This window comes from Oncorhynchus clarkii, chromosome 1 (genome assembly GCF_045791955.1).
Source record: "Oncorhynchus clarkii lewisi isolate Uvic-CL-2024 chromosome 1, UVic_Ocla_1.0, whole genome shotgun sequence".
NCBI classification, from domain to species: domain Eukaryota; kingdom Metazoa; phylum Chordata; class Actinopteri; order Salmoniformes; family Salmonidae; genus Oncorhynchus; species Oncorhynchus clarkii.
This window is the reverse complement of record NC_092147.1, coordinates 25,964,344-26,027,037: the sequence shown is the minus strand read 5'-3', so window position 1 is coordinate 26,027,037 and position 62,694 is coordinate 25,964,344. Positions and strand designations below refer to the sequence as shown.

Here is a 62,694-nt window from a genome sequence, read left to right as displayed (position 1 = left end):
CAAAAGGTATGTGGACACCCCTTCAAATTAGTGGATTTGGCTATTTCAGCCACACCCGTTGCTGACAGGTGTATAAAACCGAGCACACGGCCATGCAATCACCATAGACAAACATTGGCAGTAGAATGGCCTTTTTGAAGAGCTCAGTGACTTTCAACATGGCACCATCATAGGATGCCATCTTTCCAACAAGTCCATTCAACATTTTTGCCTTGCTAGAGCTGCCCCGATCAACTGTAATTGCGGTTATTGTGAAGTGGAAACTTCTAGGAGCAACAACGGCTCAGCCGAAGTGGTAGGCCAAACAAACTCACAGAACGGGACCACTGAGTGCTGATGTGCGTAGCATGTAAAAAATAGTCTGTCCTCGGTTGCAACACTCACTGCAGAGTTCCAAATGTCAGCACAAGAACTGTTCGTTGGCAGCTTCATGAACTGGGTTGCCATGGTCAAGCAGCCGCACACAAGCCTAAGATCACCATGCGCAATGCTAACAGTCGGCTGAAGTGGTGTCAAGTTCGCCATTGGACTCTGGAGCAGTGGAAACGCATTCTCTGGAGTGATGAATCACACTTCAACATCTGGCAGTCCGACAAACGAATCTGGGTTTGGCGGATGCCAGGAGAACGCTACCTGCCCCAATACAAGGTAAAAACGCTACCTGCCCCGAGCTGACAAGGTAAAAGTCTGTCATTCTGCCCCTGAACAAGGCAGTTAACCCTCTGGTCCTAGGCCGTCATTGTAAATAATGTGTTCTTAACGGACTTTCCCAGTTAAATAAAAAATAAAATGCATAGTGCCGACTGTAAAGTTTGGTGGATGAATAATGGTCTGGGGCTGTCTTTCGTGGTTCGGGCTAGGCCCCTTAGTTCCAGTGAAAGGAAATCTTAATGCTACAGCATACAATTACATTCTAGACGATCCCGTGCGTCCAACTTCCTGGCAACAGTTTGGGGGAGGCCATTTCCTGTTTCAGTATGACAATGGTTTGTCGAGCTCGGTGTGGATGACCTTGACTGGCCTGCACAGAGCCCTGACCTCAACCCCATCAAACACCTTTGGAGTGAATTAGAACGCCGACTGCGAGCGAGGCCTAATCGCCCATCATCAGTGCCCGACCTCACTAAATGTTCTTGTGGCTGAATGGAAGCAAGTCCCTGCAGCTATGTTCCAACATCTAGTGGAATTCCTTCCCAGAAGAATGTAGCAAAGGGGGGGGCCCAACTCCATATTAATGCCCATGATTTTGAAATGAGAAATTCGATGAGCAGGTGTCCACATACACTTCATGACCAGAAGTATCAGAATTTACTAGTGATTTAATTTACAGTGCCTTGAGGAAAAAGTATTCACACCCCTTTTGTGTTCCAGCCAGAATTTAAAATTGATGACATTTAGATGGTGTCACTGGCCTGCACACAATGTCAAAGTGGAATTGTTTTTAGAAATGTTTACAAATTAATAAAAAATGAAAAGCTGAAATGTCTTCAGATGATTTATCAATACACCCAATCACTACAAAGATACAGGCGTCCTTCCTAACTCAATTGCCGGGGAGGAAGGAATAGGCTCAGGGATTTCACCATGAGGCCAATGGTGACTTTAAAACAGTTACAGTTAGAGTTTAAAGGCTGTGATGGGAGAACTGAGGATGGATCAACATTGTAGTTACTCCACAATACTAACCAAAAAGATGGAAGCCTGTACAGCAAATCCAACATCAGACTACCACTCTTCATACAGTAATTTCAAGCATGGTGGTGGCTGCATCATGTTATGGGTATGCTTGTCATCAGCAAGGACTAGGTTCGTTTTTGGGGGGTATAAACAAAACAGAGTAGAGCTAAGCATAGGAAACATCCTAGAGGAAAACCTGGTTCAGTCTGCTTTCCAACAGACAAGTTCTCCTTTCAGCAGGACAAGAACTTAAAACACAAGGCCAAATATACACGAGTTTAACAAGATGACAGAATGTTCCTGAGTGGCCTCGTTACAGTGGACTTATAAACGGCTTGAAAAACTATGGCTGTCTAGCAATGATTGATAAACAACTTGAGAGCTTGAATAATAGTACAATATTTTAACAATCTAGGTGTGCAATGCTTAGACTTACCCAGAAAAACTCACAGCTGTGATCGCTGCCAAAGGTGATTCTAACATGTATTGACTCAGGGGTGTGAACACTTATGAAATACAGAAATCTAATTTACATTTAATAAAATTGGCTACAAATTCAAAAAATATTTTTCACTGTCAATATGGGGCATTGTGTGTAGATTGTTGAGATAACTTATTTTTATATCCATTTGAATTCAGGCTGTAACACAAATGTGGTATAAAATGGATGAGTGTGATTGTACAATAGCTAATATAGTGTATACTGTTAAGATGCAGTACTGTGTCATACCCTAAGACAAACTCACCTCATTTAGCCATTTTCCTGTCTCAGCCTCCAGTATCTATGCTGCAATAGTGTGTGTTGGGGGGCTAGGGTCAGTCTGTTATATTTGGTGTAATCCTGTCTTATCCGGTGTCCTGTGTGAATTTAAGTATACTTTAATTCTCGCTCCCTCTCCCGGAGGACCTGAGCCCTGGGACCATGCCTCAGGACTACCTGGCCTGATGACTCCTTGCTGTCCCCAATCCACCTGGTCACGCTTCTGCTCCAGTTTCAACTGTTGTCTGTGGCTATGGAACCCTGACCTGTTGACTGGACATGCTACCTTGTCCTGGACATGTTATTTTGCGACCCTCTCCCTCTACAGCAACTGCTGTCCCGAACTCTGAACGCTCGGCTATGAAAAGCCAACTGACATTTACTCTGGAGGTGCTTACCGGTTGCATTCTCTTTTACACCCTCTACAACCATTGTGATTATTTGACCCTGCTGGTCATCTATGAACATCTTGGCCATGTACTGTTATAATCTCAACCCTGGCCCAGCCAGAAGAGGACTGGCCACCCCTCAGACCCTGGTTCCTCTCCAGCCTTTCTAGGGAGTTTTTCCTAGCCATCGTGCTTCTACATCTGCATTGCTTGCCGTTTGGGGTTTTAGGCTTGGTTTCTGTACAGCATTTTGACATCGGCTGACGTAAAAAGGGCTTTAGAAATACATTTGATTGATTAATTATGCAACTGTTACACAACTAGATAATGACCTGAAACATGATTGGTCACTAACTGCAGAAAATAAGGAATTTCAATTAAAATACGTACTCTGTTGAATGTGGTTGAGAATCAGCAGAAAACTATGCAGCTGCCTCAGTAACAGCAGGGAGGGTGTGGATCATCATTCTGACCACCACCCACTTAGTTCTACGACGATGAGCCAAAACAAGCGCCACCACAGCCTGCCTGCTACCTCCAACATCTACATGCCTTCCACTAGGCCCAACAGGAGATACTACCAAAATATATGACTAGAAACAAAACTGCAGACAATAGTAGCCTACTGTTAATATTAACACAATTGTAAATTTCAGGGATTGGGGTGAAGGAAATTGTGATTAGTGCATCTGGAACAGGTTGTGTTTAAGCTGTGCTCAGATGTAGTAGTCAGCTAGCCCGAGGCTGATTCTACAGACAGATGTGCCATTTAAATCTGAGCAAGGATTAAATAATCCACCCTGAAAGTCTGCATAACAGACCAAACTTCCTCAGGGCAGGGAAAATAAGGCCTCATCTATGACCTCATCACAAGGAAACTACCCTGTGCTGTAAATCACCACGGGAACCACTACTCTGCACCTCACACTAGAATAGCAGATACCAGTTAGTGATCAAAATCCCATGACTGCTTTGCTCCACCACTTATGGACACATCTAATTGCAGATTTGATTGAATGAGGCCTGGGAAGGAAACAGGAGCACTTTCCCCTAAACAGTATGAGCAGTACACATGACTGAACATGGCTGTTACTTTAAGGGCCACTACTGGGGGAGATAATGCATGACGGAAGTGGCGTGAAGACAAAACAGCAGCAGGGTCAGAGAAAGAGTGGTCTGTGTTCCCCAGTGGAGTGTAGCTGGCTGGGTGCCAAAGTCCCCAGGGCGTCCTGGGGGCCTCTGGTAATTATGGTCCTACAGAGCTAACCCTTCATTCACTAGGCCAGAACACAGACGCCCCAGCCTCCACGGGGCTGGATAGGACTGGGAAACACATGCACACACACAATGTACCATAATCAACAATGCACCCCACAGCACACACACAAACCTTTGTGATCAGCAGTGCACTCATGCATGTCTATATGATTAAAGCCATCTGATGAGTATAAAGTGCTTAACTAGAATGATAATTCCGTGGTTTGAGTAAATCCCTGCCAATAAATAATGCTGTTATTTCCCTATAGCAAATCACAGGGATGGAGAAATTGCACAAGGTATGAAAAAGAGATTTATTTAATGACAAAATAAAACAAGACAATTAAGAGATGGGGCCCAGCAACAGTACTATGTATCCACAGAGATGTTTGGCATTGCTACGCCCACTCACAAACAGAATTTAGACAAAGACGGACAAACGACGAGCGAAAACTAACTTACAAAATAAAATACATTGAAGTTTTCGAAAGAACGACACAATTGATCTACAAACACTGAAAGCTTAGCCACAAGGGTACAGCCTTTTTCATTCATTAAAAGTCATTACAAAAATGATAACAATCTCCATTTAATAATAACGATATTATAACTGTAGAAACTGTCCTCATTCCTGGGGTGTATTCATTACATCTTGCAACGGAAAAACATTTACCGTTTAAGAACCAAACCGAACGAAACTGAGGGACCTACCTGAATTTGTCCAATAGAAACTCTTGTTTTAGTTGTAAAACGCTTTGCAACAGACAAAACGTTTTGCAACAGAATTGGAGTAACAAATACACCCCATGTCAGATATTCATTGGTTTAGGCTGAAACCGTTGGACTCCAGAGAGACCAAACTAGCTTTTCAGCCAATGTCCGTGCACACAGTACTAGGACCTTCTCATCCAAGGAGGGCAAAAAAGGACAACATAATTAAAAATCAAAAACATTAATAGTTCATTTCACTTCGACTCAACTGAAATGCAATATATAAAAAATAAAAACATTTGCCATTGTTTTTGATGCCCCACCCTCCCTCAAATTGAGTCCACCCACTCCGTCTCTCACTATCTGTAACACTTCTGCCAGCTTCACTCTGCAAAGATGGACCACAAAACTGAGCTCCCACCTGTTGAAGTGTTCACTCCATAGGTGTGCTCTGGGTTGAAGGGCATTGGTGGATTATCCTCAGAAAAACTTACCTTTAATTATTGAATGAATATTGTATTGAAGCCTAAAATGTAATCCCAGGGATAGAGTTCCATTGTTTGCATCAAGCTCTTACCAATCTGTGAAAGTTCTAAACCACAATTTACAATGGCAACAGGTTCCTTGGGACAACACTTACACCCTGCTGCTCTCCAAACCCAGGTTTCCTGTAGTGTGGAGTGTGTGTATGTGTGTCTGTATGCGTGTGTGTGTTAGTGGCTGTCCACCTGACAGTCCTCAGCACATGGATATGGTGACATTGATGCCCAGGTTCCCGTTCTCAGCGAACAGCTGCGCGATGGAGGTGTCAAACACCAGGCAGTCGCTGTTCATAATGGCCGTGGCAATGCCCTCGTGGATGGAACGGGGCGTGGCCTCCCAGGTGAGCCGTCGCCGGTGCCCGTTGAGCTCCAGGCGGTAGGCAAAGTTCTCTGCCTGCTTCCGCGTGCCGATTAGCTGCACAATGGCAAAGAACTGCTGGTGGCCATCGTATTTCTCCTGCTTCTCCAGGACCAGCATGAAGTGGAAACCAAAGCAGGACTGCATCATGACCCAGTCCACTGCTCCAGGCAGGTTAATGTCTGTAGCCAGGAACACGATGTCCTCGCCCTGCAGCGTGGTGATGGATTTGTGCTGGTGCATGAGGTGGGGCATTACCGCGTCCAACGAGCCCTGCCACTTACAGGAGGCCCCTGGGCAAGGGCAGGAGTACGGCCGGAACTCACACAGCTCCTCGTGCTCCGCCTTGTCTGTGTGGGGCAGCGTTACCTCGCAGCCCGACGACGCATACTTGCAGGGGAACAGCACAGAGTTGGCCACCTTCTCCATGGCCAGGTTCCGGATGGAGCCCAGCGGGCCCCGACAGGTGGGGCAGCAGGTGAGCTTGGGACGGCAGTTGCTGCAGACCAGGTGGCCGCTCTGGCACTGCAGGATGGGGGGCAGCACATAGTCGAAGCAGACAGGGCACTCAAACAGGCTGGCCAGGTCGCTGTTAGAGGCTGTAGTGCCGGACAGGGTGGGGATGCGCTGGGAGGGGGCGCACTTGGAGGTTCCTGTTGGCAGCGCTGTGGCGGTCTGGCGACTCATTTCTGTCGAGAAACACAGGGGTTAGAGAGACACACTGGGCGAATAACTGAACTAGACATTTGGTGAGAACACTAAAATAGGTGATAGTAGTGGGGGAATGTGAAGACAAATGTCAAGCCTCTCATGGAGACTGTTACCAGGTCACGTAGGCAATATGGTATAAAAACAGAGAAGGGCACATAAAGTACATAAGGCATATAGATCACGGACTATGATCAATGAATACCAGACTAACAAAGTCATGGAGATCGCTGTAACGGAGAGGCAGACGGAGACATGCTCTAGATTTCATCTTCTCCATGCCGAGACCCCTGCAATGTAAATTAACATAGAGCTAGGCCTCAGGGCCTCTAAGGAGATGTATTCACTGATAGTAATGTTCCTCTCCCAGCACAGCTGCAGTACAGTGGGCCTGGTTGGGGCCTCAGGGCAGGCAGCCCTCTACACTGATGAGTATCTCCCCTCCCTCTCTCTGGGGGTCAGCCTGGAGGCTCTGTGATACACCTATCTGTCCATTTGCTCTGATAAAGTCTGACCAGCGCAGGGCAAGCAGACAGCTTGGAGGAGCTATTATGGGTTTGGGAGAGCGACACAGATTTTAAAGGTAAAAAAATTAAGGTTCCAGGTGGCAAAGTGGACTGGGATGGCTGTGAGAGCAGAGCAGAGGGCTAGTTTGCTTCCTGTCAGCTGTTCCCATGGCAACAGGCTGTGGTTGAGGGCTTTGTGGATGGGACGGCCCACCGATGGGAACAGGAGGGAGGGATGGATTTTCCCTGGGCCGCCTGGCAGGAGCTGGGTGTGACCCACCCCTGGCCCTGCTGCTACTGCTGTTTCTTTATATAACCCAAAGCCGTAGCACATTGTACAGCTCAGAGACTGGGAGGCGGGCAGGAAGACAGCTATGATGGGGGCACTGTGGTCCAGCCAAAATGGAGGTAGTTCACTGAAACTGTAGGAAGCACAGAAAGGGAGAGTGGAGGAGAGGAAGAGAGGGGCAGACTGGGCAGCAGGGCTGTGCTTGTAGGTGTCATTGAGCCTGCCTGTAAACACATCTGCTCTGATAAAGCTCTAGCTATTTATAGGCCTCCTAGCGAGCAGCTCTGGACACACAAGCAACAACTGTGGACTAAATTAGCACAGAACAACAAGGCCAAGACTAGCAGACCTAAAAATAAATTTACAAAATAACGAGCTTGACGTATAGGAGCTAAGAACACATCTTGTTCAGATGGCAGAGTTGCACTTGGTGGCTATAGTCTGGTCCTTGCTATCTGGGATTGTTGTCACATCCCTGCCCCATTAAGTTGATCTTTAAAATGGTTACGGTAAGGGTTTGGGCAGGGCTCTACAGTTTCTCTCACCTATGTGCCTAAATATTTTTACTTAGGAGCACCAATGCACCCCAAAAAAAAGATAAATGATAATTGTTGCAATGATTACATCACTGTACCGCAGCCCCAGTGCCATGGAGAATACACTGAGCGCGGATTCAAGACCGTCATGCATGCACCATTACTACAAAGAAAACAGCTTGTTACATGAAATATTTTTCATTGTGCTCCTTGTAAAAAAAGAAAAGGTCAGCATAAAGCCCTGGGTTAGAGTTAGGGTTAATAAAGGGAATACTGGACACAGAGACATACAAAAGGCCTCATTGCCAAAATCCTGAAGTATCCCTTTAAGGCTAGGGACATCCCAAGGATCCCTGATAGCTCTAACCCTGGGCGGTTAGTGTCTGTATGAGGTACAATATATATGCTGGCGTGAGCGAGCCCCTTAGCAGGAAGTCTGCAGTGACAGCAACAGAGTGTTTGTGTTGCTTCTGCAGCCTGCATGTGGGCAGTGGTGTGCTCCAATGCAGCAGGGAGGGAGATGCAGACAGCTCTTTCGTTTTGTTTGTCAACTGGAGGCATTGGTACCAGCAACCTACTCTACACCCTCATCCCAGTCTGTATCCCCTCATCCCAGTCTGTATCCCTGCTGGATGCAGGCAGCCATGGGACTGGTGCAATAATGAGTATAATCAACACTGCTCTGAGAGTATGCTCATTGGTGTGCCTGCAGTCAGGATCATAGAAGGAACAGGCGACATGAGTGTTTCTCCTACTGAAGAGAAGAAGTTTATGATTTTGAACCAGGGTGTACAGGCCAGAGTGAGGGAGCAGGTGAGCGGAGGTTACTGTAGAGATCAAATCAAAGCAGTTTCATCATAAATAGTGGAAATTAACCTCCCAATAAACACCCAAAACAGCCAGGTCTTGTGCCATAACAGTGCTTGACTTGAGCAGGAGTTCACCTGAGCCGAATACCAGCACCTCAAAATATTCTACAAGCTCAAGCAGTAAAACCTTTGCGCAAAAGTATTGTGGAGCTCCTGTACCAAAATATAAAAACAGTACCAGAACGTATTTCAGTCCATGTCAAGTACTGCATCACAATCGTACAGTCAATAACACAATAGAAAAATCTATGTACAGTGTGTGCAAATGTAGAAAACTAGGGAGGTAAAGGCAATAAATAGGCCATAGAGGAAAAATTATTGCAATTTAGAATGGAGTGATAGATGTGCAGATGATGATGTGCAAGTAGAGAAACTGGGGTGCAAAAGAGCAAGAGGATAAATAACAATATGGGGATGAGATAGTTGGGTGTGCTATTTACAGATTTACTGTACCTGTACACAGCCATCGGTAAGCAGCTCTGACAGCTGATGCTTAAATTTAGAGGGGGAGATATGAGTCTCCAGCGATTTTTACAATTCATTCCAGTCAGTGGCAGCAGAGAACTGGAAGGAAAGGCTGACAAAGTAAGTGTTGGCTTTGGGGATGACCAGTGAAATATACCTGCTGGAGCGCGTGCTATGGGTGGGTGTTGCTATAGTGGCCAGTGAGCTGCGATAAGGCGGGGCTTTACCTAGCAAAGACTTAGATGACTTGGAGCCAGTGGGTTTGGCGACAAATATGTAGTGAGGGCCAGCCGACGAGAGCATACAGGTCGCAGTGGTGGGTAGTATACGGGGCTTTGTCTACAAAATGGATGGCACTGTGATAGACTGCATCCAATTGCTGAGTAGAGTGTTGGAGGCCATTTTGTAAAATGACATCGGCGAAGTCAAGGATCGGTATGATAGTCAGTTTTACAAGGGTATGTTTGGCAGCACGAGTGAAGGGGGCCTTGTTTTGCGAAATAGGAAGTTGATTCTAGATTTAATTTGGATGCTTAATTTGAGTCTGGAAGGATGCCCTGAGGGTGTCTCAGGGGGAGTGGGAATTGCAAATAACACATTTTCATTTCCCACCCCACACCTGTACAGGTTATCCACTTGTACATACAGTGAAACAGAACTATATATGCACCCCCTAATTATAATTTTCTTATGGTTAAGAGGGCAGAATTACTTTTACTGGAAAGAGGTGGTATGTAAACTCAGTGGAGTAGGCTACCTCAGGCTCTGGTAGGACTGGGTGAGCAGTTAGAACTGTATGTGTCAACTGTGGTCAGTATCCTAGGATGGGCTGACTTGTGGTGCGGTACCAGTGGAAACTCGAGGCCATGTCTTCACACTGGAACACAGGCAGTTGTACAGAATCACTTCAAGAGATCTAGTGCTTCCCCCTAGGATTTTTTTTTAAGCACCGTGGAGTGCAATGAGAGGCAGGTGGTTAGAGCGTTGGACTAGTTAACTGTAAGGTTGCAAGATTGAATCCCCGAGCTGACAAGGTAAAAATCTGTTGTTCTGCCCCTGAACAAGGCAGTTAACCCACCGTTCCTAGGCCGCCATTGAAAATAAGAATGTGTTCTTAACTGACTTGCCTGGTTAAATAAAGATTAAATAAAAGGTGTAAAAAAAAAGAAAAAGAAGATATCGGCCAAACCGATTTCCGATTGTTATGAAAACTTGAAATCGGCCACAATTAAATCGGCCATTATCGGCCACACGAGAAGGAGTAGCTCAAAATGTGCCTCCACGTGGAGAGGAGTTGATTACTAAACCAGCTCAAGGTGGTAGCTCACTGGGCCTTCATTAGATGACCTGTACATTGTGGACCCCAGGAAGAGTAGCTGCTGCTTCGCAACACCTAATGGGGATCCCAATAAAACACCTGTTTTACCAACCAAGTCACTTTCCCTGCGTTAACCCAAAAACACAGCTCTCTCATACAGATCTCATGCACACGGACACACACAAGAAAGAAAATGTTGCTTGCCTTCGTCCATAAGATTCCCAAATAAGGCTTTCTTCTTCTCTTGAAATGTGGGGACCTCTGAAAGGGGAGAGAGAAAATAGAGGTTAACTAGTGGAGTAAAAACAAGACAAGAAATAGAGTCAAACGGAGCTGAGGTCTCCATAGAAACACACCAATCAGCATCACTGAAGTCTCAGTTCTGTGAAGGCCCATAAGCCCACCTTCTGTTCTCTGCTGGGCAACCACTCAGGGCTGGTCATGGTCAACAGTTCTAGCTATAGTATACACTGAAGGTGGACATGTGTTGGGGACTGGGACCTGCTCAAACTTCAGCCAATACAAATGCAGTGTTAACCAGTGAGCTGTGGAAAGAAAACGTCATGGCTATGGCAGTTCTCTCTGAGACAAGTGCTAATACTGAGCTCTCTTGGCCCATCAAAGATTCTGCTGAAAAACCACAGCTTCCATCATGCAATGGGTTAACACTAATGCAAAGTATATTACATGAAGCATCGATTTCCCCCTTCAGTCTTTCCCTTAGAACTACCTTTAAATATTTAAGAATGTTCCATCGAAAATTCAGAGGCACTTACGTTTTTACACTGTCCACTAGCATTTAGGCCTGCTATCACATTACAACAACTTGGGCTAGACCTTGCTAAATATCCTCGCTACCTGACACGAACATAGAAATTACTTTACAAAATCAGTCAACTGATTGACAAGGATGCAAACTGGTAAATGCCCACTAAGTGACAAACCAAATGTGCATGGAAACACGTGAAAAACCAGTGTAAAGCGCAATTTAAAAAAATATTTTCTGGAGAACAAGTACACAATACACATTTGATTAAAATCGCAATACTCCTAATTTTCTAAACCACAATAACGAGAGAAAAGTGTCCTAGTAATGGGAGTTGGGTTCTTTGGTCTGGGTTGAAGGTTGATCATGAAATGTCTTACATAGCGCACTACGTAGATTATTTGCCAAATTCCACAAGTCCACAACCATGCTTAAACCACACAGGGCATAGTTGCCCTTTAAAATCAATTGCACACCAGCAAGATACCATTGTATTAAGATAAAGGTGTTTGTGGCGGTTCTTGTAACAGTGTTTAATGTGATTGGAGAGTTTGCAAATCAAATGCTCAACCGATTGATACAAATCATGATAAAGCTGACATGCTACTTTGCAGTAAACATTTAATTGGGAAAGCCTTTAGAAATGACTGTTTAGGCATGCTAACTGGCTACACAACAGATAGGCGGACAGAAATCAGGAGGTACTTCAGAAAGATTCAGGAATGAATCATGAATTGAGCAATGAGTGCAATAACTACTTTTCTAATAAGTTCAAGTTAAAGTTAAATGTGCTCAGTCCAGAGCCTCAGCCACTGATTGATATGAGACAACCTCCCCCCATTCACATGGATGCCGGAAAGCGACAAGTTCGCATCCCTGGATCGAGGTCCTGATTGTGGTCTTCTGTAGCTCAGTTGGCAGACTTGGTAGAGAATGGTGCTTGCAACGGCAGGACAGTAGGTTCGATTCCCATGTGTCAAATGTTTGCATGCATGACTGTAATCTGCTTTGGGTAAAAGAGTCTGTCAAATGGCATATATTATTATTGACCCAAATCTCTGCACCGAACTCATGTCAGATTTGTAGTTTTAACATCTGGCTACCCCGGTCTAACCCATTTGTTGAATCATGTTTTTGTGTAAAACCATGAATTCTCATCACTAGCCCGTTAAAATATGACTTATTGAAGATGACAGCCGGTAAGGAGCACCAGAAACTAGCAGATGCAGGCTAAACCCAAAACAAAACACTATCATGTGCATCAGCAGCCTCCTCCATGTAGGCAGGCATCTGGCTTTGAGTTAGTGTGGACTAGAAGAGTCGGGCGAGTCTCCTCCTGCCCTGCCTTCTTACTGTAAACTCCTGCTGCTGTTTACTACCAAACACACACTGTCTGCCTGTGCTCTGTGCCCTCCACACACACAACCACTTTAAAACAGTCCAATAAAGTGACGTAACAGCCAACGTCTGAACACAGAGGGAGACAGAATGAGAGAGTTGGCAACTATGAGTGTTGAAAAAACAAAACCATTTCTTCTCAACACAAACATGCCATTATTTGTTCTCCACTCATGTCGTCTCTCTCACGATCCTGCACACACACAATCAATTAGAATCTGCAGTACCTTGCAGAAAACAAAGCCAAATGTCGGGACAGAAGTGAACACCTGTAGGTATTTATGACGCCACAGTTGCACCCCAGGTATAGGAGGAGCATGGGAAAGGGCAAGCATTCCATTCCAACAGACATTTTTTCCCACTGAAAATTAGCAGTGGGGCATATATGAGCCACAGAGTGCAAATAGGACTTCTTACCTTTGGGGTTGTTGGCTGTTCTAGTGGCTATGCATGTGAAGAGCTTGAGCACCCCCTTCCATGAGTTCACAGGCTGCACATTAGCTCTGCCCGACATAGGGAGAGAGTGAGGGAACTCTTCATTGCGGTTTTTCCATAGAAACAAAACAGCCCATAACAGAGGGCCGCTCCTTTCCGGTCCCCCCCCCCACCTCCTTTGGGTCTCTGCCTAAACCCCCATATGAAAACACAGATGTACTACTTCTATCAGAGCCTGAGAGTCCATGGACAGACACCTTGGAGGGATGGAAGCCTCATACAGAGCCAGAGAGAGAACACACAGAAATACACTGATCCAGGCTCTTCTTTCACCACCACAGCAGAGAGAGCAGGAGGCTAGAATCCAAAAAAATCCTCTTTAAAGTGCAGCCCAGGAAAAGGCCAAGAAAGGGTGGAGGACCCGAGGGTGGGGGCGAACAGAGACCAAAAAACACGTTGCTGTAATTCAGGAATGTTACACAAGTATATCCAGCTCCCAGAGCCTAGCAGGCAGCTTGGGCAGCAGTCAGCTTTGGCAGCAGGCAGGCAGCCCAACCAGGGAGAGAGGGAAAGAAAGGGAGAACATTGAAGAGGAAGCTAAGGAAACACTGGCCGTCTTTTTCTCCTTCTGAAAGCTTAGTTGAGCCCTGGTGTAAGTACCCTCCCTGCATCCTCTGGTTGATCCAGATCCAGTCAAGAAGGCAGCTGCTCCAGGCAGAGAGAGGGAACTCCCAGGCAGGCAGCTGGGTGAAAGAGATCGACAGTCCTGGCTGAGCACCACAGAGCAGTCCCTCTAGAGGGATCTACACAGTCTATGCAACGGATCCGACAGAGGGTCGCTGCTGCTCCCTGTAGGCTAAGGAGACCAACAGACTGGAGAGAGTATGCTCACATTCTCCCTCACTGACTCTCCTGAGGTGTGGGGCCCCTTCTCCTGGGCTCAGCCCTTCTCAGATTACAGTCTGCCTGCTCTGGCAGCTCCACCTCCAGCATGGCTGACACCTTCCTTCCTGCCTCTCTGCTCCCTTCCTTCCTCTGACCATGTGGACTAGACAAAAGAGACTGGAGAGGGTAAGAGTCTGAAAACACAACTACTGTTAAATACACTCTGACCTCCGACCCCATAGCAGCTTCACAGTAGAGTGAACACCCCAAAACACAAAAAAGTCAGACTATACATGAAATGCAAATCACGTTCAGAGTGGATACCAAAAACACTCCATACATACCCTCTTAACAGACACTCCACCATAACTTACATTTCCACTACTTGTGTACTCTAAATGGTAACTGCTGTATCCAATCAAATCCAAAATAGACTTCCCATGAGGCATGGCCTATCTGTGAGAGCAAAGTGAAAGTAAATCATCAAATAAAATAAAAATAATAAGTCAGCACCATGGCCAAAGTTTTAGCAGCCCACAAAGTCCAGGTAAAAAACAAATATCTCTAGTCACTATTTGACAGGCTTATGGCTGTATTTGTTTATTATCAGGCCTTTTGTCTCTCAATTTTTCAGACCATCCAACTTATACCATGTCACAAAATATTTTTCTGCAACAGATATGATGGCATGACCTTACAGAATGCTAGAACAGCAACGATCTATTCTATACAGACCTCATTACCAACCTAACGATACTAATAAACTGACAATAGACTAGACAGAAGATCCATTCACTGCCCTTTCCTCTCCTCCCCGATTAACATTTGAAGGCTATTACACAGACAGAGGTATTCCAACTAAAAGCAGCTGGATATTCTTTGGCATCCTGCAACAGACTGGTGAACAAAAGGTTACTCAGGCAGGCACCAGACAGAGCATATAAACAGTAGCAGCAGCATGCAAAAGGGTAGCTCTTATGGTTGCTCTTAAGTATAATGTCTTAAAGCCACAGCTACAGTAATTTGGATATAGCCTACATCTTGATTTGGTAAGAACATGACTAAAAAACCTTTGTCAAGCGTATTGTTAGAGGAGGGCAGGGGGGAATGAATTCCCATGAATGACAAGTGTCAACATTTACATCAAATCTAGACAGACACCTGCAAAGGGACAGAATGCATAGAACTCAACCAGCAGGATGCAAAACAGGTTCCCCGGGGGAAATGTACCATCAGTCTACCACAATGAACACAACTCTGCAACAATAAATAAAGACAGACGTAACACTTTGGCTGATAAAGGAATAGGAGTAAAGTCTGATCAGAAGACAGAGGGGCCTACTTTCACTCTTAAATTAATCAATGGAAACACCTTCCATGAAGGATAAACAGTTGCAGTGACAACCCATTCCTCCACCTCATAAAACAAGCACATGCAATCATCCTACCTTCCCAAAGAAAGACCAACTCTCCTCAAAATGGAAATAAAACAAATTAAACGGGTATACTACAAAGCAGGATCAATGAGTTAGCCTGCTAACTTTGACAAACCAACCATAATGAAAGAAAATAAATGTTAGTTAAGTTAAACGTAGATGTATTTTTGGTTTTTGAGTCAATTGGATCATGCCCATTTCAAGAATACCTCAAATGCCGACCATATTATCTCCCAAAATAATTATCTTCGGTTATCTTTTTATGGCTGGGGGGGGGGGGGGGGCAGTATTGAGTAGCTTGGATGAATAAGTTGCCCAAAGTAAACGGCCTGCTCCTCAGACTCAGTTGCTAATATATGCATATTATTATTATTAGTATTAGATAGAAAATACTCTAAAGTTTCTAAAACTGTTTGAATGATGTCTGAGTATAACAGAACTCATATGGTAGGCAAAATCCTGAGGAGAAATCAAAACAGGAAGTGAGAAATCTGAGCTTTGTATGTATTCACCAGAGTCCCCAATGAAATACCCTTGAAATATTCCTGATGTTGCACTGCCTAGGGGTTCCACTAGATGTCAACCATCAATAGAAATTTAAATGAAACTTCTACGGTGTTGTGGGAGTGAATGAGAGCAGAATGTATCAGGTGTCTGGCAGTCAGCCATTTTCTGATCAGGTGCATTCCTCATGGTATTCACTTGCATTCCATTGCTCTTGAAGACACAAAGGAATACTCCGGTTGGAACTTTATTGAAGCTATACGTTAAAAACATCCTAATGATTGATTCTGTACTTAGTTTGAAATGTTTCTTCGACCTGTAATATAACTTTTTAAAGTTTTTGTCCGATATAATGCTGACCAGAATGAGCAATTGGATATGTATACCAAACACGCTAACAAAAGAAGGTATTTGGACATAAATAACATATCATTGAACAAAACAAACATTTATTGTGGACCTGGGATTCCTTTCTGATGTAGATCAAAGGTAATGGAATATTTATCATGTAATTTCTTGTTTATGTTGACGCCATCGTTGCGGCTATTGTGACTTTTACTTCTGAGCGCCGTCTCAGATTATTGCATGGGTTTCTTTTTCAGTAAAGTTTTTTTGAAATCTGACACAGCGGTTGCATTAAGGAGAGGTATATCTATAATTCCATGTGTATAACTTGTATTATCATGTACATTTATGATGAGTATTTCTGTTGAATGATGTGGCTATGCAAAATCACTGGATGTTTTTGGAACTAGTGAAAGTAACGCACCAATGTAAACTCATTTTGATAAATATGAACTTCATCAAACAAAACATACATGTATTGTGTAACATGAAGTCATATGAGTGTCATCTGATGAAGATGATCAAAGGTTAGTGATTAATTTTCTCTCCATTTGTGGTTTTTGTGACTCTAGCGGGAAAATATTTTGCTGAAAAAATTGCTGTTTTTCTATGGCTATGTGGTGACCTAACATAATCATGTGGTGCTTTTGCTGTAAAGCATATTTGAAATCGGACACTGTGGTGGGATTAACAACAAGATTAGCTTTAAAATGGTATGAGATACATGTATGTTTGAGGAATTTTAATTATGAGATTTGATGTTTTGAAATAGGCGTTCACTGGCTGTTGTCATATCGCTCCCGTTAACGGGATTGCAGCCATAAGAAGATAACGTCACAGCCGTGTATACCCCCCCTCAAGCCGATACCACGACTGCCCTCAAGGAACTTCACTGGACAATGCAAACTGGAAACCATATATCCTGAGGCTGTATTTATTGTAGCTGGGGATTTTAAAGCAAATTTGAGGAAAAGACTACCTAAATTCTATCAGCATATCGACTGTAGCACTCGTGCTGGAAAAACAGCCATTGTTATTCCAACTTCTGGGATACATACAAGGCCCTCCCCTGCCCTCCTTTCAGCAAATCTGATCACGACTCCATTTTGCTCCTCCCTTCCTATAGGCAGAAACTCAAAACAGGAAGTACCCGTGCTAAGGATTATTCAAATCTGGTCTGACCAGTCAGAATCAACGCCTCAAGATTGATCACGCGGACTGGGATATGTTCCGGGTAGCTTCAGAGAATAATATTGATGTATATACACACACTGACACAGTTACGGAGTTTATCAAGAAGTGTATAGGAGATGTTGTACCCACTGTGACTATTAAAACCTAGCCTAACCAGAAACCGTGGATAGATGGCAGCATTCGCACAAAACTGAAAGCACGAACCACCACATTTAACCAAGGCAGGGTGACTGGGAATATGGCAGAATAAAAACAGTAGTCATTCCCTCCGCAAGGCAATCAAACAGGCAAAACGTCAGTATAGAAACAAAGTGGAGTCGCAATTCAACGGCTCAGACACAAGACATTTGTGGCAGGGTCTACAGACAATCACGGACTACAAAAGGAAAACCAGCCACGTCGCGGACACAGACGTCTTGTGGGTTCTCCTTCTCTGTGGCCGACTTGTGTAAGACATTTAAAAGTGTTAACCCTCGCAAGGCTGCCAGCCCAGATGGCATCCCTAGCCGCGTCCTGAGAGCACACGCAGACCAGCTGGCGTGTTTACAGACATGTTCAATCTCTCCCTATCCCAGTCTGCTGTCCCCACATGTACCCAAGAATGCAAAGGTAACTGAACTAAATTACTATCACCCCGTAGCACTCACTTCTGTCATCATGAAGTGCTTTGAGAGACTAGTCAAGGATCATATCACCTCCCCCTTACCTGCCACCCTAGACCCATTTAAATTTGCTTACCGCCCCAATAGGTCCACAGACGATGCAATCGCCATCACACTGCCCTAACCCATCGGGACAAGAGGCATACCTATGTAATAATGCTGTTCATTGACTATAGCTCAGCATTCAACACCATAGTACCCTCCAAGCTCATCATCAAGCTCAAGGCCCTGGGTCTGAACCCAGCCCTGTGTAATTGGGTTCTGGACTTCCTGGCGGGCCGCCCCCAGGTGGTGACGGTAGGTAACAACACCTCCATTTTACTGATCCGCAACACTGGGGCCCCACAAGGACGAGTGCTCAGACCCCTCCTGTACTCCCTGTTCACCCATGACTGCGTGGCCATGCACGCCTACAATTCAATCATTGAGGTTTGCAGACGACACAACAGTAGTAGGCTTGATTACCAACAATGACGAGACAGCCTACAGGGGGGTGGTGAGGGCTCTGGGAGTGTGGTGCCAGGAAAATAACTTCTCACTCAACGTCAATAAAACAAAGGAGATGATCGTGGACTTCAGGAAACAGCAGAGGGAGTATCCCCCTATCCACATCAACAGGAAAAGGTGGAAAGCTTCAAGTTCCTTGGCGTACATATCACTGACAAACTGAAATGGTCCACCCACACAGACAGTGTTGGGAAGACAGCTCAGGAGGTTGAAGAAATTTGTCTTGTCACCTAAAACCCTCAACGTTTTACAGATGCACAATTGAGAGCATCCTGTTGGGCTGCATCACCGCCTGGTACGGCAACTGCACCACCCACAACCGCAGGGCTCTCCAAAGGGTGGTGCGGTCTGCCAAACGCATCACTGGGGGCAAACTATCGGCCCTCCAGGACACCTACAGCACCCGATGTCACAGAAAGGCCAAAAAGATCATTCACCCCACTATCATCCAGCAGGCGAGGTCAGTACAGGTGCATCAAAGCTGGAACTGAGAGACTGAAAAACAGCTTGTATCTCAAGGCCAACAGACCGTTAAACAGCCATCACTAGCACAGAGAGGCTGCTGCCTACATAGACTTGAAATCATTGGCCACTTCAATAAATGGAACACTAGTCACTTTGTTTGTGTTTCCATGACTTGCATTACTCATCTCATATGCATGTACTGTAATCTATACTATTCTACTGCATCTTAGCCTATGCCGCTCTGACATTGCTCGTCCATATATTTATATATTCTTAATTCCCTTCCTTAGTTTTATGTGCATTAGGTATTTGTGAAATTGCTAGATATTACTTCTTAGATATTGCTACACTGTCGGAACTAGAAGCACAAGCATTTCGCTACATCCGCAATAACATATGCTAAACACGTATGTGACCAATAAAATGTTATTTGGCCAAACAGTTTCAGGATGGAGAAATTCACAACAGATAGCATAGCCCTTGCCTAGCTCTCACATTTCAACTGCAAAAAAAGCATGCTTTGTGACACCTTTCGCAAAAATATAACAGTAGTTTTACTATATATACACACACAAATTTGCTTATAGTGAGTTTACTCCCATAAACAGAGGATTTAGTCACTTAACATCCTGGTAGACAAGAGCAGCCTGGGCAGAGCATCCAAATCGGCCTGAACAGAACAGCATTATCAGCAGTAGCTGATGTGTTGCCATGGAGAAGGTATGTCGAGGGTTAGAATCTGAAGGCAGAAACACCCATCTTCAAACATCCATATACAGCCGTGCTCCTCTGCAAAACACACACACGCCTAGTATCATGTTCAATCTATGCTGCAGGAGAGAGGGATACTGATTAAGATGGAGAGAACTGAAGAGGCAGAGAGAGCTAGTCAAGTGACTAGTCATGCTTTGTAAAGGATAAGAATGACCTCACTGCCTGAGTGTCACCAAACTGGAATTACTGCAGCTAGAGACACAGGGCTGTCACTATGTGGGGTTTGCCATGTTTGATTCACTATGCATGTGCTGTTGCCAGCAAGTCAGGCAGTGACAAAGGACAGTCTACTACATTCATGAACCAGGCAGCAATTACATTTTATTAAAACCCAGGCCAGCCCTAACACACCAATATTGGAAGTCTGATTAATTGTTTCTGTGCAACCCCACCAACAGAGCTCTGAAATGGTAGTCCTAAAAATAAGGTTATGCTTAGGCGAAGTAAATCACAAACATAAAAGACCATGGTTCTCTGTTGTAGCTGTTAATGGACCTGAGATGGATGCTGTGCAGTTATGTCCAGTCATGGCGAATCAGTAAAACAACTTGCAGAATTGTGCTAACTAATCACAACAGATACAAGAGCTAGCAGCTCAATTTTCAAATAGCTTATTAGGGAGACCATTTTCCTTGCAAGTAAGTTGACATGTATAACTCGATAAAGTAGCCTGTTACATTCTTAATTTTAGATTAAAAGCAGCAGCCATTTAAGGCGCAAACCTGCAAATTGCATTGTTTTGCGAGTGATGGCTACTAAACTAAGCTTTCCAGCAAGACGTAGGAGCGTTTCAGAAAGTATTTAAGCAGCTGCTGTTGCACCTCGTTTGTGATATCTTAAGAGTCTTAATTTGATTATTTTGACATACATTTCAATTGTAAGATAAAATATTTTTAAAGAAAATAACTATATGAAATCATGCAGAATATAGCCTAAGTATAACTGCATTAAATAATGTTGGAACTACAAAACATTGTCTTACTACTATGAGTTGAAGACTTGTCAACTGAGAAACACGGGATAAGGAATATAACATTTACAGAAATGATAATACCCCTGCCACACCTGATTGCCACTAGCTCAGCTCGTCTACAATCCGACTGGAACGCGCCCATTCATGTTAGAGTTTCTGACAATACCATCGCCAACAGACATTTAAAAACAGTCCATTAGCAAACACGTGGAAGGTTGCAAGGTATATTCAACTAACTAGCTATGGAGGCCCAGATTCTGTAAGCAAAATGCAGGGACGATGTCATCCCCATTGCAAACGCTAGTTAGCGTACAACGTAAACAAATCAATAAAGCATATTTTAATCGTTATAGTAACTAGCAGAAAAATAGATCGCAATACCTCGAAATTCTCACTTGCTGCGTAGATTAATTTAAGGTTAGCTGACAAATTCGACAAATGGCATGAGTTGACAGACAATTTTGGTATGGCATGGTCATGATGGGAGTCAGCGAACGTTAGTTGTTTAATAACGTTAGTGGCTCGAGCGCGGCCTATCCGAATGTAGCCAAAGCTTGTTTTTTTATTATTATGTTTTTGCCAAGGCTAGGTAGTAGTCAGCTAGCTAACAATAGCTAACTAGCTAGCTAACGTTAGGTCGGAGAGTTAGTTACTGTAGCGATGTACAAGGCCTACTCTGTGGTGAACGAAATATTCACATAACCAGCCACATACAGTGGCTATCTACACAGTAATGTTAGCTAGTTTACCAGCTATATTATCCGGCCAACGACGTCGAGTAATTTAGCTAACCAAGTTAGCTGAACTTGCTAGCTAAATTATTCTAACTACTTCAGCCTAGCAGTGGCGTTAGCAGTGGTGTTGTTTTTCGAGTACAACCCGGTAAAACATCCGCACTCATTTGCAGCCTTTACCTTGGTGTAAATATCCTTTTAATATTGTAGATAGCTAGCCACCGCGACGTAATCCACAAGGGATCCCGCTCCAATTGTACCGTCCTTCGCTCGTTAGCTATAGTGTTTTCCACATTCGGCTGTCCTCGAGAGACGAGACGCCTGTAGTCCTAGTACTCACCGGTCTCGGGCCCGCGCACAGTTGTTGAAATAGTTTCTCACGAGAGCGGCGCACAAGGGCATGAATGCGCTACTGGTTGAATGCGCCAATAGTTGAACAAGGCGTCATGACAAAATCTCTACAGTATCCTAACAGTAGCAGCTAATATAGTATTCTGCTCTATTTGTGGGCTTAATCTACCACATTCTGCATTCACTTGGGCTACTAAACCAGGTATTATTCTGTAATGGAAACACAGTAATTAAAAATGAAAAGTATAAATAAAATAAAAATGGCAGTAGGCCTATGATGTATGTGTAGGTCCATGTGATACACTGTGATTAACGCAATAAAGCTTTTCTTTACCATTTCCTAAAATGTATGTTATTTTTCTTGCTGTCTACTTAAAGGTTTGTGAATAATTCATAATCAAGGGACCTGTACAGTATTAATGAAACAGTGATACCTACCTTTCCCTGCCATGTGCTCCTGCTTGGATACTCTTACAAAGGATTTGTACAGGCTAAAGTGATTCTCCATTACCCGTTACATGATAGGTACTGTTTGGCGTAGCCCAAAAATGTACTATTTAGAGAATGTAGACGAGCCGAACGTTACTCTTTAAGGTCCAAGGATCTTACAGTGCATTCAGAGAGTATTGCTACACCTTGACTTATTCCAGATTTTGTTATGTTACAGCCTGAATTCATAATATATTAAATATTTTTTTTTTATCAACCATCTACACACAATACCCTTAATCACATTTTTTTTGTGTAGTCAGAAGTTTACATACTGTAACGACCCTGGGTTTATAAGCGCGGAACTCGCCGCACGAGCATGCCTTTGCAGTCGATAGCGCGATAGACATGGGTGTCAGAAGTGATCGGACCTCGCATCCACGATAGTGCGTGGGCTTGGCCGGTGAGCCCGTTCCAGTAAGACGTAGAGTCGCAAGCTAGCGCGAGGACGCGCTCTTTGAAAGGAGGGAGTAGTGTAACGACCATGGGTTTAAAAGCAAGGAACTCGATGACCATGCTTTTGCGGCACAGTCGATAGCGCTCCGGGGCTCGAAGGTCGAGAGTTCGAGACCTGCTCCCTGCTGTCTCTTTACAATACACTTAGGTTGGAGTCATTAAAACTAGTTTTTCAACCACTCACCAAATTTCTTGTTAACAAACTATAGTTGTGGCAAGTTGGTTAGGACATCTACTTTGTGCATGACACAAGTCATTTTTCCAACAATTGTTTACAGACAGATTATTTCACTTATAATTCACGGTATCACAATTCCAGTGGGTCAGAAGTTTACATACACTAAATTGACTGTGCGTTTAAACAGCTTGTAAAATTCCAGAAAATGTCATGGCTTAAGAAGCTTCTGATCGACTAATTGACATCATTTGAGTCAATTGGAGGTGTACCTGTGGATGTATTTTAAGGCCTACCTTCAAACTCAGTGCCTCTTTGCTTGACATCATGGGAAAATCAAAAGAAATCAGCCAAGACCTGAGAAAAAAATTGTAGACCTCCACAAGTCTGGTTCATCCTTGGGAGCAATTTCCAAATGTCTGAATATACCACGGTCATCTGTACAAACAATATAATACGCTAGTATAAACACCATGGAACCACGCAGCCGTCATACCGCTCAGGAAGGAGACGTGTTCTGTCTCAGAGATGAACATACTTTGGTGCGGAAAGTTCAAATCAACCTTGTGAAGATGCTGGAGGAAACAGGTACAAAAGTATCTATATCCACAGTAAAACGAGTCCTATATCGACATAACCTGAAAGTCCACTTCGCAAGGAAGAAGCCACTGCTCCAAAACCACCATAAAAAAAGCCAGACTACAGTTTGCAACTGCGCATGGGGACAAAGATCGTACTTTTTGGAGAAATGTCCTCTGGTTTGATGAAACAAAAATAGAACTGTTTGGCCATAATGACCATCGTTATGTTTGGAGGAAAAAGGGGGAGGCTTTCAAGCAGAAGAACACCATCCCAACCGTGAAGCATGGGGCTGGCAGCATCATGTTGTGGGGGTGCTTTGCTGCAGGAAGGACTGGTGAACTTCACAAAAAAAGATTGCATCATGAGGCAGGAAAATTATGTGGATATATTGAAGAAACCTCTCACGACATCAGTCATGAAGTTAAAGCTAGGTCACAAATGGGTCTTCCAAATGAACAATGACCCCAAGCATACTTCCAAAGTTGTGGCAAAATGGTATAACGGCCACAAAGTCAAAGTATTGGAGTGGCCATCACAAAGCCCTGACCTCAGTCCTATAGAAAATGTGTGGGCAGAACTGAAAAAGAGTGTGCGAGCAAGGAGGCCTACAAACATGACTCAGTTACAGTATACCAGCTCTGTCAGGAGGAATGGAGAAATTCACCCAACACCCAACTTATTTTGGGAAGCTACCCAAAACATTTGACCCAAGTTAAACAATTTAAAGGCAGTGCTTCCAAATACTAATTGAGTGTATGTAAACTTCTGACCCACTGGGAATGTGATGAATGAAATAAAAGCTGAAATAAATCATTCTCTCTACTATTATTCTGACATTTCACATTCTTAAAATAAAGTGGTGATCCTAACTGACCTAAGACAGGGAATTGTTACTTGGATTAAATGTCAAGAATTGTGAAAAACTGAGTTTAAATGTATTTGGTTAAGGTGTATGTAAACTTTCGACCTCAACTGTAAGTATTCACACCCATGAGTCAATGCATGTTAGAATCACCTTTGACAGCGATTACAGCTGTGAGTCTTTCTGGATAAGACTCTTAACAGTGTTGCACACCTGGATTGTACAATATTTGCACATTATTATTTGTAAAATTGTTCATGCTCTGTCACGTTGGTTTTTGATCATTCCTAAACATAAATGTTTAAGTCTTGCCATAGATTTTCAAGACATTTTTAGTCAAAACTGTAACTAGGCCACTCACGAAAATTCAATGGCTCTAGGTAAACAACTCCAGTGTACATTTGTCTTGTGTTTTAGGTTATTGTCCGGCTGAAAGTGTCTGTTGGAAAGCAGACTGAACCAGATTTTCCTTCTTTTTTTTAACCCAAACAATTCTCTTATCCTTGCCGATGACAAGCATACCCATAACATGATGTAGCCACCACCATGCTTGAAAATATGAAGAGTGGTACTCAGTGATGTGTTGTGTTGGATTTGCCCCAAGGACATAAAGTTAATTTCTTTCCCAAATTCTTTGCAGTTTTACTTTATTGCAAACAGGATGCATCTTTTGGAATATTTTAATTCTGTGCAGGCTTCCTTCTTTTCACTCTGTTGTTTAGGTTTGTATTGTGGAGTAACTACAATGTTGTTGATCCATCTTCAGTTTTCTCCTATCACAGCCTTTAAACTCTGTAACTGTTTCAAGGTCACCAATGGCATCATGGGGAAATCCCTGAGCGGTTTCTTTCCTCACTGGCATCTGAGATAGGAAGGACGCTTGTGTCTTTGTAATGACTGGGTGTATTGATACACCATCCAAAGTGTAATGTATAACTTCACCATGCTCAAGGGGATATATTCAAAGTCTGCTTTTTTACATTTTTACCAGTCTACCAACAAGTGCCCTTAGAAAACTTCCCTGGTCTTTGCAGTTGAATCTGTGTTTGAAATTCACTGCTTGATTGAGGGACCTTACAGATAATTGTATGTGTGGGTACAGAGATGAGGTAGTCATTCAAAACATAATTTGTAACACTATTATTGCACACAGAGTCCATGCAACTTATTTCTGAATTGCTAAGCAAATTTTTACTCCTAAACTGATTTAGCCTTGCCTTAAAAACAGTGTACAGTAAGTGTGCATTTGTGAAAATATTTTGATGTGATATGAAAGCAAAGGGATTTATTTTTTCTAGAACCGTATCGCAATTGAGAGTCAATTTGTGTTTAGATGGAGTATTTGGCTGTTTTGGCTGCCAGAGCCAGTCTACCTCTGAAAATAACACATATAGTGCCTTCAGAAAGCATTCACACCCCTTGACTGTTGTATTACAGCCTGAATCTAAAATTGATTACATTTAGATTTTGTGTGACTGACCTACCTACAATGCCCCATCATGTCAAAGTGGATTTATGTTTGTAGAGATTTTAGAAATTAAACTGAACAAAAAAATAAAGGCAACATTTAAAGTGTTGGTCCCATGTTCAATCAAAAAATTTAAAGAATGAGTTGAAATTAAAGATCCCAGAAAGTTTTTACACACATAAAAAGCTTATTTCTGTCAAATTTTGTGCACAAATTTGTTTACATCCCTGTTAGGGAGCATTTCTCCTATGCCAAAATAATCCATTCACCTGACAGGTGTGGCATATCAAGAAGCTGGGGACAAAAAAAGGGCACTCTAAAATGTGCAGTTTTGTCACAAAACACATTGCCACAGATGTCTTATTAAGTTTTGAGGGAGCGTGCAATTGGCATTCTGACTACAGGAATGTCCACCAGAACTGTTGCCAGAGAATTTCATGTTAATTTCTCTACCATAAGTCGCCTCTAACGTTGTTTTAGAGAATTTCACATAATGTTCAACCAGCCTCACAACCACAGACCACGTGTATGGCATTGTGTTGGCGAGCTGTTTTCTGAAGTCAGTGTTGTGAACAGAGTGCCCCAAGTTGGCAGTGGAGTTATGGTATGGGCAGGCATAAGCTACGGACAACGAACACAATTGCATTTTATCTATGGCCATTTGAATGCACAGCGATACCGTGACGAGATCCTGTGGTCCATTGTTGTGCCATTCATCCGCTGCCATTACCTCATGTTTCAGCATAATAATGCACGACCTCATGTTGCAAGGATCTGTACACAATTACAGGACACTGAAAATATCCCAGTTCGTCCATGGCCTGCATACTCACCAGCCATGTCACCCATTGAGCATGTTTGGGATGCTCTGGATTGACGTGTATGAAAGCGTGTTCCAGTTCCCGCCAATGTCCAGCAACTTCACACAGCCATTGAAGAGAAGTGGGACAACATTCCACAGGCCACAATCAACAGCCTGATCAACTCTATGTGAATGAGATGTGTTGTGCTGCATGAGACAAGTGGTAGCACACCAGATACTGACTGGTTTTCTGATCTACACCCCTACTTTTTTTTTAAAGGTATCTGTGACCAAAAGATGCATATCTGTATTCCCAGTCATGTGAACCCCATAGATTATGGCCTAATTTATTTATTTCAATTGACTGACTTCCTTATATGAACTGTAACTCAGTAAAATCTTTGAAATGGTTGCGTTTATATTTTTGTTCAGTATAATTAAAAAGTATTCAACAACTTTGTTATGGCAAGGTTTAATCAGTTTTGGTGTAAAAAGTGTTTTATCTTTTACCAGATCTATTGTGTTATATTCTCCTACATTCCATTCACAGTTCCACAAACTTCAAAGTGTGTCCTTTCAAATGGTACCAAGAATATGCATATCCTTGCTTCAGGGCCTGAGCTACAGGCAGTTAGATTTGGGAATGTAATTTTAGGTGAAAATTGGGGGGAAAAGGGGCGGATCCTTAAGAGGATTTATATGGCTTTATCACAGTTGCAGCTGACAGTATTTTTAAGCTACAACATGTTTCTGGCAGCCTTCTTCCATTACACACAGGTGTTCAGAGCATGCTAGATACCTAATTAGCACAGGTGGTCGCCTCTGTCTTCCTGAACATGGAGATATGACTGTGTGGGAACACTAGCCCTAACCCTATGTGTAATAATTTAACCTTTTGTTTTTTGAAGGTTTCTCGCTTATATGAAAGATACGTTCCTTATTTTTACAAGCTCGTACCGCAAGCGGTGTGTTCATGTTCAGACCTAGCATCAGGGAAAAAAATCCCCTGGAAAGAAGATACACTACATTACTATAAGTATGTGGACACCTGCTCATAGAACATCTCATTCTAATATCATGGACATTAATATGGAGTTGGTCCACCTATAACAGCCTCCACTCTTCTGTTAAGGCTTTCCACTAGTTGTTGGAACATTGCTGTGGGGACTTGCTTCCATTCAGCCACAAGAGCATTAGTGAGGTCGGGCACTGATTAGGCCTGGCTCGCAGTCAGTGTTCCAATTCATCCCAAAGGCGTTCGTTGAGGTTGAGGTCAGGGCTATGTGCAGGCCAGTCAAGTTCTTCCACACCGAGCTCGACAAACCATTTCTGTATGGACCTCGCTTTGTGCACGGGGGCATGATAAAACAGGAAAAGACTTCCCCAAACTGTTTCCACAAAGTTGGACACAGAGAATTGTCTAGAATGTCATTGTATGCTGTTAAGATTTCCCTTCACTGGAACTAAGAGGCCTAGCCCGAACCATGAAAAACAGTTCCAGACCATTACTCTCCTCCACCAAACATAAAAATTGGCACTATGGCACTATGCAACTGAGGACAGATGTTTTTTTACATGCTATGCCTGAGCTGTTGTTGCACCTAAACTTTTCCACTTCACAATAACAGCACTTACATTTGACCGGGGCAGCTCTAACAGGGAAAAAAATTGACGAACTCATTTGTTGTAAAGGTGGCATCCTATGACAGTGTCAAATTGAAAGTCACTGAGCTGTTCAGTAAGGCCATTCTACTGCCAATGTTTGTGTATGGAGATTGCATGTCTGTGTGCTCGATTGTATACTGTACCTGTAAGCAACGGGTGTGGCTGAAATCGCCAAATCCAATCATTTGAAGGGGTGTCTACATACTTTTGTATATATAGTGTACCATCATCAGTAGGTGGTAAAGGTCGTTAGCATCTATGAATTTGGTACTGTATGTTTAGCGTAGGTTGGCGATACTATCTTCGTTCTCGATTCGGCCAAACATCTATCTTCTAAAATGTCTGTGTCAACTTGCACGTTGTTCATTTGAATTTACAAAATGCTCCATTATTAAAATAAATCCATGTGCTGATCTATGAAGTAATCCAACAATGTATATGCTGCCATCTCTACTTCAAATCTTCTCACATTGATTGAGACACCTGTCTCAATTAAAGTGAGAAGATTTGAAATGGACAAGACGGCGGTGTACACATTGTTGGATTCATTCAGAGAGAATTACTGTAATGTGCAGTAAGTGGTGACATTACACGGCTGAGACAATTAGTTGCGATCTGCAGAGGTGAGTGAAACCTGATCACACCACTCTAGCTTGCAGAGTGTAGAGTCAACTATGTGTGTCATTGTTCTGAATGGATATCAGCCGGTTAGCTTTCTATTATGACTCAACTCACTCTGACTTCACCTATATGTTTAGAACACCCACATGAAAAAATACTACAATTTACTATAGAATCCTACAATACTTAACTATAGAATTCTATACTAAACTGTAGTATACTCTACAATACTCGGTCATGTGTAGTACTTACTAAAAAATGTTGTAGTATATGGTAGAATACTATAGTAAATAATAGTGTTATCTGCAACAACAAAAAACACTGTAATAAATACAACTGTAATGTCAACAAAAACAATACAGTCCACAAAAACACTATACTTTTTAAACTACAGTAAATACCTCAGGATTTAATTTGCGTATACCCTGCCCTTTCCCCTCCCCCATAGCCCAATTTGTGCCACCCATAAGTGAGAAACCTACATGCCAAGTATAGATTGTATATTGTGTTCCCTACAGGTTATAGAAAAGAGCAGTAGTGCCAAACTATTCATTCAGACCCCAGGCCTACCTACCTACAGATTATACAAAATGTGCTCTTTTAGTATTTCTCTAGTAAGTTTCCTCAATGAGAAAGGCTCCACTTATATGTCAAAGATAAAAAATAAAAAAACAGTATAGTAAATACTGTCCTACAGTAATGTCCTCAAAAACACTACTGTAAATACTACAGTACACTACAGTTCGCAAAAACACTCCAGTAAATACTAAAGTTCACAAAAACACTACAGTAAATAATACAGTAAACTATAATCCGCAAAAAACACAACATTAATTAATATAGTAAATACTATAGTTTTATTTTACTACAAGAATTATACTAAAGTTAACTGGCACGACAAATCCTTTCCCCCTCAGGAGACTGAAAAGAGTAGGCATGTGTCCCCAGATCCTCAAAACGTTATTCAGCTGCATCATCGAGAACATCCTGACCGGTTGCATCACTGCCTGGTTTTAAACTGCTGCTACTGTCTGCTTATCACTTTATTCCTACCTACAGGTACAAACTACCTCGACTAACCTGTACTCCGCACATTGACTCGGTACCGGTACCCTCTGTATATAGTCTCGGTATTGATATTTTGTGTTACATTTTATTTTTTACTTTATTTAGTAAATATTTTCTTTACTCTTTCTTGAACTGCATTGTTGGTAAGGGCTTGTAAGTAAGCATTTCACGATAAGGTCTACACACCTGTTGTATTCGGCGCATGTGACAAAAGTATTTGATCCCCTGCTGATTTTGTACGTTTGCCCACTGACAAAGAAATGATCAGTCTATCATTTTAATGGTAGGTTTATTTGAACAGTGAGAGACAGAATAACAACAACAAAAATCCAGAAAAACGCATGTCAAAAATGTTATAAATTGATTTGCATTTTAATTAGGGAAATAAGTATTTGACCCCCTCTCAATCAGAAAGATTTCTGGCTCCCAGGTATCTTTTATACAGGCAACGAGCTGAGATTAGGAGCACACTCTTAAAGGGAGTGCTCCTAATCTCAGTTTGTTACCTGTATAAAAGACACCTGTCCACAGAAGCATTCAATCAATCAGATTCCAAACTCTCCACCATGGCCAAGACCAAAGAGCTCTCCAAGGATGTCAGGGACAAGATTGTAGACCTACCCAAGGCTGGAATGGGCTACAAGACCCTCCCCAAGCAGCTTGGTGAGAAGGTGATAACAGTTGGTGCGATTATTCGCAAATGGAAGAAACACAAAAGAACTGTCAATCTCCCTCAGCCTGGGGCTCCATGCAAGATCTCACCTCGTGGAGTTGCAATGATCATGAGAACGGTGAGGAATCAGCCCAGAACTACACGGGAGGATCTTGATCTCAAGGCAGCTGGGACCATAGTCACCAAGAAAACAATTGGTAACAAACTACGCCGTGAAGGACTGAAATCCTGCAGAGCCCGCAAGGTCCCCCTGCCCAAGAAAGCACATATACATGCCCTTCTGAAGTTTGCCAATGAACATCTGAATGATTCAGAGGACAACTGGGTGAAAGTGTTGTGGTCAGATGAGTCCAAAATGGAGCTCTTTGGCTTCAGCTCAACTCGCCGTGTTCGGAGGAGGAAGAATGCTGCCTATGACCCCAAGAACACCATCCCCACCGTCAAACATGGAGGTGGAAATATTATGCTTTGGGGGTGTTTTTCTGCTAAGGGGACAGGATAACTTCACCGCAAAGGGACGATGGACGGGGCCATGTATCGTCAAATCTTGGGTGAGAACCTCCTTCCCTCAGCCAGGGCATTGAAAATGGGTCGTGGATGGGTATTCCAGCATGACAATGACCCAAAACACATGGCCAAGGCAACAAAGGAGTGGCTCAAGAAGAAGCACATTAAGGTCCTGGAGTGGCCTAGCCAGTCTCCAGACCTTAATCCTATAGTAAATCTGTGGAGGGAGCTGAAGGTTTGAGTTGCCAAACGTCAGCCTCGAAACCTTAATGACTTGGAGAAGATCTGCAAAGAGGAGATAGGACAAAATCCCTCCTGGGATGTGTGCAAACCTGGTGGCTAACTACAAGAAACGTCTGACCTCTGTGATTGCCAACAAGGGTTTTGCCACCAAGTACTAAGTCATGTTTTGCAGAGGGGTCAAATACTTATTTCCCTCATTAAAATGCAAATCAATTTATAACATTTTTGACATGTGTTTTTCTGGATTTTTTTGTTGTTATTCTGTCTCTCACTGTTTAAATAAACCTACCATTAAAATTATAGACTGATAATTTCTTTGTCAGTGGGCAAATGTACAAAATCAGCAGAGGATCAAATACTTTTTTCCCTCACTGTATATTACGGTAAATACTACAGTAAATAATACAGTGAAGTCCACAAAAACACTACAGTGAATACTATAGCATTTATACCATAGTATACTATAGTATTAATTTCATGTGGGCACAAAGGACAGTCATTATTACAATCACATGTAAACACAGACAGTTGGACTGAACATTTCTCCCCACCCCTCGCTCTCTCTCTCCCTTCCTCTCTCTTATTTACTTGGTTTAAAGGAAATGCAAATCACTTAAAAGTTTGTCTAAAACCAAACAGAATCCTCTGCAACAGCAATACAGGTACTATTTGTAAATGGAAGTTGGAACTCTTGGATCTGGAATTTATTGCACGTTCTAATTTTATACATTATATCTGTGCTCTTTCCAGCTGAAGAATTTGCCTGCTCAGCCACTGACAGGATATTACATCAGTGTTGGCAGTTTTGCAGCAGATGTGGGGACTATAGTCGGATGCTTTGTAACCCCTCCCTTAGCCTTGGCTAGGAAACCAGGGTGTGAAGTGAGGAGAACACACTGAGAGGTCAGATCTGTGTGTACAGTTCATAGCCCTTTTACTCTGAATGAAGTGATACACAAGAAAGCTAAGGAATAGCCTACTGTAGATACAAATCTGGTGACCTCCAGAAGATGGTGCTGGTAACACGGCTAGTGAATCTAAACACTCTTATTAGATCCAAGATGCACCACTGACTGTGCACACATATTGCTGCTGCACATAATCTTTGGTTGTCTACAACAACACAACAAGCTGAACTGTGTTCCCCCCTGGATCCAATTTCATCTACTGCCACTAAATCTCTGGCCAAACAACGATCTCTGTAGTTTACCATAAGGATCACCATATCTTGTCAAGGATGGACACCACTATTCTCAACTGTTTTTTTCCCCTCTGGAGGTCATCTTCTGCAGGCTATATAAATCAAAATCAAGAAATATTAACATATGTATTTTTTAAGACTGACAGGGTATATTACTTCCTTTTGCTCGTTTTGTTCCATTCTTTGATTTCACTATTTTCTATTCATAGTCACGCACTTCACTTGCCGCACTTTCAGATTCAAACACAGTCGCCATTTCCTTGGAAGTTTTTCCATCACCTGCAGTAATGACTGATGACTGCTGAGAGGAAGTTGAGTCTAGAGGGAAGTGAGGTGAGAAAGGTGGGCGTCAAGTGCAAAAACAGGGATACGTGCTCCAGTTCTTCAGAGATGGAACTTGTTGAGAGTGAGGGTGAAGTACCTGCGGCAAAGATCGCAGAGTTTGGGCCTTGTCCCAAGGATGATAAGGATGATTTTGACCCAGTGGGAGTGAGATTTGTAGAGAGAATGAATCCTTGTTGTTTGGTTGATCCATATGCAGTGTCAGGTTGGGTGGAGGAGAGATTGGGGACTGTTGAGTTGGTAAAGATAACTCGGAATGGACTCTTGATGATTTATTGCGTTTCCTCCGCACAGGGGGAGAGGGCGCTCCGGATTATGAGATTAGGGACAAGAATTGTGACTTGCTTTTCTCTCCGGAGCAGGGTGCTGTTGAAAAGAAGGATAACGGGGGTGGCATTAAGTGTTGAGGAGAAGCAGTTGAAATGAAATATTCCCGGTGTCTGTGACGCCCACCGCTGGATGAGATGTAGATCCGGTGGGGAAACGCAAAAGGCATTATCTGTCATGCTGAGTTTTGATGCAGAGTCGTTATAAGATAAGATCAAGTAAGGAAGTGTCAGTTATCCCGGGAGAGTTTACAGTATGTTCCAAAAATATTACAGTGTTTTAGGTGTCAAGGTTATGGGCATATTGCAGCAGTGTGTAGGTGGGAGATGCCTAGATGTGAGAAGTGTGCAGGAGGGCATGAGATGAAGGAATGTGTGGTATTGGTGTAGAGAGTGATGAAGAAAGGTGTGGTATTGGTGTAGAGAGTTATGTGTGTTAGTTGTCGGGGTGATTATGGGGCTGGAGATCGGAGGTGTCCGGTGAGAGAAAGGCAGATTGAGGTTTCCAGGGTTAGAGTAGTACAGAAAGTGTTGTATGATAAAGCAGTGGAGAGAGTAGTAGACGAAGATGGGTACAGGGTGAGGGATCCTGAGCGCATTCCTGTGAGTAGGCAGAGATCGAGAGAGAGAGTGATGGGAAGAATATGTGCTTCACTAAGGTGGGCTTTTTAGCATTTATAGCCATGGTTGTCAACTGTACTGTAGAAATGAATCTAAAGTCACTAAAAATAGAGGTTGTAGTGGCAGCGGCAGAGAAGTACTTGGGATGTCGAGGATTTACTGCCGAATAGCTACAGGGGGTGTTGAGTGGTAGTGATATGCCCTCTCAGACGTTGGTCTGGAGTAGGACTAGGTAGGCTTAAATAATGGGATGGGTGGTGTTTTTTTTAGAAGGCTAATAGGTGGTAGGGTACATTTGCTTTTTCCTAATTTTGTATTTTGTATCTAAGAATAATGTATGTCGGCCGTGAATGGCCTCACAACCAGGACAGCAGGTGGCGATGTATGCGCCTAAAGACGGATGTGATCCCCCAACCAAATCGCGAAGAAGAAGAAATCGCATAGCCTACAGTCGCAAAGGCCTGCAATTTGCGTGCACCAAATACCAAATAGATTATCGACGAAATGTGTTGAAAAGCAGAGAAACCCAGTCACGCATATCGTAATAGGAATATTGATAAACAGTAGGAAATAGGAAACTGATAAACAGTTTGGAAAACAAATTATAATTAGCTGTAAAGAGAAGAAAATGAAATTAGCCAAATGTGTCTTTTAATTATCAAAATGATCAATTTAATTAAGCGAAAAGTATCTTATTAGCACCAGCGGATATCATTGGTGAGTGTACATATTCACTGTCTTTATCATTGGGTCAGTGCCACCTTTGTTTGTTTTTTTGTATTTGTGTCTCCCCTTTTCGTATAGGCCTAATACACTATATATACAAAAGTATGTGGACACCTCTCAAATTAGTGGATTTGGCTATTTCAGCCACCCATTGCTGACAAGTGTATAAAATCAAGCACACAGCCATGTAATCGCCATAGACAAACATTGGCAGTAGAATAGCCTTACTCAAGAGCTCTGTGACTATCAACATGGTACTGTCATGCACTTTTACTTTCTTCTCCAACACTTTTTTTTGCATTATTTAAACCAAATTGAACATGTTTAATTTTATTTGAGGCCAAATTGATTTTATTGAGTTAAAATAAGCGTTCATTCAGTATTGTTGTAATTGTCATTATTACAAAAAAAAGAAAGAAAAAAAAGAACATTTGTCAGATTAATCGGTATCGGCTTTTATTGGTCCTCCAATAATCGATATTGGTATCGATGTTAAAAAGTCATAAATCGGTCAACCTCTAATACATACATACATACAGTACCAGTCAAAAGTTTGGACACACCTACTCATTTAAAGGGTTTTTCTTTATTTTTTACTATTTTGTGTTAAGACATCAAAACTATAAAATAACACATATGGAATCATGTAGAAAACCAAAGTGTTTAATCAAAATATTTTTTATATTCTTCAAAGTAGCCACCTTTTGCCATGACAGCTTTGCACACTCTTGGCATTCACTCAACCAGCTTCATGAGGTAGTCACCTGGAATGCATTTCAATTAACATGTGTGCCTTGTTAAAAGTAAATTTGCGGAATTTCTTTCCTTCTCAATGCGTTTAAGACAATCAGTTGTGTTGTGACAAGGTAGGGGTGGTATACACAAGATAGCCCTATTTGGTAAAAGACCAAGTCCATATTATGGCAAGAACAGCTCAAATAAACGAAGAGAAATGACAGTCCATCATTACTTTAAGACATGAAGGTCAGTTATTCCAGGTGATCAAGAACTTTGAAAGTTTCTTCAAGTGCAGTCTCAAAAACTATCAAGCTCTATGATGAAACTGGCTCTCATGAGGACCGCCACAGGAACGGAAGACCCAGAGTTACCTCTGCATCAGAGGATACATTCATTTGAGTTACCAGCCTTAGAAATTGTAGCCCAAATAAATGCTTCATAGAGTTCAAGTAACAGACTAATCTCAACATCAGCTGTTCAGAGGAGACTGTTTATTAGGCCTTCATGGTCTAAATTGCTGCAAAAAAACTACTAAAGGACACCAATAATAAGAAGAGACTTGCTTGGGCCAAGAAACACGAGCAATGGACATTTAGACCGGTGGAAATCTGTCCAAATTAGATTTTTGGTAGGTGAACAGATGATCTCTGCATGTGTGGTTCCCACCGTGAAGCATGGAGGTGTGATGATGCGTTGCTGGTGACACTGATTTATTTAGAATTCAAGGCACACTTACCCAGCATGGCTACCACATCATTCTGCAGTGATATGCCATCCCATGTGGTTTAGGCTTAGTGGGACTATCATTTGTTTTTCAACAGGACAATGACCCAACACACCTCCAGTCTGTGTAAGGGTTATTTGGCCAAGGAGAGTGATGGAGTGCTGCAGCAGATGATCTGGCCTCTACAATCACCCGACCTCAACCCATTTGAGATGGTTTGGGATGAGTTGGACCACAGAGTGAAAGAAAAGCAGCCAACAAGTGCTCAGCATGTGTAGGAACGCCTTCAAGACTGTTGGAAAAGCATTCCAGGTGTATACAGTGCCTTGCGAAAGTATTCGGCCCCCTTGAACTTTGCGACCTTTTGCCACATTTCAGGCTTCAAACATAAAGATATAAAACTGTATTTTTTTGTGAAGAATCAACAACAAGTGGGACACAATCATGAAGTGGAACAACATTTATTGGATATTTCAAACTTTTTTAACAAATCAAAAACTGAAAAATTGGGCGTGCAAAATTATTCAGCCCCCTTAAGTTAATACTTTGTAGCGCCACCTTTTGCTGCGATTACAGCTGTAAGTCGCTTGGGGTATGTCTCTATCAGTTTTGCACATCGAGAGACTGACATTTTTTCCCATTCCTCCTTGCAAAACAGCTCGAGCTCAGTGAGGTTGGATGGAGAGCATTTGTGAACAGCACATGCTGAGCACTTGTTGGCTGCTTTTCTTTCACTCTGTGGTCCAACTCATCCCAAACCATGCACAGCTATTTTCAGGTCTCTCCAGAGATGTTTGATCGGGCTCTGGCTGGGCCACTCAAGGAGGTTCAGAAGCCACTCCTGCGTTGTCTTGACTGTGTGCTTAGGGTGGTTGGAGGGTGAACCTTCACCCCAGTCTGCGGTCTTTAGCGCTCTGGAGCAGGTTTTCATCAAGGATCTCTCTGTACTCTCTCTGTCACCTCCCTGATAAAAACTTCAGTTTGGCCGGGCGGCTAGCTCTAGGAAGAGTCTTGGTGGTTCCAAACTTCTTCCAATTAAGAATGATTGCGGCCACTGTGTTCTTGGGGACCTTCAATGCTGCATAAATGTTTTGGTTCCCTTTCCCAGATCTGTGCCTCAACACAATCCTGTCTCGGAGCTCTACGGTCAATTGCTTTGACCTCACGACTTGGTTTTTATTCTGACACGCACTGTCAACTGTGGGACCTTATATAGACATGTGTGTGCCTTTCCAAATCATGTCCAATCTATTAAATTTACCACAGGTGGACTCCAATCAAGTTGTAGAAATATCTCAAGGATGATCAATGGAAACAGGATGCACCTGAGCTCAATTTCGAGTCTCATAGCAAAGGGTCTGAATACTTTCTGAATGCACTGTGTGTGTCTGCATGTCATACAGTGGACACCTAACCCTATAGGCCTATGCATGCAATGCTCTGAGACATTTAATGCTCAAATCGCTGACAGCTAAACCGTGTGGTGGACAATTATTGTTTTAGGAAAGTAGCCTATAAACCAATACAAAAATAGGCTATTATGTTTGGAAACTTAAAAATTATAATATTTTTGCTTGTATAACCTCGGAAGCCAGCCGCACTAATGTGTCGGAGGAAACCCCAACTGACAACCAACATCAGCATGCAGGTGCCTGGCCCTCCACATGGACTCAATAGAGCGAGATGAGCCAAGCAAAGGGTCTGAATAAGGTATTTCAGTTTTATATTTAATACATTTCCTAAATTTCATCACCTGTTTTTGCTTTGTCACTTTCTGAATGCACTGTACATGACTATTTTTGCTTCCAGTACATGTCTGCACACCAACAAAACAGCTTATAAATGGTTAAAACACAGACGAGAACAGACAGATGAAGAAAAGGTCTCGTTTATGACAAACAGTTGGCCTTTATTAACTTTACCAGCCTGTGGAAATCAAATATACACCCTGTCTTTCAAGTATCCGTGAGATACCCACAGAACGCCTATGCCCTCATTGGTGATGTCACTGCATTTCCTTTCTCGTAGAAATCTTAAAAGGGAAAAAAATGTCAATCAAACATCAGTGACTGATATCCTTTACATTATATAGAGAAGAAACAACAGAAAGGGGACTTGGATACAGAGTCCAAAGTTTTACCCCACTGGTAGAAGACACTGACGAACCTCTCCAAAAAGAGTTGGATGTTAGTTATACACAATGGATGCATCTTGTTATACAAAACTAAAGCTATACACAACGGAAGCAAATTGTTTTATCATAATAGCCAGGCCACTCATCTGTCTTTTTTTTTTTTTAGCAATAAGTGCTCCAGTAGCAATTAGCCCCTGACAGCTTGGTTCACAGTGACCTCTGCTGGCTGGTGACTGGGGTCTTATCAAATCAAATTTTGTCACACGCGCCGAATACAACAGGTGTAGGTAGACATTACAGTGAAATGCTTACTTACACGCCCTTAACCAACAACGCAGTTAAGAAAATACCTACAAAAAAGTATGAGATAAGTATAACAAATAATTAAAGAGCAGCAGTAAATAACAATAGCGGGACTATATACAGGGGGTACCGGTAGAGTCAATGTGTCGGGGCACCAGTGTCGAGGTAATTGAGGTAAACATGTAGGTAGAGTTATTTGTGATCGTTGTTCATTGAACAAACAATGAATAATGGGTTTGCTATGTTACCATTACAAAAGGTAGTGACTTGTACAAGAGTGGCCAGGGTGTTCCAGATCATTGAGTAACATGGGTAAGTTGGCTCTGTTTCTGGGCTCTGAGTCAGTCTGGGACTCTCCAGAAGATACAATGGCTATGTCCTCAGAGTGTAGTGGACAATCAGTACAGGAAGATAAGGGACTTAGCAGCCAATCTCTGTAAGCAATATTTGCGATGTCATTCAAGGAATATAATTTCCTCATGTTTAAGAATGTTTTGAATATATTTTTTTCAGCACTGGATTGTGCTTGGACAGGGCACTGGTGTCTCCAGGCCGTGTATCTAGACTAGAGGAACCCTTCTACCATGCCAACATAGTATCAAAGCACTGGATTGTGCTTGGACAGGGCACTGGTGTCTCCAGGCCGTGTATCTAGACTAGAGGAACCCTTCTACCATGCCAACATAGTATCAAAGCACTGGATTGTGCTTGGACAGGGCACTGGTGTCTCCAGGCCGTGTATCTAGACTAGAGGAACCCTTCTACCATGCCAACATAGTATCAAAGCACTGGATTGTGCTTGGACAGGGCACTGGTGTCTCCAGGCCGTGTATCTAGACTAGAGGAACCCTTCTACCATGCCAACATAGTATCAAAGCACTGGATTGTGCTTGGACAGGGCACTGGTGTCTCCAGGCCGTGTATCTAGACTAGAGGAACCCTTCTACCATGCCAACATAGTATCAAAGCACTGGATTGTGAATCACTGAAGGAATGAAGTATGGCTAGTTTAAAAAGAAGCTTCTTTATGGAGCTTGTGTGGTTAATTACATAAAACCATACCTGCACATGTCAATGTTCATATTTACAAAATCATACAGAAACAAATTATATTACAACATGAACAAAATAACCTTCCTTCAGCAGTTATTACAGCAATTTGGTTTTACACCTTAAAGACTTGTGCAGAGACAAATGACAGGAAATAAGTATTTAGAACACATGTGGACATCACATACAGTAGATGCCAGCTGGACAATTCCTTCCCCACAATTGTATGGTATATGTTCCATGGGCACTGCTGAACTTAAATGTGTAGAAAAAGGGGAGTTATGCCTTCCAAACAAATAGCCATCCAAGAGCAATGCAGTTGACCGACTTTAATAGAAAAACTTTAAATAGCTCAGCTTTCTGTACATAGGCCTACTATTGGCACCCTTCTTCGACAGAGACTTGTAAGTGTATCTGTGTGTGAGTGACTGAGTACAGTTTTGTGCTTGGTTTCATCCCAGCAGAAGGCCTGACAGTGCATTCAGGTCCCTCATGTAGGGGTTGTCACTGAGGATACGGTCAATGCGCTGCTTCTGGTCGGGGAAGATATCGTACAGCTTCCTTTTGAGCTCTATGGTTTCCGAGGGTGACCGCTGGGGAGGGGGAGAGGGTGTTGGGCGAGGGGTGTTTGATCGCTGAAGAGGGGGTGAGGGGTGAGGAGGGTGTGACCTCTGTGGAGGTGGTGAGGGTGTTGGGTGAGGGGGGTGCCACCCAGGGGGCCCAGAATGTGGCCAGTGGGAGAGTGGCCTCATCTGGGGGGTAGCTGTGGGGCGAGGGACAAATGAGGGGCGAGGGGCAGACTGCAGAGCTTGGCCAAAGACAGGTTGCGGGGTGGCTCGGGGGTCTGGCCTCAGAGGAGGTGTGACTGGGCTCCGTCTGTGAGAGAGACACACATATGGTCAATACACTCTGCAGTAAGGTCATTCTGTATAAACAATACTATCATCTCCTTTCACACACACCTGTTGTCCTTCCGTAAGAACACCTCCAGGTGAGGGCCATGCTTCCCCAGGGGGTCATCTGGGATCATAAAGTGGTCCTCTACAAAGGTAAACTGCAGAAGCCTGGAAAAAGGGGCCAGTCAGTGTGAGAGGAGAAGGTAATATATAATCCAGGGATTATATACAAGAGTGCATGTCTGATGATTGGTTAAAAGGCCTTCACCTCTCTTGGATGATCCTCATCCATGCCTCTGATGTATTTACAAAGTCCCGCAAGTTGTCATTGGTGACGATAACCCCTCCTGTCTTCTCTGCCAGGTGGAGCAGAAACCTGTAGATGAGAGAGAGATAAGATAGACCAAGTCATCTGACAGTGAGTCAATATGGATGACAGTAAGGAATGTGGGCAAGGCTGTGGGACAGAGTTTAGGGTGGAATATTTCAGGTATTTTATAAAATGTTCCATCACGAGAATAAATTATTTTTCTCCCGGGTAACCCGGTATTTCCCACCAAAACCGGAAGTGTCATTCAAAAGCATTTAAATAGACCTGTGTCTGGATTTGATTAAAATTCAAGTCTGATGCAACCTGAGCCTGATTTAAATGATTGTGCGGTTATCCAATGCATAGGGTACTGCATATTACGCACTGGAATTACGCACCTCGTTCAAACCATTATAAAGCAGAGAGAGAACATGCGACTCTGGTGCAGCACATGCGGCCTACAAAGTTAAAAGTATAGGCTAGCAAATTTGTTTAAACATTTTCATAATATTTCCACTAATGTTATTAGCCTACCTCCTTTCTCTCTCTAGTGTTGTTTCATTCCTTCCTCACTTTCAACAGTTAAGGACAACAAAACTTGTTTCATTTATCTTCATCATTCTGCTATAGTTATTAACTGCTATAGCCTACGGCCATCAAGCGTTTGCCCTTCTTTCAAAATACCCGTGAGTTCTATTGGCTGCTGTATTTAACAAACAAGAGCTTGTGTCCCTCTTTGAATAATCTATTGGTATAAGAAATGCCCCAAAAATGATGTCCAGCAAGCTAATCTAGTCTAGCTTTTCCTGCATGGAGCAAGAGCTAAGGATACTTAAAAAACATTTTAAAAAAGAAGAGACCAGCGGCGCACAGGTGTGTACGTATTGCGCAAGAGAGGTTATACGTTAGAAGCTTATTATGCATAACCCACCATTCATGAACTAAATCGAAGGCTAACAAGGCATTGAATGTATTACCTGAAAGAGGTAAGCTAGGACATCATATCTATATAGATATAGATCTAAGCATCTAGCAATCTTGAACAGGATTATGTATTTTGAATGCAGTTTGAATGGAACTGATGGGTGAGAGAGAGTGCTCGCTCCTGTTTTAAAACTCTGCAGCTGCAATAAAAACAAGAGAGACCCCGGAAGCCAGATGGAGATATGTAAATTAGCCGCACATTCGGCCTTTGTTCCTGTAGCACAGGCTACGCTGCAGCAAATGTAGGTCTGTCCACCTGTCACCACACCAAAGTCACCATGATGAGATAATACCCTACATGAACAAAGGTATGTGGACAACTGCTTGTCTAACATCTCATTCCAAAATCATGGGCATTAATATGGCGTTGGTCCCCCCTTTGCTGCTATAACAGCCTCCACTCTTCTGGGAAGGTTTTCCACAAGATTTTGGAACATTGCTGCAGGGACAGACTTCCATTCAGCAACAAGAGTATTAGTGGGGTTGGGCACTGATTTGGGCGATTAGGCCTGGCACGCAGTCGACATCCCAATTCATCCCAAAGGTGTTAGATGGGGTTGAGGTCGGGGCTCTGTGTAGGCCAGTCAAGTTTGCTTTGCGCATGGTGATCTTAGGCTTGTGTGTGGCTGCTCGGCCAAAGAAACATTTTACGAAGCTCCCGACGAACAGTTCTTGTGCTGACGTTGCTTCCAGAGGCAGTTTGGTACTGAGCTATTCTGTAAGGCCATTCTACTGCCAATGTTTGTCTTTGGAGATGGCATGGCTGTGTTCTCGATTTTATACACCTGTTAGCAACGGGTGTGGCTGAAATAGCCAAATCCACTAATTTGAAGGGATGTCCACGTACTTTTGTGTTTATATAGTGCAGGTCTACATATTGAGATGGGCTGTCGGTCCCCACCCTGAGCATTGATGATTCATCATGCAATGACCAGACAGAAGGTTGTAGAGAATTCAGATTTAGACATGGCATATCATTTAACACCCTGCTGTTCATATAAAACATGTATATCATTTACCGGTCTCTTGCAGTTATTTATCCCGGGAAAAGGGAATGTTTTGGGTGGTAAATCTCGGTAACCGGGTTCCCGCCATTCAACCCTAGTGAGTATGGATGAGGTGGCAGCAGGGAATGTGGGACAAGGTGATTATGGATGAGGTGGCAGCAGATGACAGAGGGTGGGCTGGCTGTATGATGTGGTGAGATGTGTGACTCTGCAGTACCTGTCATCATGGGAGGAAATCCTCTGTCCACAGACCTCTCTGGAAGGAGTAAAGGAGAGCAGACGCAGGTCTTCCAGTTGGTTTAGGTAATGTTGTTCTATTGAGACACGTGGAGAAAATACACATATTAAGACCATATCCTTAACAGAGCACACATAAAGTGCTCCACATGTTTCTGTCTTATCACCATTCAAACAGTAATATTCACAACTATTTGCCAAAGTACAATCATCTTTCTCCTGACCAAAACCTTGGCTGGTTGAACTACCGGTACATTTCATGTCACTTCTTCACCCCCCAAAACCAGAGGGAGGAGATTGAGCCCAGGTTGGGGTGGCCTGTGCTGTGGTATGTTTTTTGTTCTGACCTGTGGTGTAGCGGTCTCTCTTCTGCCTCCACTGAGGCACAAAGACAGTGATCTCCCGGTGGCCCTGCCTCCAGAAGGCCTCTACAGCGATGGCTATCCCCCGGCAGGAGAAGAAGCGGTGGAGACCATGCCTACAGAGGAGCACAAGGAGGAAGGGTTACTTAGGAACGGCTTATAACCATCCTAATACATAAAGTGATTGTTGTATTTCAGATTGACAAATTGAGGATTGTCTTCAGACAGTATTGTCAAAGGTGAGTAACAAGTAGGGCTGTGATGGTCATGGAATTTTGGATGACTTATTTGCGGTCACCGCTATAACAACAACTTGCTGAAACAAGGAGCAACAAACTTCCATCATGCTGTAGAGTCACTGCCTCAACTGCAGGTGTTATGTTTCTGAATGCCCAGCCTTCCGTCTTCAGTCAGCTGTTTGTCCAAAACACAAAATTCTAAAATTGGCCAGTTTTGCATCCTTCCTCTTGAATATGAAGTTAATTCAAATTCAAATAATATTTTACTAAAACTGCTATGACGGTTATTTTATGACTGTCTATCCTTAATAGTCAATTACACGATTATAAAATTACTGTGCCAGCCCAGTTTCAGATAGAAAGCCACTCAGAAAAGTAACACATTGAAGGTGTGAAAGACGCTCTGACATCTACAAAAGACGTAGCCTAACAGAGTAGAATGTGCCTCTGGTCAGAGACAGCTTTTGGCAGGAAGTTAGCAGTGCTGTGGTCCAAAAATAAAGATATGGTGAGTTTAAATGCAGCCTTTATACAATTCTACCCAGAGTTGTTGATCCCTCCCAATACACTAATCTCATTCTATATCTAAAAAAAAAGTAAAGTAGGGTTTGTTTCTATTACTTGGAGATTGCTGGAAAATATGGGCAGATAGGGGGTCCAGTAGATCTCATTAGAACCGTTACAAACAAACGGCCAGAGGATATTGTGAACACACACCAGCTTAAAACACACGCCTCATTTTGTGGGGCAATGCAAAGTCAAGGGAAGTTCCCTCTTAAAGAGAAAGTTGCACATCCTGTTTGAACTCACTAACTGCAGCACCACTGACGTGGATAGTAAAATCACCGTGTCAACATGGAAATGTAATCGCCAAATATACAAAACTTTATTTCCCCTTGTAATTTTCTAAAATAAAACCCCCATACTTGTTCATACTTGTATGTCCCTATAGCATATGTACTCTGAGATCTTATCATGAAATGTGATTCTGATGTCATTCGGATGAGGTAGGTAGCCTAACTCAGTCCACACAAACTGAAGTTAGCTCTGCCAGTCAGATTAGTCTGAGTCTGAAAGGGTGAAACCTCTATTACAATTATTCTGACTAAAACAACTTCCAGTAATGACTTCAGTGGACAGAATAAAATGGTGCGCGAAGTAAGACACAGAGGAGAACTGGCAAGTTGAGAGAGATAGTTGGAGTTATATTACTGACAATTATTTTATAGAGATTTTCCCATGTGGACAGTCATTAGCCTTGCCAAAGACACGGTGGCCATGCCTTAAGCCTACCTATTCATACACTGAGGGTTACTGGAAGAGCTCTCAGCTATGAGCTTTTATGTTACCCTTGAAAGTGAGGGTTACACTCCTGCTTTCACACACACACCAACACTCACATAGGCCTACACACAGGTGGTTCCAGACAGTCATATCTGATGACGAGAAAATGAGTGTGGGCTCTCAGTGTTGTTCCACATCCTCCTACAGAGGGTTGTATAGAAAGGGGAGGTTACTCACGCCATGGCCACGTTGCTGCCGTCAATGATGATGTGGCGGAGATCAGGGTGTCCAGGCTCGTTCTGTAGGGTCAGGGTGTAGGGGTTTCTCAGGGAATCATGGAAGCGGGTCGTGGCAGTCAGGGGTGGTGGAGCAGGCTCTGTGCGAGGTGGGGGGACTCTGGCTGACAGGGTCTGATAGGAGCAGCCTGGCCGTGTGTCTGCTGGCTGGGTTGGGCGCTGTGGTGTGCTCCGCAGTGCCGTCACACTCTCCACACGTACCGGCCCCATGGTCTGAGCCCCTCCCCGGGACAGGTAGTCCATCCTGGGCCCCGATGGAAAATCCATCTGCTCTGCCATCCTGGCTTTACTGCTAGCCAGTGTGTCTGTGCTGTCCTCGTCATCATTGATGGTGATGATATCGTAAGCAGCCCCCTGAGCACTGCTGCTCCTTTTTAGTGTCATTGTCTGCAGCATGCTGCTATACTGTCCCCTCTGGCCAACACCATTGCTGCTGGGTGGCTTAATGTTCTCCTTGGACTTTACATTCAGGGCTCGGTTTGGGACTCTATCTAGCCCTCTATCCTTATCTCTGGAGTTGAAAGTAGAGGAAGAAGACTCAGAGTTGTGGGTTGAGGATGCCCCTCCCCGCTGTCTCTCTGTTCTTTGGCTCTCCTCCACAATGCACTCCAGCAACAGAAAAGTGTCCTCTGTCTGGCCCGTCTCCTTCACCACCCGCTCCACCACCTCCTGCTGGTAGCCCATTGTTCTGAAGAAGTTCACCAGGCACCGCAGGTTGGTCTCAGGGCTCACAGCCTCCCCGTCATCCGCACCATCACTAGAGTCCAGCACCATCAGCCCCATGTTGGTCTTGGAGAGGGTCTTAGTTCGGCTGTCACTGGCCACAGTGTGGCGCTCTCTCTCCATCGACTCCTCTCTCCTCTCCAGGGAGTACTGTCTCTTGGTGTCCCTCAGCTCGCTCTCCGACGAGCGGCGTTTGTGGGAGGGCCGGACGCCATTCAACAACCCCGTCTCGGCCCCGGATGCAGCCCCAACCGCCTTCTCCTCAAAGCTGGTGTCCAGGATGCGGTTGGAGAGGTCAGTGACAGGAGTGCTGCTCTGGGAGCGATCCTGGTCCACGTCTATAACCCCAAAAGGCTGAGTGGGGCTCTGGGCCAGACCTAGCAGCTCCTCCTTCAGGGCACTGGGCAACAGGAGCAGCTCCATGGCATACTTATCATCTCGCTCCTCCACAAACGTCTTGAAGGTGCGTTTCACGGCCGGCTCCCTATCTCCGGGCAGGCTGCGCTTCTCTTGGAAGAGAGCAACAAACTGCTGCACGCGGCTCTTTGCCATGATGACAGACTCAAAGCAGCCCAGCAGGCGCAGTGTGCCTGGCTCCAGCATCACAACTTCAGCGCTGGTGTCCCGCAGCAGTCGGTCAAGGAACAGACCCCGGGCACCGGCAAAGATGCAGTGCATGTCCACGGGGTAGTGCTCCTCCTGCTGCAGCTCTGGATCACAAAGGCCTTTCAGGTACTCCTGCAACAACACAGGGTCAACACCAGTTAGAAAAGTAGACATGACAAAAAAAATTCATCATACACACGAGAAGGTCCACATTCGAAGCTTAACAGGGTAATGCGCCAATTGAAACTGATAGCATGATGCACAGGGATACCCCCTCTACGCCTACTCAAGAAACTTCACTCATCTTCACTGACAACTCTCAGTCAACTCTGGCATCACCACATTGACTGTAAATTGGCGAGATTAAAACGTGGAAGATGGGAAGTTGTCAGAAACAAACTGAAACCCAATGAGGAAATCTCAACCTCTTTCCAGAAATATTTGATGAATCAGCCTCAAGTTTGACTATGTCAAAGAAGCACCTGTCACAGTGTGTCTCCTCTCCATACAGCAGACATGGTTTCCTGATGACTACACACTGGAAAGATACATGATGAGGAAAGACATAACTGTGTTGGGGTTTCCGTTTTCTGTGTTCTCAATGGGGTGGGAGGAGATTCCAAGTTTACTGGCACCAATAGTAATCATTTCCGCGTTGTCGAACAGGTGACATTGATATTACCGAATCCGGTGATCTGTACATTGAACGTTACCTGCCCGCTACACGATGTTGTCCAGGGAAAACTCAAGGCACAGAAGTGTAAAAGATGTAGCCTAGCTAAGACTGGTGTTTTTAGAGTAGTAAAATGAACGGGAAATCAGCGTTGAAATGAAAACAAAAGGAACGCCAAGAACAGCTTGTCCGTCTGTCATGCAATTCGGGATCTTACGGAATGATGTAAACCTGGCCGGACTCTAACGTTAGATCTATAATCTTTAACGTTACTGATATATTATCTGTACAGTTAATTTGCTAGAAGGCATATGACACAGAGCCTTATCAGATTATGAAACCCAAACAACTTCTCAATTAGCATAGTAGCTATTCCATTCGGTACACCATGACCATGCGATTGATTATACTGCCTGATTTGTCGCTTACATTTCCAGGATGGCGCTTCTCTACTAACGTTAAATGGCTGTTTAACTGCCTGACAAAAATAAATAAAACAATATAAGAATGGGTATCAATGTTATAAGCCTCAAGCTAATTTCAATAAGTCACAGTCAATGTTTACCTTTGCCCTCGACACGTCGTCTCTCTTCCCCTTGAGTTGAAGCCATATCTGCCTTGATGCTGTACTACTCTGGGCTCCAGTGTCCAAAAGGCCGATAATTGTGAAAACTACCCGGAAAACCTGTTCTACTCTGGGCTTGGCGCATTTCAGTTCTTCTTGCTTGTTTTCAAAGACAGCAAATTCGTCCACTGTCAGGGACTCTTGCTGTTGTTTGCTCCCTGTTGGCGACAGCCTGTTTCCCAGGGGTTCCTTACAGGTTACCTCGGTGACTCGCTTCATACCGAGAAGGGGCCGCGTTGTTGACATTCTGTTTTTGAATATGTCTGTCCCTGTTGACAACAGATCGTTTTAATATCGTAACCATTCGGTGTCATTTGGATCTTTATCCTCCTTCATGGTTTCCTTCTATCGGTCTTCCTCTTCTATGCGGTGATATATTAGCTAGAGTGGTCCAGTTTTAAGACAACTTTTTACATGTCAACCCCGACGCATCCGGAAAGTCCCAGTGATGATGTCATCAAAAGACGACAATATGCACGGTATGTGTTTATTTATCTCATCCAAAGAGAAGATCTTATAGATATTTTGACTATATATTCAATATCTTTAGCAAAATGTAATTATTTTTTTTTGTAAATAACTTAGCTTCCCATGGAAAAGAACAAACAACCAATGTTAAAGTCCAGACACATCATTGTCAAACAAATTATAATGGTCACAAGGGCAATTAGTGGGACATAGGTTTATCATCCAGATAAATATGGATTATAAACGAGTCATGTTATAATAGATCATTTTAACCAAGCACATTTGTGAAACTCCAGAAATACCCGTATTCGTGCAGCTGATTCGTCAATTCATAGCTGATCTAAAATTATACAATTACACCACCTACTGGTGATGAAGCTACATAACATAATACGCTTGATGATAGATGTGTTTTGCGCATTGTCAACCTTTTTTCATGACACATAATGAGCCATAATACAAGACAAGAGTTGTGAGGTTTGTGAACAGGCTCTAGACAATTTTAAACTTAATTAATGAATGTAGTCTGCTTACATAAATTAATTGTGCTGAAAACGAATGTGACTATTATTGGTACATTGTAATATTTGTCCATTAATCTAAATATGGCTCTGAGTGTAATGCATTTGCCTAATACTCCTCTAACTGGAGTTTATCTGCTAATATGCGAGGAACTAACATTTGTGTCAGTTTAATCTCAAGAGACCAATACACTATAGCAGGGTTTCTCAATCTCGGCCCTCGGGACCCCAAGACGTGCACGTTTCGTTTTTTGCCCTAGCACTACAAAGTTGATTCAAATAATCAACTAATCATCAAGCTTTGAATCAGCTGTGTAGTGCTAGGGCAAAAAACGAAACGTGCACGTTGCAACTCTGCCTAGAAGGCCAGCATCCCGGGGTCGCCTCTTCACTGTTGACATTGAGACTGGTGTTTTGCGGGTACTATTTAATGAAGCTGCCAGTTGAGGACTTGTGAGGCGTCTGTTTCTCAAATTAGACACTCTAATGTACTTGTCCGCTTGCTCTCAGTTGTGCACCGGGGCCTCCCACTCCTCTTTCTATTCTGTTTAGAGCCAGTTTGTGCTGTTCTGTGAAGGGTGTTGTACGAGATCTTCAGTTTCTTTGCAATTTCTCGCATGGAATAGCCTTCATTTCTCAGAACAAGAATAGACTGACAAGTGTCCGAAGAAAGATATTTGTTTCTGGCCATTTCGAGCCTGTAATTGAACCCACAAATGCTGATGCTCCAGATGCTCAACTAGTCTAAAGAAGGCCAGTTTTATTACTTCTTTAATCAGCAAAACAGTTTTCAGCTGTGCTGACATAATTGCAAATGAGTGTTCTAATGATCAATTAGCCTTTTAAAATGATAAACTTGGATTAACTAACACAACGTGCCACTGGAACACAGGAGTGATGGTTGCTGATAATGGGCTTCTGTACGCCTATGTAGATATTCCATTACAAATCTGCCATTTCCAGCTACAATAGTCATTTACAACATTAACAATGTCTACACTGTATTTCTGATCAATTTGATGTTATTTTAATGGTCAAAAAATGTAGCTTTTCTATGAAAAACAAGGACATTTCTACGTGACCTCAAACTTTTGAACGGTAGTGTATATATATATATATTTTTTTTTTACACATTTGTTGCATGCAATCCAGATTCTCTTTTGCATATTCAAGATATACAGACTGAGACATTTAGCCTTTGACCAAGTAAAATAGTATGCAACGCCAAGTGATGTGACTTGATATAAGCCAAATCTGTGTATTTGTTTGATTGTGTTTCTGTATGTGATAGTGTTCTTTTCGTGCCTGTGTTTTTCATGGAGTTAGACATTAAGTGAAAGCGAAAGAGACGTGTGTGTGTGTGTGTGTGTGTGTGTGTGTGTGGGCACTGGATGAGCAGAGGTAATGGAGAAAGAGGAGTGGCTGGCTGGCTGTTGTCAGGCGCCGAGTCCTTGAGATGGAGGAGAACACAAAGCAGCAGCTATACAGGCCATTCAGAACAACAACGCCTCACCCACACTGATGGCAATGGCAAAGTGTTCGCTCTGTCAGTCAGGAACATTGATTATAAAAACATTATAAATCCAGCAATTGTAACAGTGTTAAAAGCAATTTAGAGTATTATCTTTATATGTAACTATTAAACTGTATTGGAGGGTTCCCCAACTGGCGGCCCGTTCCCTGGATTTGCCCCGCGAGTGGTTTTATTTGGCCCCCCAAGTTTTCAAAGCAAAAAAAAAAAAGAGATACATTTATAATTTGTTTTATTTGTACAATTTTCATTGTTGGACATAAAAGACTAAAAACACCAGGAAATCAGCTCCAAGTGACTTTCATTTGGGAAATCTCTTCCCGAATATTTCCAAGCATAATGGAGAGACGTGATTGTATACCAATGTAAGGTTTGAAATTATTATGTTTTAGGCAAATATATCTGTTTGTTGCTTCTTGCGGAAAATTTTCAGTCTACAAATTATTTGTAGTAATGTTTTGGACCTCCGACCACCCGCTCAAGAAAAAATTTGCCCGCGGCTGTAGTTGCTTGATGATCCCTGCTTTATTGTATTGTGAAAGGTGTGGCGTGAAGCATTACCGTGACAATTTGTATTTATACTCTGTCCACTAGATGATGCTCTCACCCTCCAGACACCAAAAAGGCCTCTAAACCAGGCTCTTTCCCCTCTCCATGGCAGAGTAATATTGACAAAAACTATTCTGAACATCGATAATTTTCATTATTTGAAGTCCAGACGCACAGAGCAGGGGAATCTAGTCTTTATTAAAGTTAATTGAAGAGAAGAGTTGGGTTGAACAAGAGAAGAGAGCGAGCCGTGAACCATCAACGTCCAGATGACAGTAATATCAGCAGAGGTATCCTGTCGGCCCATTTGTTTTTGGCAGCCTCATAATGTACCAAGCCTTCAAAACCAAATGGACACTCACTGTTGTTGGAACACAACCACACCACAACACAGCCAGACCTTGATTACCTCACATTCTCCTCATGTTGTGTTTTGCTCTGCCTGAGAATTAACTAGTCTCTCTCTCTCTCTCTCTCTCTCTGTCTCTCTCGCTGTCTCTCTCTCTCTCTCTGTCTCTCTCGCTGTCTCTCACACACATGAGGAATAGTTAGGCAATATATCAATCAGTGGTTACTCTTTATTCTCCTCTCATGAAGAGGACATTCCTACTCCTAATTTCTATAACACATGATTGAACCATAGCTATGGACAGGAAATCACACATTATAAATATCTGAAGAAATATTGACATATTGTTCAAGGAATGAATGGTATTATTATATTATATTTAAGCAATAAGGCTGGAGGGGGTGTGGTATATGGCCAATATATCACGGCTAAGGGCTGTTCTTTGCACAACTCAACGCGGAGTGCCTGGACAAAGCCCGTAGCTTCGGTGTATTGGCCATATATCACAACCCCCCCAAGGTGCATTATTGATATTATAAACTGGTTACCAATGTAATTGTTTTTTCATACCTGTGGTATAGTCTCTGATATACTGTACCACGGCTGTCAGCCAATCAGCATTCAGGGCTCGAACTACCCAGTTTGTAATAAATATTAGAATATTTCCATTCTATGACTAAGCTGATGTTGTCTGAGTTGTAGGGACATGTGCATTAGATGATAGGAAGGAGCACAACAGAATGAGGAGAGGTTTTCACTGCAGGACCCATATCTCCAATAATATCGACATTCAATGTGATCAAACTCTTTTGTTTGGGATCACTGAAGACTCATTGGGTTAAATAGTCTCAACAAATGGAGCTGTCAGTGAGTCTGCTCTGCCCTGCTCTGTAGTCCGGAGGTCATAATGCTGTGCAGATTGGGCTGGGTTTACAGCCAGCCAGTGGGACTATTTCAATTGGCAGTGGCAGTTGAGGGTGGACAGCTGTGAGGTGCAGAACACCACTGACCTGCGACACATACTCCACTTTAGTTCTTATTGGCTAGTCACTGTTCAGCCACAGCTGGGACGACCAGACAGAAGACAGAAGTGAGATGTGGTAGGAGTTCTTGGCTTGAGGTGCAGATGGGAGGCCTTGCTTATTTTCTGTTAACACATATGAGTGTCACATACACAAATGTTTACGGATGAGACCGTTGACAGCTTGGGTAAGAGACAGCCTCCACCCAGCCACCCCCTAGCAGGTCATGTGGAGCAGGAAATAAATATAAAACCAGATAAAAGGCAGATCATGAATAATAAAACGGTCATAAATGTAATAATCTGGCCTGATGATTTATGAATTTACAGTGTGTGATGGCCCCGACCACACTGTAAATATTTATGTGACAAGCGCTAAGCTCTCTTTAATTGTGATTAATGGTTACGCGTCTGAGCGGACCCCATAACTGCCAGGCTTTATTACAGGCAGTTGGCTGAATGCAAATGTTATTTCGTGTAAGATTAGTGAGACAAATTGGGCTTTTCCGGTGGTCTACAGCACATCAGACAACAATCAGCCTCTCACGATTCAACACTTCGATTACTACAGCAGTTTTTTTCGACAGGAGGGATCTGTCAAAGTTTAGACCACACTGACAGCTACAATATAACAAAAAGGACACATTGATACATGCACGCACACACTCACATGCACGCACACATTCACGCATGAATGGACTCACACACGTACACACGCACATGCAGACACACACCTGTTTATGTGGTGAGCCTGCGTCAGAACCCAGGTGTGTGTCACTGGGTTTGAAGGGGTGATATGAACACTATCCATTAAAGGGTCAGTGAGTCACAAATGCCTGGAACATTGTGTACATTGTGGTCGTATCTTTATTATGAGATTACGATATGTAATTTGTAGAAATGTGAAAATGCTCTATTCACTTCCATACATTTTTGGCCCGGTACCGGTTTACATTCAGACGAGCCCTGTGACACTTGTGGTGATCATAGAGCAAAACGGAGAACGCCATCATGTTCGTGAGAGTGTCACCTTTCCATAGAGGGGTCATATTAGAGTTTCTATACCAAGAGGCATAACATTGCGAGACTTGCCGGGAACGCTGGCGAAACAGGCTTAATAGACCAGGCCTGGTTTTGGGGTTTGAGAAGTCAATGAGGGAAGTGAAAATTCTTCCTTAGTTGTTAAAATTTTCTCGAACTCTAAAGGCTAAACCTAGATTCAAGCCAATGTCTTAAATAGTTAAACATGTTATTATTCCAACCTCGTGAAAGTGACAAACTGACACATTTTCATTTTCGTCAAAAACAACTTTATATCAAAGGAGTGCCTTTTTGATTTTACGGCCTGATCAATCAGCCTATATATAAAAAAACATATCTCTAGCTTGAACAGGTGGATTTTGTTGGGGATTTTTAAAATGATGTTGTGAAGAGTTTCGTAGAGGCGTGGACATCGACTCTTTTAAATACATTCCCAATGTCAAACCTGTTGGAGAACATTCCTAGAACATGACCAAAATGTTTACTTTGAAACTTTTAGGAAACGTTCTGTTAAGGCAATGAAATACCAAGAACATTTAATAAATCTTGTGAAGTTCCTTAAATGTGCTGAGAATGTTCCAAAGCCAAGCAACACCATTCCCAGAAAGTTGTGGGAAGGCTGTATGCTAAATAACCATAGGACAACCACGCTCTCACCAAGCTCTAAGAAACATAGGGTTCTCAGAACGTTATGTGCTAGCTGGGTTCCCTTTAATTTAAAGTACATTAAGAAGCAATGTTATTCTGTGGGAATTTCAGTACATCAGCATAACATTACCTACAGGTTAGCTCATGGTTCTATTTGAAGTCATGTTCTCAAATTTCATGAAAAACTTGAGACCTTTAACGTTCAGAGAATGTTTTAAGAAAGTTATTTAAAAACATGCATTCCTTTCTCAGAATCAACAAAACTCTCTATCTTCTTAAGTGTGTTCCATTAACTGATCTTAATGAGTGCTTGCTTCCCTTGAAATGGGGTCTGTTTGAATAGACTAAAATGAATAGCTTTGTATGCGTAAAAAAAAACATGGCTGCTAGCTGCATCCTGGTGGCACGGTGAACTAATTCCATGGATAGAGAACAGAAGATTATAGTTTCTAATCTCACTGTTGCCGTGTCAAAATAAAAAAAAGTGTTTGCATGATTAATGCCTACGGAAGTGCATTTCCATGTGTCCTATCTGAGCTTGCAGTAAAAAATAAAGAAGTATGTTATTAAAAGTCTTATTGAACCATTCAGTGAAGGTTTTAAAGGAAGTTATTCAACAACTTCCCAATAACCTATCATTTCCGTTCTCAGAGCAATATTAAAACCTCCCATGAACATTTTCAAGGAACCAGAATAAAACAAACCTCCTTCCAATCTAAAAATACACATTCCCAGAATTGGCAAAGTTCTCAGTTTTAGGAAACGTATGGTTTCTTTCCCACAGCCAATGTGAAAACAAAAACTTATGTTCCCACAACTTCCAATGAACCAAATGTGCTAGCTGGGAAATGTGACAGACCTTACAGAATGACAAGATATGACCTTGAGATAGAAGACACAAAAGATCTCTTATTCTCCTCCATCATCACGACTTTACCCACCGACTTCATCAATGCTTTCTATTTCTCCCATGTCCTTCCTCCTCCACTCCTCCCCTCCAACTCCACTTTTTATTCACTCTTTACCTCGTTCCTCTGTATTTGTTATAACTTAAAAAGCCTGCACTTCTGTGGTGGGAGGCAGGAGCTGAGGCAGGAAAGAAGATAGCTAAAGGAGGAGGAGGCGATGTTGAATGGCTGTCATTTCCTCAGCACAGAGTATCTGGCGTCTTCTCTATGGCAACAACATCTCATAAACCGCAAATAGTCTCACTCTCATGTTAGATGAATTTCACCCAATGGGACTGTACCGTTTCAGGATCTGTTAAAATGCCATTGTCTCCCATGTACCTGTAAGCTGAGGTCTTCACGGGTCCAAAAAGTTCGACCCATTTTGAAATTTCCCACCCAGACACGATATGCATAAATACAATTTACTGAGACTGGTTCCGAACGGACCAGAGGACAACTAGAACCGTTCCATATAGACCTGGTCAGATCCAGACTCAACCCCTCACTCTGATCGGAGTGAGGGGTTTCAGCAGAAACATATATTTTTAAGCTACTTTATTAACCTGAGCTGATAAAGCGTGAGAGGAGAGAGTGAGTAGGGTCACTTTAGAAGGCAAGGGAGCGGACGTACTGGGAGCGAGTGACACTGGGAGCAGGAAGGAGGGAGGGAGGGAGGGGGGGGGGGCAGCAGCGAGGAGGGTGGGAGAGACGAGAGACCGCAACCAACCAAGCCGACTCACGCTATGGTAGAGTAATAACTGTCATAGTTAGGTTTATTCATCATTAAATATGATTACTTAGTACCTGTCTAGACTGCTATCTAACGTTATCTAGCTAGGCTTATTGAAGCTTCAGTGCATCCACTTTCTCATCCTACAGTTACAAATAACAACTCCATATATTAAATATCAGTCTACCTGTTGGCTCTTGGTCGTTGTTGCCTATCCTTCTCCTTTAACTTTTAATTTTGTCATTTTAATTCCATCTTCCATTGATTAGACATCTCATATCTTTTTCCACACTGAGGCTCTATGACTGTAGCCTATTGCCAATTTGATGACTTATGACTGGCCAATAAAAACAACAAGCTATACACGTCACGCTCCACTCTCGTGAAAAGCAAGAGCAGCAGCATTTGAGATTGGATCTGTACGGGTCCTTCCGGACAAGTCAGGTAAAATTACACATACCCGAGACAACGTAACATTTGTGAATGGAAGATGAGAGGAACATCTGTTCTCCATCTACAACAACAAAGAGACTGAGAACCTGTGAAAATGAGGCACAACGTTTTTAACCATCATGGAATACACACAGTGGCACTGACAGTCATTTACACACACACACACACACACACACACACACACACACACACACACACACACACACACACACACACACACACACACACACACACACACACACAGAGACAAACTTATGCACCTTATGCATCTTACACTCTTATGCCCCCAAAAATCTAAAGCAGGGAACATGTTGCACTCATCCCACAGGGAACTGATCGTCTACTGGCCAGGCCTCCTGCAGCCTTTTCAGACCGGTGCTGAGTCTGTCTCCTCTCCACAGGACAGCATGGGCAGACATGCCACTCCAGCTCCACCACAGATTTAGGCCTGGTTCTGCGCTGGCCCAGTAATTGGTGCTAGTGTCGGGACAGGCACAGAGGGAACGGAAGGGGGGTGACTAGAGAGGGAGATAAGGGGGTAAGGAGGGGCTACTGGTGTGTGCCTGTGTGCCTCTCTCCCCAATTGCAGTGGTTATGTAGAGAAAGCAAGGAAAGGAGGAGAACGTATAGCACCCGGACTGTACATGTCAATGACCACAGTGGATTAAACGCTGGATTAAATGGTGCATCTGAAGCTTCAATTGTTAATTCTTCTGTTTGTAATCTCTAAACATGACAATTTACAATGTAATTATACACACACACACACACACACACACACACACACACACACACACACACACACACACACACACACACACACACACACACACACACACACACACACACACACACACACACAGACAGACAGAAGAAGAATTAACTAATTATAGCATTCATTCATTGGTCAATGTTGTGGACAAATCACGATTGGATGATTTACCTATAGGCTCCAAAATGAGGGCTCGTTGTGTGTGTGTATGTGTTTGTGTGTGTCTGTAAGCTCTGCTATGAAAACAAAATCACTGATAGGACATCAAGAAAACAACAACAACATTCCAATAAAAGAGACCAAAGAGGAGGAATACCTGTAATGGTACAAATTCTCTGGACAAGACCACTCAACCCTGACTGCTCACCTCAACTCCCCAAACAAACCTGTTCTATTCCCGCTACCCCTCTGCCTTCTCTCTCTCTCTCTCTCTCTCTCTCTCTCTCTCTCTCTCTCTCTCTCTCTCTCTCTCTCTCTCTCCTCTCCCTCTCTCTCTCTTCTCTCTCTCTCCTCTCCCTCTCTCTCTCTCTCTCCTCTCTCTCTCTCTCTCTCTCTCTCTCTCTCTCTCTCTCTCTCTCTCTTTCCCCCCCCACTCCCAGTCCACCACAGCGGGAGAGCACAGCCACTGAAGCCAATTAGCTGATGCACTACAGACTGCCTTTACTCAAGGGCTGATGGGCTCATTAAGCATGAAGAATTCATGGCATTTAACTCCTCAATTCTACAAGCGTGGAGGCCCACGATTGGCTGGGGAAAAATATATTTTCCAAATAGACTGTTTTTGCAGGGCACAGCGAGAGGGACATCAACAGTATGTGTGCTTGTATATGTCGCTCCCTGGAAAACTTAGTGTTTAGACTAGCGTTAAAAGATAGGTGTCTATTTACCTGAGAGAATCTGGAAATCGAGGTTTGAAATCATCTACAAAAAGCCTCTTGTCACCTTATTCTCACAGAATGCAACAGACTCACACTCTGATTTGACAAGGCAAGCACAATGTGTGCGCGCAAGTGTGTACGCCCATGTGTGTGTCTGTGTATGTGTGTGCGTACCTGGGGGGAGCAGGTGAAACAATAACCTGACAGAGATGGGTCCTCTGTCACATCCAGGGGGCCAGACACTGTTACTGTGGCAACATGCAGATCTCACCCTCCAGCGGGAGGATCAAAAGGCTCGTTAATAACTTTGTGAAGTGGAATGCTCCCTTCACTTTAAAACAAGCCTTGAACATGGTAATTACACACATAAGAAAGGCATCCTGAAGAGAGCCACCAGAGAGAGAGAGAGCAACTGGAGAGAGCAGAGAAGTAGTTTAAGCCAAAAGATAACTGGCAGCTGTTCGGCACTGTCTGGGACCCACTGCAGAGTTGAGAGCAAACAAATGAATAAACTTAATGGCGCATTCACTGTACAACTGTATAGATCGAGGTATAGGGGGAAATTATATAGAGATGGTATCATCCCCCTGAAAATGTTTATGGACTACACCACTATATTTCTGAGTCCCTGTGAGATTCTCAGAGAGAGAATGAAAGTGCGGGAGATGAGCTTGGTGGGTGTGTGTATCAGCCAAGCAAATTTGGCTTGGGGTCTTGAGCTGAGAATAGGTGGGCATCAGCAACAGTTGCTGAACATGTGTTGTCTCTTGTGTGATGGCTGATATAGTGTCTGGTGTGAACACAGGGCGAAGAGACTCCAGATGCAGGAAGCCGAGCCAACCTCTGAACTCCTACAGAGAAAGAGCTGCACCTCCTCCCCAAACTGCTCACTTTGTTATCCCCTCAGTGTCTCTTTTCATTTCATCATTTCATTTTTCATCCCTAGCTCTCTTTGATCTGCTCCCACTCTCCAGTTCTTTTCATATCTTTCTCAGCTCTCTTCCCTCTGCCTCCGCCCCCCCTCTCCTCCACCACCTCCTCCCACTTCTCCCCCTTCTCCCACTCCTCCCACTTCCTCATCCCCTCCTCCTCTCCCTCTCCCTCCTTCTCCTCCCTTTCCTTCTCCTCCCCCTCCTCTACCTTCTCCTCCCCCACCTCCTCTTCCTCCTCCCCATCCTCCTCCTCCTCCCCATCCTCCTCCTCCTCCCCATCCTCCTCTTTCTCCTCCTCCTCCCCATCCACCTCCTCCTCCCCATCCACCACCTCCTCCTTCCCATCCACCTCCTCCTCCCCATCCACCACCTCCTCCTCCTCCCCATCCACCTCCTCCCCATCTACCACCTCCTCCTCCCCATCCTCCTCCTCCTCCCCATCCTCCTCCTCCTCCTCCTCCTCCTCCTCCTCCTCCTCCTCCTCCCCATCCACCACCTCCTCCTCCCCCACCTCCTCCTCCCCATCCTCCTCCTCATCCCCATCCACCTCCTTCTACCACCTCCTCCTCCCCATCCACCACCTCCTCCTCCTCAATTCACTTGCTCTGTCTCTGTTATTATTTTCTGTGTTTATTATACAGATTCTCCTGTGTTCCTTCTCTCTTTCAGCCACACCCATCATTCAAGCCTTTCCCTTTTCTCTCAAATTCAAATTTCAAAGTCAAATAACACTGGCATGGTGAAGAGGACATTTGCAGTGCCAATTCATTTCACACATTGGCATCTACATCAAAACAGAGAAAGAAAAAATACAATACAAATGTGATTGATCTGTCCCTCTTGTCTCCATCTCCCTCCCTCTCTCTCCTCGCTATGGTGCCCAGGTGTTGAGGAAGAAAGCCTGTAATTGTTTTATTGAGGGGGATGAGTGAGGTTTGCTGTGCAGATCCTGGTTACATGAACAAGCTGACAGCTGGACACTATCACCCATGAACCTTGCCACATCCTCCAGATGTGTATTGCTTACTCTCTCTCTTGCCTTGTGTTCAAATGTTTTGTTGTGAGAGCGTATCACTCAGTTTCACAGTACAAGATTGTAAGAGGACAAAGGGTCTAACCGCCGTTAAACTAGAGAGCCTTGAGGGGTATGGCCTGGATTCTTTTCGATATATGCTTGTGTTTACTGTTAACAAAGTGGTGGTTGTGTTCACTCTCTCTCTAGGGAAACACTGATTTGGAGTTCCCTAAATGTATATTTCTCTCTTGAAACTGCAGGATAAAATAAAACCAAACCTCCTTTGTGTAGAGTGGACAGTATTGTTAGCCTAATGACTCTGAACTCTCCCCAAGCACCCCTAACTTTGTTTGCTCTCATTTACATCTATTTATGGTTCCCACTTATTTTCTAAGTATCACTGAGGGAACACTGTGCTGTCTTTAAAATATGTTCTGCCTTGGGACGGCTGGCAATGAATTAAAAGGATGTTCACCTGTGTCTCTATGGCACAAATAGCCAATCACCACAGATACATGGGACAGGGATCAATACAGCCAGAGAGAAGAGAGAGGGAGAGAGAAAATGCGAGGGAGAGAGAAGGGAAGAGAGAAAGAGCGAGATGCAGACAGGAGCAGTTGTTGTTGAGCTGTGGTTAAGCGGTTTTCTCCGGTGCTCAGCCCCGTTATTGACCTGCCTGTGGTCTACTACAGAGTCTGCTGCCTGCTCCTCTCATGGGACTGATGTTTATACCTAAGACAGCTTCAGACTCCGAGCCGCTGGATGGGAAGAGACAAAGACTCTCTGAGCACTATAAATAACAAGCGGGGTGGTATACAGACTCTTTTTGAAGGCACAATGCCAAAAGCAACAAAATAAAAATGTGACAACGCCATTCACAGCACCTGGTTTATCAAGGAATATTCTGTAATATGATAGGCCAAAGTAGTGCCGCAATTACCCAAACAACAGAAGTTTGTGTCAACCGGTGACAGTCTAAACATCTAAACATCCTCCAAAGCACTGAATTGACCCTCTCTTGGTTCTTGGAAAATAAAGTTGACAAGTCATTAATGATAAGGGTAGTTGTAATGCACACAGTAATTATCTGTAATGTTTGATGATCAGATTAATGACCAGTGTGTGTGGATGAGACCATTATTCACTCAGAGGAGAGGTTTACAAATATAAAAATGTGCTTTTAATGGCGCTATGGGCTCCAGGGAGAGAAGACTAGAATTGTGGTCAGAGAAATCACACATGCTCTTTCCCATGTCTGATTCTATCCCTCCTCCTTCTAATCTCCATCTCCATATTGTCCTATGTCCCTGTGAACAAAAGGAAAATGGGTGTTCACGCTAGCAGGGTCTTTGAGGGTAAAGCTATTATTGGGTGTGATATTTGCATCCATGACGTCAATGTCTGATGTCAAGCAATTTAGCAGTGGTCAGGGATGATGGAGGGAGGCAGGCAGCAACACAGATGAAACAGAGAGAGTAAGGGATAGAGGAGGATGATAGGATGATAGGAAACAACTATGCATTTGAAGTTTTTGTAGAATGCAACATATATGGCATAGTAGTAGTAGTAAAAGTGGCGGTTTTCATTAAAGTAAGACAACGTGTGTGTGTGTGAAATAAAAAAAATAATCTGTAGATATGTACGTGCTGCACTGTGATGGCATTAGTATCTTGAAGAAATGAATAGCACAACTGTGAGTTCCACTCCTATCTCTCAAGTCAGCCTGATATATAGGATGCTGACGCGAGGCAGCAGCTTCTGCACAGAAAAACGGGAGAGAACCATGTGGAACAGTAAACTAGATAATGGCCTCAGCAGTACTGTAATAGACAATCAATAGGGACTATATAGAGAACAAACCAATAACTTAAACAGACCCTGCGCTAGTCACTGGTGAATCAATAGGTCATAGATAGCGTTTAGAGCTTATAAACACTGGACACAAATCATTAGAGCTAATCAGGTGGACTGTCTGTTGTGACTGTATGCGAAGAGAAGAGAAGACTAGAGAGTGAACAGAATATCTGTGGAATGAGACGGGTCTCAGCAGTAATAGAGGGAGAGAGAATAGAGAGAGAATTGAGAGAGTAGCAATCTATGGTAGATGAGAATTCTGCAGAACTCTGTGGAAACAGAGAAAGGGCTCTGGAGGGGTGAATGGGGGTTTGACTCAGTCCCGGAAAGCTCAGAGTAGCCGTAAATTAGCCTGTGCTGTTGAAGGGGTCCCCAGATGGTTCCCCAACATGCCACAAATAATTACATTGTTTACTTATTTCCTTTTCCTTCCCGCGCCACCCAGAGAAGAGACAGCCCAATCACTATGTTGGAAAAAACACTCTATGATCTCCGTCACCAGTAGTGGTGCGTGGGTAAAATCCCACGGGGAAGCCAGGAAAAAAAGGGATATTACAACCTATGTGTTGTAATAATTGCTTAGTTTGCTCTATAACCTGTTAGTTCATATCAAATCAAATTGTATTTGTCACATGCGCCGAATGCAACAGGTGTAGACCTTACAGTGAAATGCTTACTTACAAGCCCTTAACCAACACTGCTTTAAGAAGTTAAGAAAAACATGTTAAGTAAAATAAATAAAAATAAATATAGAAAATAAAAGTTACAAATAATTAAACAATAACAATAACAATAGCAATAGCGAGGCTATATACAGGGGGTACCAGTGCAGAGTCAATGTGTGGGTGCACCGGTTAGACAAGGTAATTGAGGTAATATGTACATGTAGGTAGAGTTAAAGTTACTATGCATAGATGATAAACAGAGAGTAGCAGCAGCGTAAAAGAGGGGTCTGGTTAGCCCTTTGATTAGCTGTTCAGGAGTCTTATGGCTTGGGGGTAGAAGCTGTTAAGAAGCCTTTTGGACCTAGATTTGGCACTCTGTTACCTCTTGCTGTGTGGTAGCAGAGAGAACAGTCTATAACTAGGGTGGCTGGAGTCTTTAACAATTGTTAGGGCCTTCCTCTGACACCGCCTGGTATAGAGGTCCT

General features: G+C 43.3%; 2 protein-coding genes and 1 non-coding gene across 4 annotated transcripts; 1 reads left to right on the top strand and 2 right to left on the bottom strand.

Annotated features, from left to right (window-relative positions):
• Positions 1–4,379: 4,379 nt before the first annotated feature.
• Positions 4,380–21,804, bottom strand: LOC139393300 (E3 ubiquitin-protein ligase Siah1-like). 2 transcript variants are annotated; one of them, XM_071141969.1, is made up of 3 exons: positions 21,644–21,804; positions 10,590–10,646; positions 4,380–6,383 (listed from the first exon to the last, which is right to left on the bottom strand). In XM_071141969.1, exons 2-3 carry the CDS (start codon positions 10,597–10,599, stop codon positions 5,533–5,535), a joined length of 861 nt encoding a protein of 286 aa, XP_070998070.1. In that variant the 5' UTR covers positions 10,600–10,646; positions 21,644–21,804; the 3' UTR covers positions 4,380–5,532. The 2 variants fall into 2 exon arrangements, with proteins under 2 accessions (XP_070998070.1, XP_070997970.1); XM_071141869.1 differs by lacking the exon at positions 21,644–21,804 and adding an exon at positions 12,967–14,032.
• A 7,718-nt stretch (positions 21,805–29,522) lies between these two features.
• On the top strand, positions 29,523–29,576 carry LOC139418296 (U7 small nuclear RNA). Its single transcript, XR_011635298.1, has one exon. It is a non-coding gene; the product is annotated as a U7 small nuclear RNA (small nuclear RNA).
• Positions 29,577–39,545: 9,969 nt separating this feature from the next.
• LOC139393235 (nedd4 binding protein 1) lies at positions 39,546–48,279 on the bottom strand. Its single transcript, XM_071141742.1, has 7 exons — positions 47,773–48,279; positions 45,147–46,666; positions 43,372–43,502; positions 43,005–43,101; positions 40,755–40,862; positions 40,553–40,654; positions 39,546–40,466 (listed from the first exon to the last, which is right to left on the bottom strand). The coding sequence occupies exons 1-7, from the start codon at positions 48,076–48,078 to the stop codon at positions 40,043–40,045; spliced, it is 2,688 nt and encodes an 895-aa protein (XP_070997843.1). The 5' UTR covers positions 48,079–48,279; the 3' UTR covers positions 39,546–40,042.
• Between the last annotated feature and the right edge of the window lie 14,415 nt (positions 48,280–62,694).

Excerpts from the sequence above, each read along its gene's own strand:
- LOC139393235 (XM_071141742.1), bottom strand. The coding sequence starts at position 48,078 with ATGTCAACAACGCGGCCCCTTCTCGGTATGAAGCGAGTCACCGAGGTA. Across the intron at positions 46,667-47,772 it reads ACGACGTGTCGAGGGCAAAG|GAGTACCTGAAAGGCCTTTG; the intron begins GTAAACATTGAC and ends GTGTTGTTGCAG. Across the intron at positions 40,863-43,004 it reads ATTTCCTCCCATGATGACAG|GTTTCTGCTCCACCTGGCAG; the intron begins GTACTGCAGAGT and ends TCTCATCTACAG.
- LOC139393300 (XM_071141869.1), bottom strand. The coding sequence starts at position 13,063 with ATGTCGGGCAGAGCTAATGTGCAGCCTGTGAACTCATGGAAGGGGGTG. Across the intron at positions 10,647-12,966 it reads AACAGCCAACAACCCCAAAG|AGGTCCCCACATTTCAAGAG; the intron begins GTAAGAAGTCCT and ends CTCCCCTTTCAG. Across the intron at positions 6,384-10,589 it reads TGGGAATCTTATGGACGAAG|AAATGAGTCGCCAGACCGCC; the intron begins GCAAGCAACATT and ends GTTTCTCGACAG.